Source organism: Hippoglossus stenolepis, chromosome 20, assembly GCF_022539355.2.
Source record: "Hippoglossus stenolepis isolate QCI-W04-F060 chromosome 20, HSTE1.2, whole genome shotgun sequence".
Taxonomy (NCBI): domain Eukaryota; kingdom Metazoa; phylum Chordata; class Actinopteri; order Pleuronectiformes; family Pleuronectidae; genus Hippoglossus; species Hippoglossus stenolepis.
Window position 1 is genome coordinate 8668230 of NC_061502.1, and position 72089 is coordinate 8740318.

The 72089-nt window shown below is 41.5% G+C and overlaps 4 protein-coding genes across 4 annotated transcripts; 3 read left to right on the top strand and 1 right to left on the bottom strand.

Moving 5' to 3' along the window:
* Positions 1 to 37981: 37981 nt before the first annotated feature.
* Positions 37982 to 46094, bottom strand: slc25a47a (solute carrier family 25 member 47a). Its single transcript, XM_035144738.2, has 6 exons — positions 45012 to 46094; positions 43776 to 43819; positions 43623 to 43694; positions 42485 to 42667; positions 41971 to 42235; positions 37982 to 40662 (listed from the first exon to the last, which is right to left on the bottom strand). The coding sequence occupies exons 1-6, from the start codon at positions 45046 to 45048 to the stop codon at positions 40352 to 40354; spliced, it is 912 nt and encodes a 303-aa protein (XP_035000629.1). The 5' UTR covers positions 45049 to 46094; the 3' UTR covers positions 37982 to 40351.
* Positions 46095 to 46309: 215 nt separating this feature from the next.
* slc25a29 (solute carrier family 25 member 29) lies at positions 46310 to 53610 on the top strand. The gene is made up of 4 exons (XM_035144639.2): positions 46310 to 46672; positions 49494 to 49537; positions 49760 to 49843; positions 50591 to 53610. Exons 1-4 carry the CDS (start codon positions 46645 to 46647, stop codon positions 51359 to 51361), a joined length of 927 nt encoding a protein of 308 aa, XP_035000530.1. The 5' UTR covers positions 46310 to 46644; the 3' UTR covers positions 51362 to 53610.
* A 1681-nt stretch (positions 53611 to 55291) lies between these two features.
* LOC118099536 lies at positions 55292 to 58823 on the top strand. The gene is made up of 7 exons (XM_035144197.2): positions 55292 to 55436; positions 55535 to 55792; positions 55895 to 56200; positions 56285 to 56332; positions 56550 to 56648; positions 58153 to 58202; positions 58297 to 58823. The coding sequence occupies exons 1-7, from the start codon at positions 55379 to 55381 to the stop codon at positions 58408 to 58410; spliced, it is 933 nt and encodes a 310-aa protein (XP_035000088.2). The 5' UTR covers positions 55292 to 55378; the 3' UTR covers positions 58411 to 58823.
* Positions 58824 to 62415: 3592 nt separating this feature from the next.
* On the top strand, positions 62416 to 65799 carry vrtn (vertebrae development associated). The gene is made up of 2 exons (XM_035144220.2): positions 62416 to 62727; positions 62837 to 65799. The coding sequence occupies exons 1-2, from the start codon at positions 62416 to 62418 to the stop codon at positions 64595 to 64597; spliced, it is 2073 nt and encodes a 690-aa protein (XP_035000111.1). The 3' UTR covers positions 64598 to 65799.
* The last annotated feature ends 6290 nt before the right edge of the window (positions 65800 to 72089 follow it).

Consider the following 72089-nt stretch of genomic DNA (forward strand, 5'->3'; position numbering starts at 1 on the left):
AGAAAGATAGAGATACAGGTAGAGAAAACAAAGGGAGAGATACAGAGGAGTGAGACGGAGAAAGGGAGAGAAACAGGAGTGAGACGGAGAAAGTGGAGAAACAGGAGTGAGACGGAGAAAGTGGAGAAACAGGAGTGAGACGGAGAATGAGAAACAGGAGTGAGACGGAGAAAGTTGAGAAACAGATGAGTGAGACGGAGAAGGAAGGAGGAAGAACAGAGACGGGAAACAGGAGACGGTAAAACGAGTGAGGGAGATACAAGGACGGAGAAAGTTGAGAAACAGAGAGAGACGGAGAGTTGAGAAACAGAGGAGGAAACAGTGAGACGGAGAGAAAGTTGAGAAACAGAGGAGTGAGACGGAGAAAGTTGAGAAACAGAGGAGTGAGATGGAGAAAGGGAGAGATACAGACGACTGAGACGGAGAAAGTTGAGAAACAGATGAGTGAGACGGAGAAAGTTGAGAAACAGAGGAGTGAGACGTAGAAAGTTGAGAAACAGAGGAGTGAGACGTAGAAAGTTGAGAAACAGAGGAGTGAGACGGAGAAAGGGAGAGAAAAAGACGAAAAAAGTGAGGGAGTGGGATATAAGAGGGGAAGAAAGTGATTCTAAAACTGTTCAATTGTTAAGATGTGTTGAGATTTATTATCTGTAAAATTGAATTCTAGTTTGGTAAAAAGAGCTTTTGGCTGCAGAAATAGAGGCAGAGAAAGAGGAGGGAAGAGATTGATAAGTGAGCAGGTCGTCAGGGTTTTTAGATTTTCGCCATTTCCTTTATGATGCTCGTCTTACTATACTTACCTTACTATTATGTTGAAAACTATCAAGTCGCCATCACTTTTATTTTAAGATTCCACAAATATCCTGCCTCTCTCCACTCAACAGGAAGACGCAGAATATCCCTCAGTGGCTAACATGAGCACGAGCTTTGGGGAGATGAGTTTCCTGCTCCACCTTACCCTCCAGCCCAGGATCTGGTTCTGGCTCTGCCTCAGGGAGCTCGTGTGTGGACATTCCAAGAGGATGGGCTGAAAAAAAGTGGCTGTTGAATGAATCAAACTTTGTGGGACTTTTTTTTTAAACATGCAGCAAATGTGGCTTTTGCCAAGATGAGGAAAAATGAGGGAATTGTGTCCTGATGGAAGAGGAGATGGCTGAAAACAACCCTCTCATATACTCAGCAACACCGGAGAAACATACATGAACATAGCTGACTGAATTACACAATTTACACATTTCAAAGTTTTTTGTCTAGTGTTCACCTGATACCTGATATTCACCATGAGAATATCATGCAGCGCCTCAGTCAGCTACACTGATAAAGCAAAACTGAATTAACTAAATTTTATTATGTGAAGTGGTTGCACAAAATAATTTTATCTCAATCAAGATATATATTTTAAGTTTAGTTTCTACTTATTTTTCAGTAATTATCAAAAATTTAAAGTAGGGTTCAATAACACATTTAAATAAGCCAGATTTAACATGTAACACTTACAAGGGTCAGTTTCTCTTTTCTATTTGTTCATGTCTTTACAAAGGCATCTGGAAAGAACTCCATGGTGATTCCAGGTGTGATGCAACTAAAAAGCCGTTTGCTTGTTCGTGCAAATGTAAATCTTTTTTTTTTATAGTCATCGTAAAGTGAAACAGTAAAAACCCAGCTTCTGTTCCTATAGTGCACGAGATCTCCGACTCCTCAGATAACCTCCTCCAGCTCTTTCTCTGAGGTAGGTAACACAGGTCAGACTAACTTGCTTCACAAACAGCATTTTCCCCTGAGCTATCAGAACTACAAGTTCCTGCCTCCAGGCACTTCCTCACATGCATAAACTGTAAAGGGCAAATGTTACTGCTACTGCATGCTATATAAACACTGCTGTGCTGGAGTATATGTTGGCCTGGGGGACAGAGAGGCTGTGAAACCTTTCCCAGGATATAAGAATGTAAATTGCACATGAGTCACATCAGTCAGGTGAGAAAAGTAACATTGTATCACTGACATGATGAGATAGGAAACTGTGATGATGTAAAGCGTTTTCACAACTGAAAGTTCAAACCATGATCAGAACCAAGGTTCATGTCGTTGTTACATTGTTTACATTTGATCTGGTTAGTGTTGGTCTACATTTTAACTTAGGGAAACGCCCTATCGACATTTGTATGACACGCTGACTGACATCAGCAGTTGTATTTGCTAACTTTTGCATAAAAAGTATTCTTTTCATTTGAATGGAGAAACTGACTGAACCAGTTAGTTGACTTTGTTGATTCCATTGCCACTGTAATGTCATTACATTGTAACTACCAGCAAAATGCACATCCTTGACATTCAATCATCAGAGGGGACGATAGTAAGCAATCCAGTGAGCCGCTTTCTCTTTTTTCTCGTTTTCCTAAACAGCATTTTTCTACTATCTATTCATACCATGTATAATCTTTGGACTGATTGAGTATATGTGACATATTTGATACATAAACTTTATGTAATAATCTGTTATAGTGTGACCCCTCTTCTTTTGTTGTGTTTCTTTTTCTGTTCTGCAAGAAACAGAAAGAAAACTTCCTGGTCTCACTTTCTTCTGCAGTACAGAAAAAAGTATATAAACCTTATATATATATATATAAAGAGAGAGAGAGAGAGAGAGAGAGAGAGAGAGAGAGAGAGAGAGAGAGAGAGATAATCCAATTTCTCCACACAGTTATCTTGGCTGTATTTTCTCCAACAGTAGCTTCAAGGAATCTTACCTACATTGACACAGATATTGTGCCAAAGCAAAAGGTGCGTCGCTTATGACACGCCATTATTATATAAAACAGTTTATACTTCTGTCAGGTTTTCAATACTTTTCATCATAAAATCTTTAGCTGAACTTTCGCCTGCTTTTCTTGTGATCACCCTGTGTTTCTGAGCCTCGAGGGGGCATCCCTGACAGGCTGCAGCGTCTTCAGATGTTCACTGCCCTTATGAAACCAGAGGATGAGTGCCGAATGCTGAGCAGCCTCACTTAGCACAACACCAAGCCGGAGGCTGTTTATCCTGCTGTTACTATGGAGATGTGCTCTCCGCTCTGTGTTATGTAATAAAGTTTTAAAATTCATCTTTCTGAGGATGAAAGAGCAGCGAGCGTCAAACCCCCTCAGAAGGGGAGTGTTACAAAAAGTGCTCTCTTATCCATCAAGGTTGTTTATGATCTAAACTTGCTTTCCAGTTCATTACTGCAACACATTCACTTCGTATCGATTCACTTTCATTGACGAGGATGTATGAATTCATTTGTTTTTGTTTTTATGGTTATTATCCTCGGCTCTGGAAACTTACAGCATGACACAGTGATAAGTATTGTTTGTGGTCAGATCTGGTGAATCTGAGGAGTATGAAGCTGCAGCTGCGTCTTCTAATGCACAGGTGAGGCTGGAGGTCTATCCACAATTAAAATGTTCATAACTCTGTGAATTCTCATACGATTTTCTAGCACTTTGCTTTGTTACAAACATCAGATGTGTGCATATGACACAAAAAGCTTGCTTACATTAAAGATGAAGGCTTTCATACAAAAATACGTGATCTTTTGTAGATGATAATGTAGTAATATTTTAGATAAACTTACTCAAAACAATACAACAGGCAAAGGCAACTCAGAGAGAGGAGCTGGGAACAGACAGACAGGGGAGACAGAGGCATAGACTCTCAGGTAAGTTTGTTAGTTTTTGTTTAGGAGTTATGATTTAAAAGCCCTCCCATATTTAGACTAAAAAGTAATGACATAAGTCTTGTTGTTGTGTTGAACTGTGTATGGAAAACACCTTATTTCTATTGTAGGCGGCGATATATATATATATATATATATATTTATCAGTCTGGCAGTATGAGCTGACGATTGCCCTTTCACACCTGTAGCACATGACATCAGATTGTCCGTGCCTCACGCGTTCTCGCAGCCGGAAAATACTCGTTTTGGTGCATTTGGCGAGGCCTGGGTAGAGCGTAAAGGAGGATACCAACGTCATCAACAAACCCACTCCGCCCCGGTCTTGGTCCACATTGTCCATTTCTACGGACAATTATTTACACATCAGCTCAATCGGACTATCGGACTTCAATGGAAGTCTGTTGAATGTCCGTTCCAAATGATTCGGACATTTGCTTTCTCACATACGGCTCCTCCGGGTGATGTGCAGATATGTTCAGGGTGCTTGTGTGAAAGCAGATGGCCATGGTGTTTTCACACATGATACAACACAAATTATCACATTTCAAAGAGTGGTTGCTGGGGATAACACAGTATTTAGAAGCTATTGAGCAGCTGCTCCACAGTGGGAAGGGTTAAAGAATTACTCATCAGTGCTTTAAGGAATAAATTACTGATATGTGTTCTCTGACAAAAAAAAATCATTCCCACTCCCTTATTCTCCATCTTTGTTTCCTTTTAACTATCACCCTGGGTTTGTGCCTGGCTGAACAGTGGTGAGAATGTGTTAAACAGGAGGAGTCACTCGGAGAGAGCCTTTTTTAAAATCTAACAGCAGGCACTGGCTCTTACACTCGGGAGAAGCTGCAGGAAAGAGGGAGGGGGCACGGAGACAGGCGCAGAAGCACCAGGGTCATACGAGGCCAGGGTGTCTCAGAGGAACAATGACAGGGTACAAGGCAGAGCTCGGGGGGGGGCATGAATGGGATGTGTGACGTAAAAAAAAAAAAGTGACGGGGATGTGGGTAGGATGACATGAAAGGAGTGGCGTAGGCGGAACGACGTGAGTCACACAATCCAAAAAGTTCCAAACATGCTGCCAGCTACTGTGACGTAGTTCATCCGTCTCCGGTGTGTGTTGAGCTCAGGAGCACGAGGGCTGTACACACACACACGCACGCACGCACGCACGCACCGCACACACACACACACACACACACACACACACACACACACACACACACACACACACACACACACACACACGTACTTCTAGGACTGTGAGGACACTCAATGACATAACGCATTAATAGGTTTGGGCAGCTGTGGCTCAGGAGTTTGAGTGGGTCGTCCATTAACCACGAGGCACAACTACACCAAAGTGTAATTGGGCAAGACACTGAACCCATTTGTGCCGACATCATATGAGAGAAATATGATAGAAAAAGTGTTACGTATTCAAAACTGTACTGTAAAGTGCATTGAGTGGTCATCAAGAATAGAAATGTGCTTCACAAATACATTTAACCCTGAAACCGTAGTTTGAGCAAGTGTCTTCAATCTGGTTTATGATGAAAATGGGCCTCACAGAGATGTATAAGTACACACACACACACACACACACACACACACACACACACACACACACTCACTGAGCATTGATAAAACTAAGACCAAAGGACACTTGTTCGAGCACAGATGAGTTTTTTCAGCCTATTGAATGGTTTTACATAACACTGGTGTTACATTAGCTTATGGCAATGAGAGAACAGCTCTGCAGATACAATTAGCAGAATGATGCCAGCAAGATGAAAGTAGAAAGTAAAGTGTAGGGGAAAAAAATTGAGCACACGTTCCTGTGCGTTCCTGGAGCAGCAACACCGCCGCTGGTAAATATGCACAGAGAAGTGGTGGACAAGGAGATTCTCTGCTGGGACCAAGCCTCTACCTGACTGAGGGTTGTTTCCTGTGTAATTACAGGGAAGGGCTCTTCTTTTTATCACGCAACAGAAATTCTGTACATACTGTTTACATGCTTCGTTTGAACTGTGACATCTGTCTGAGTTTCAGTGTTCAAACGTTATGACTGCAGATTGATCTGTGGACTTGTTTCAGGACCTTTGAACACGTCTCACCGGAAGGGAAAGTTCTTCGGGTAAACTTGTACTAAAAGTTAAAATAAAATAAAAAATGAAGGCAAACAATATCAGTAACTGATGAGAGAAGGAGTAAAGCAAAAATAAGTCAAACATGAAAAAATTTGCATTTATATATTAAGTTTGAATTAATTAATAAGAGGCCATTCATGACATGTATTATATTCTAAGATTATTCATTTGGCTGAACATTGATAGTCTTTAAATAATCATCCTATCAGGATATGAGCCATGTGTTGGTTTATGAATCAGACCTGTCCTTACAATGTTGACTTATTGATGTAACCTTAACCCTGAAAAAAACAACAACACAACTGGGACACAAGTGGACTATCAATACAGGAAAAAAATATGGATGAGCACACGCAGCTTTACAATAACAACAAAAACAAAGCCAGGAAAAAATACACCGTGTCTAATCACAAACTAGGCCAATATAAATAGATATTGGGAGTGGGTGTGTCACTCTGTTTAAGTCTGAGAGCATGACACAAACTCTTCCAGGTAGAACTTACTAAGCACAAGCGTGGAAATGAGAGAAAGCCGATCGTCCAGATCATTGCAGGTGGAATTCTTATTGTGTTAAATCCTTCCTCGGGTAATTTAGACAGATTGGATTACGGTAAACATACCATTGAGTTTAATGAAAAACCGTCCACAACTATAAGCCTGATCAAGGCGACAGAAATAGCCCTGACAATCCTGCCACCCGCATGCTCCTACACTATAAATACATAATGCTGCCAGGATTAGGGGTTGGCCACCTTAAGTGTAAGGGGTCAGGTCTGGAAGCATAGTTCTCGGAAAATAAGGGGCCAAGGTCGTGAAAGCCCTTGGGCTTCCTGTCCTCACTGGACACCATGTAGATGGAACAGTTGGTGCAGTGGCCACCATGCTACCATGGCCACCATGCACGCCCCCAGGCTGTTATTTAGGGCCAAGAAGACCAGGCCCCCATCTAGATGAACAGGAAGAGAATTAAATGCAACTTAAAATTTTCAACACGTCAAACTTTATAAAAAGTTTGGTGACTTTGCCCCAAAATAAGATTTAAAACACTTTTCTCCCCCCTGCAGGTTATAACCTATTTCTGACACATTCACAAGGTCTCATGACACGAACGTCTTTCATGGCTCAATCTAGAGTGATTTTTTGTCGTCAGCTCATCCCACTCATAGACGATGAATGAGAATAAAGATGAATGAAAACTACACATTTAGAGGGTCTATGAACAAATTCTGGGACTCCTTTTTTCCTTATGCTAGTCAAGTGGGTTTACCCAGAATCCCAGGGTGACATATATCTACACTAATTTACATTTTCTCTTTTTTCCCTCTTCTTCCTCAACTTGGTGAACGGAGATAAGGACATGACGAACTATATCTACAAGCTTGTTTACACGAAAGTTTTGATTTTAAGAAGGACTTAAAACCCCCTACATTTAGTTTGTCTTTCTTTTGTTTGACTGTTTTTGTGTTACATTTCTCCCGCTCTGTTGTGATGTTGCTTAATGCGTTTTTCTGTCACCTGCCAAATAACCTGTAAAAATAATTTACTAAGGCAATTATTATGTTAAGCATTTGTACTGAAAATTAGATAAAACGATTTTTAAAAAGTGAAGCCAAATCCTCTTGAGTGCGTCCTGGTGGCTGGCTGCAGTATAGGTCATAAACCTTGCCTCTTCCATGTTAGTTAAAGAAACTAAAATTAAAAAGTAGATCACGATCACTACTGCATAGACCCTGGCTCCAAATGACATCAAAAGAGCAAGATGGCGGCTGATGTTTTGGCTTCATTTTAGCAGGAAGAGGGGAAACGCGTTCTCAATCTTTACATCCAGTCTATGACCCACCAGTCACTTGTGTCCAAAGCGATGTTCAGATACTGTCCAAGCCACAGTCGCTCAAGGAGAAAACTTTTGAACATAACTGTTCACTGAGTGGCATGTTCCACCGGACAAAAGTGCTGCCAGGTTGTAGGAGCATGAAATAACACATAAGTGCTAAAGCTGTGCTAAAGGGAACAACAACTAGACTCGCTTGTCCAGTTCCCTTTTTACACTACTCCTGAATACCAAGAACTGGAGGAGTGAGAATCTTTACGGATAAGTGCTAAAGCAAATGACATCTTATTTTGAAAGCGAGAGAGGTACAAAAGAATCAATAGTTCAGTAGAACCATTGATTCTGAATAGATATTTCAGTCTGGGGCAAAACGGTGAACCAACGTTACCTTCTCTCAACTCTGCTGCTAAAGAGTACCAGCCTCTAGAAATGCAAAACCCAGCTTGGACAAAGGGTCACAGGGTCACTGCAGAGTGCTATGAATAACACGGAATGTCTTTTCTTATTTTAATCAGAGCTGTTGTTGCACAGTTTCATTGTTTATTTATTTGCATTCATCCTTTCCTTCATGTGAGATTAAAGTAAATACAGTTTAAAATCAGACAAATGTGGTTTAGTGGATGAGGTAATGGCTGGTTCATGTGAGGTGAGTTTGTATCAAGGGCATGATGAGAGCAGTATGTTCCCTAGTTTCCTGGATTTCCTTTTGAAATGCTGCCAACCTGTCAGACCTCAAAGTGTGTCACAATATGCATGTGAAACATAACATTTGTGCATGTGTGTGTGTGTGTTGCAATTTGTGTTGATTCATCGCTGTGTATGAATGGTCAAATGGTTCCGCTCTGTATTTCCCTCCTGAGCTCAGTGTGCGTGCGTGAGGTGTTTGTGTTTGTCCCTCTCATGTTCCAACAACCTCCGGGAGTACACGTTGTGTTTGTTGATGTGTGTGTGACGCAAAACCTTTATCAGTCACCATTTCAAAGTCATCCGAAGCACTTCCCTCCGCTATCTGTACAGCACGTCAGCTGAGTCTACTGGGCCGTCTCAAAACACGGCTGGAAATGCTGTCTGCCAGTTTCCCAATCCATGTTTGAGTCAGGCGTAGCATTACAGGAACTCTGAGGCATGTGATGTGAAATGTGTCGGGATGAGACATGTTGGCTTTTGTCAGATGTCCAGGATTTGTGGCTTGACAATGCCTCTGATGTTTTTTTCCCACCTGATGCGACTTTAAAAAAAACAAATTTAACCCTGTAAAGATTACTGAAATGAATCTGTAAATCCCTTGCAAATCACATACAAATCACATATATACACCTTTTATTTCTTAACATTTACTACAGATACTTATTAATTTGCAAATGAGTTACACAATTCCTCGGCAGGAACACAGGGACACAGGGACAAAGACACCGACACTATAAACAGCGTTTTCATATTGTTCAAACACACTGTTTCAATTTTACAAACTTAAAAAAATGACCTCAAATTGTAAAACACAAACTAATTTTCACACTAAAGTTAGCAACTTTGTTCATACAACTTTATAACTTTAAGTTAAACAAACATATTTCCATCCATAAATAAAGTAAACAAGCCGGTGTCTGTGGCCCCCGTAGGTCTGTGGAGGCGGAGCTCGATATCAGGATGCATCCAATTAACATATCTTTATAGATTAATCTGCTGATTATATCCTCAGTTAATTAAATGTAGGGTTGGTTATTTGTTTTGGAAACATTTGAAATCCTCTCCATGTCCCGATAGCCATCAATAAATAAAGTCGTCTGTGGCCGTCACAGGACTGTAATAAACTCGACCAATCTTTTGAACACACCCAAGAGTCTTCAGGGAGACAAACATCATCTAAGCAGAGACGAGTGCCAGAAGTTAGCGAGGGAGTCACAGGAAAGTCGTCTTCTAGCAGTGGGTCATGCATCAACATGAAAGAATTATTGCAAATTAAACAAAGATGAACTTCACATGCAAATCTTGTGTATAATTGTCGTGCTCATAACCTGGGCCCATCCTATCTTCACCTCTCGTAACCTCGTTCATCAGCTGTCACCAGATACGCCTCTGGGTAATAATGAATCTTATCAGCGTGCGGGACATACAGCGCACAGTCCTAACATGCAGCGCAGGCAAAAATGCAAATCGAGATCATGTGAAGCTCATAAAGGGAGGAAAAATATTTACGGAGTCAGAGGTGATGAGAGGGGAGGGTGCAGCGGGTGAAGTGAGCAGGTTGGAACCAATAAGACGTAACCTTTGACACGCCCTTATCTCTTGTGGTATCTCTCTGGTGTTTTACACACTGTTCTCATGCTAACTGTTGTTTCTGAACATTAACAGACAAAAAAAAAAATCACATTCCCAATAAAGTCTGCGGCGTCAGCAGCTTTGTGTTTTATGGAGATGCTGGGAGCAGCTAACACGCTTGTCAGCAGGGATCCTTGACGATGGAAGAGAGTGACCGGACTCGTGCACCTTCTACGTATGTGCTGTAAATAACACAGTATAGTTACAGAATACACATCTTGTATTTTATTTATTCGTATTGTTAGCATATGTGTGAGGTTTATATATCATCAGAATTCTGAAGATAAATCCTAGCCTGTCACAATCTCTCACAATTAATTAATGCTCCTTTTGAGGCGAAAGAAAAAAAGATCTTGTCTTGGCAAAGATCTCTCTGCTCACTGAGCTGCAAATTATGTAATAAGCATTGCATTAAGCTGAAAATTATCAACTTCTTTAGAACTGCACAATGTCAGATATTGAACTTTTTCCAGCAGACGGTGTTATGAAAAGAAACTGCCGATGAGTCATATGCGTGCATCAGACGCACATTACGACAAATTTATTTTTTGTCAAGATTGTTTATGAGTGCAGACTGTCCCGGCTGTCAGGATGTGAGACGTGTGCTTGCTCAGTATCGCCGCTTGACCTCGAGTCACTCCATCTGCTGAGAGTAAATCTCGTCACCTTGTTTGAACTTTATGAATCCCCCGAGCTCGAGCCCACACTGACTGACCCATCCTCCTCCTCCTCCTTCGCCGCCTGACTACAACCGCTTGCTCCCACTGTGTGTAATAAATCTCCACGCGGCTGGAACGCAATAGTATCCAAAGGGTAGTAATTGTGTCGTTTGTCACAAGGTCAGGCTCCGAGCCAGGAAGAGAAAAAAGTCAAGTCTATCACAGTGAAGTGATATCTCAATTTATAACAGCCTGTTTTAGGCTCTCCTGTCAGTCTCTTGTATTATGTAATAGTCCTGTGGTGTGTGTGTGCTAGCGTTCCTGTTTGTGTGTGTGTGTGTGTGTGTGTGTGTGTGTGTGTGTGTGTGTGTGTGTGTGTGTGTGTGGTGTGTGTGTGTGTGTGTCTGTGTGTCTGTGTGTGTATCCAGAAAGATCGTGTGATATGGAGTGAACATGCCTTTCTGTTTCCTGTCCTTTCTTGTCCCCCGTCCTCTCTCACCTCCCTTCTCCTCCTCCTGTCATTTGTCAGCTCACATCCTCTTTTACTTTCTTTTTCTGTCATGTCCTCTTTTACCCTTTCCATTCTTATCCTGTCCTCGGCTCACCTTCCCTCCTTCCTCTTGGCGTCAGCCCATCAGATGGTTAAACCACTTGCTCCGCTTCATGGGGGAATCCTTGAAATTAAAAAAATTAACTAAAATGTGTTTCATAATCACTAGATTCCCTATACAACTTTATTGTGGTAAAATATTGGATAAGCAACATCTAAGCTATTTGTGTACTATCTCTGTTTTATATGAAGGTGTTTTTTTGGGCGATTACAATTTTACTGCGAATGCTCGTGCCAGAAAAATTCCACGAAAACAAGAGAGTCATTAAAATATGTGATGGTCTGTTACAGATGAAATGAGGACATGCTCTTAAAAAACATGTTTGCTCTTGTAGTGGTATCCCATCATCTGCTGCCTTCCCTGCCCCCCCGCCGCTGGTCTTTCCCCACTCTCCCAAATCTCACTCGCAGGCCGCAGTTTTTGGCCCAGTTTTTTGGGACTGTGCGAGCCAACAGCGGGGACACGACCCCGCCGTTAATTCCTTTGTTGATGGTGATGTTCTTTATTGATGTGGCTTTCAAGCAGTGTCACCACAGCGGGTAATCAATTCACCTGAACTGACCCTGAAGAGTACACAAACAGTCGCAATTGAACCCCCCCCCCCCCAGACACACACACACACACACACAAAACTGGGACGTCTGACGCAACAGGGTTTTTAGGGGGTCAATAGGAGTACTTCACAAAAAGTTTTGCATGAAGACAACACATTTATAAACCAGAAATACCTCCACCAAGGCCAGGCAATCCCCTTATGAAACCATATTTCACCAGAGCAGTTTTTTTATTTAGATCTGGACCAAATTTTTCTCACACAGGAATATTAGTCCCGTGAACATGCTCCATCAAGATTCAGGAATTATTCTCAGAATTATTGTCAACGGAAATATTGTGAAACGCAATGTTAAAGAAAGGGAAGAGCAATTCCTGAAAATTTAATGAGTATCATAACACAAGTTTCCTGGAAATCCAGTAAAGAAGTTTCAGTGTAATCCTCCTAAGAAACAGACCCCTCCCCCCCAACAAACAGAAAGAAAGATAGAAAGAGGCGGAAATGATTTGAAGCTTTAAACTTTAAACTTCGTCTTAAATAATACTATAGGAGTAAGTCGTGTTTTGAATCATTAAAGGTCACATACATGATTTTAAATGTATGACAACAAACAACAAACTTTTCCACAAAGAGATAAAATGGTTTCCTGAGCTTCCAGCCAGTCTGGCATGTTAGTGCATGTGAGTCCCGCCCTGTAAAAACACTGGCCCTCCCCCCCAAAGCGAGCCAGTTCAAAGTGTTCAGGTGAAAGAGCCCTTACAGAATTTCGCATTCTGGATTTTTTTGCTATTTCCTGTTTTGTTTTGAAAATGTTTCGCCAATTTTTTGTATTCTAGTTTTACTGACCTTTGTGCGTTTTTTTCCCTCAATTGTTCCCTCCCCTCACCAGTTTCCATTTCTCCAATAAGATGTGCGGCCACCTGATCTCTCCTCATCTGCACCTCATTCATCCTTACCAGTCTCCATATACCTATCAATTGTCACTGGGCCTTCGTCAGTTTCTATAACACTGTTTAGTTTGCTCTCTAAGTTCCTGAGCTTTTGTTCCCGTGCTCCGTGTGTGCTTTCTCTGCTGCTCACTTTCGTTCCTCATTAAAGTATCTGCTCGGCCCAGGGCTTTGTGTGCCAGCGTTTGGGTCCTTCCTGTCTGATCGGTAACAGAAAAGGCCTCCGACAAAGAATGAGATAAGACCAGAGTCAATATTGGCCTGGCTTCCCCGAGACAGAGAGGTCCCTACGAGGTCCAACTTGACTTGGAAAATGTTCTTCTTGTTTGGGAACAGGGACCATTAAATCCCCAACAGCCAACTGACATGAAGGTCATATTTTAACAGAGGGGAGGAGGACGGAGGGGGAGTGAGGCCCAATGCACAAATCTTTGCCTGGGACTCCTTGCGGCTTAATCCAGCCACATTGTTACCTAATACCTAATCCCAATGTAATAGTTGTTTTCTTCATAGGGTTCAGAGTTGTGGAGACAAATTAATCATCACAAGTGGTAGTGTTGCATAATTTATTTTCCCACTGTAACATGTGATGCATTTCATTGTGAAATCGTTAGCGTAAAGTAATGCTGAGAATCATGGACATTAACACAGTCTCAGTTTGTGTTCCTCTGTATTTACACTTGTTTTTTTGTTGAGCACCAGTGTGTGGATGACCCTGACCTTGAACAACATTTTTAAAACCATAATCGGGTTTGGGTCGGGCTCGGTTACGTTAGCTGGGCTATCTGCTTGCAGAATTGGTCCTGTAATCAGGCCTCGGTTAGTTTTCTCTCAGATGGGTTCGAACAGGAAACTGTGACCCGAGCCGCACTTGTGCATAAGTGCATCTACACTGATAACTGTAGCCACCAGCAGTGCACTAAAAGTAACCAGATGGTGCAGTCAAAATGTTGAGCGTGACATTCTTGACACTTCTCACCCTCAATGACGCCATCTTCCCGACATGGCTACAGGGAGGGACCATCGATCTTTTTCTCAATTTTAGGAAGGATGATCGTTGGCACAGTTTCAAAATGTTAATTTCATGTGAGCGGAGCGGCTTCCAGAATGTTTTGGCAGCCGACAGCTGTTGTCAAATGTTGCGATCATGCAGTAAGTGCACAAAATGTTCAGTTTCAGAGACTATCCCTGAGACCTTAACATGTATAGAGAAACCCAACAGTTCCCACAATGAGCAGCACTTTGGCGACTGTGGGGAGAAAAACCTCACAGCAGAAGCAGACTCAGTGTGGGCCTCCATCTGCCTCGACCGGTTGGGGTGAGCGGGGAAAATGGGGAAGAGTGGTGGGTTGTAAAGAGGGGAGAGAAGAGAGAGGGGGTTTGGGGGAGAAGGGGAGAGAGAGACCAGGAACAGTTGTGAAACCATTATATTTAGGCTCTGTCAGACTGGTTGTTATAATGAAAACAATAAAAAGACAAACCATCAGGTGTTTGGGCCTTTTAATCGTAATATCATTAAAACCTGAGGGTACGCTGAGGCTAAAGGTAAATCTGACTGACTTGTATAGAAGTGCTATGAAAGCCTCAGTAGATCAGACATCATTACCTTCATTCCTTTTTAAACTAAACGCCTACTCTCATAAGCAAAAGCTGTTCTATTTAATAAACTACATAAAATGTGGTGGCAATAAAAGTAAGATAAAAAAGGAATAAAGGAGTTCACACAACACAGTAGTATCAGAGTTACAAATTGCATGTTAAAAATGCTTTCCTATAAACACAACTGTCCCAGTCCGAGGTTTTCCTTTTTATTCGTTTATTGAGGCCAGCTAGAAGTAATTACATCATACACAATAGTTTATTGTGTCTCTTTGAAATGGTTTTCCTATATAATGAAACTGTTTTCCCAATTACACTGTGGTGGCAAATGTAATTGCTAGCTGGGTTATGTTCAAAAGCAGCATTATTTTTGAATGAATGAATGAAACGCTGCAGTTTTATGACCAGAGTCACTAGAAGGTGGACGGGGTAGATGGAGGGCGCATGAAGCTCCGGACTGACTCCAGAGACTGCTGTTTACATCTGGAGTCCCATCTGTGGTTAGAGTTATGCAACAATAGAACTTCGGTGAAGGTTAGGCCGAGAACAAGCTTTTAATTAAATGTGTACACACATTGTATCTTGAGGTTTTTGCTGTATCAAACCACACCACGATCTTACCCTAACATCAACCATGTGCCGTGGATCCCTGAAACATACAAACAAGAGTTTAATAACGCTGCTCTACCGATGTTTGGTTTTATTTTTATGGCAAGATCATATTTTGAACATCCAGATTTAACTGAGATGTATCATGCTCAGGCTCATAATTTCAGTTTGGCATGTTTACCTGCCCTAATTGTTTAGAAAACATCACATTCCTCTTCGTCTAAAACCCTTGGTTTTAGCTCCGAGCTCTTTAAGGCCCGCCTTCCCGTGAAGCCCAGTCGGCTCTAATTGGCCAGCTGGCTCACTCTGTTGTGATTGGTCAGCCACTTCTGGCGGGTGTAGGAAATGTTGCCTGATCTGGTTTTGTTACGGGACGTGCCAGACTAGCTGTTTACCGTGCATTATGCAAATTTGGGGCATGTGATGACATAACTCGACAGTATGGGCTGGACTCCTGACAAGTTGTTCAGGAGCTTCAGTGGCTGTGTTTTCTGTGGATGAGAGGAGCTTCCTTTCCCACAGAGTTTGGGCTTTTTATCTTTGCAGAATCTTTACCAACACAAACCAGAATTACCAACCTAACCTATAACACACTAGAAGATAGAAAAACTGAAAAAGCATCACATGTGTCCTTTAAAGAAACAACTATGTGAATAGCCAGTCACTTCATTTTTAAATCAATACAATGCTGGAAATTACAAGTCCATGCTCAGGAAAATAATGACAAGACTGAGGCTGCCTCCATATACCTGTAAGTTTTCATATGAAAACAGACAACAGGATCAGCAACGCTTGCAATTGATAGGTAGCTGAACCTAATGCCAGAAGAGGATCATGGGATTGGAGCCTGACGAATCAGCGAAAGGCTACGTCGTGACTGAAAAGACTCAATCAGAGCGTCTACGTCATCATAACCAAACATCTTCATATCTGCCTGTAGAGACTAAAACACAGCCCTGGAGCTTTCAAAGTAAAACAAGGCTAGCAGCATTTTCTAACTTAGCGTCTCTAAAACTCAAGCAAAAAACATATTTGCATGGATGTGTAGCCTGAATCGAGACAGAGCAACACTGATTCTTGTGCTATTCACAGGGTTTGCAGTTTGTAAGAACTGGAACAAATGGCTCAATTTTTAAAGTGAGGAAAGGCACAAGATTGAATCCTCTCCATGTTGATACTGACATCTTAAAGTCTCTTCGACAACTTCTACAAACTGGAGCCAATTATTTAACAGAGTCATAAGCACTGACCTTACTTTTTGTTTGTTCTTACTGTTCAGCCAGAGCATTACACATTGTAATGTACCCAGTTAACAGTAATTCTGTGTAATCCCAGTGTAATGGCTACATTAAAGGGGAATTTAAATAGTTCCCCTGCTTAAGTTGTACAAATATTTGTGTTCCAGGGTTTTAGCTCAGATTTGGACGGCATGATGGGATCTGACATATACAGTGGTTGTACTGTGCATGGCACTCATGAATCTTATTTCACAGACGTTTTGGCAGCCAATAGACTTCCCATTTAATCAGCTTGTGCAAATCTATCGAATGATCCGTGTGGATTAGGTCGTGGCCTTTATTGCAAACTAATCAAAAAATGCATGCGGGTTCATATTTTCTTTTTAGAGCATTTGCACATTGATTCCCTGGAAGCAACATATTGTGAAGGGCTTATTCGTATAAGGGAAATGCAGCTAAATGTGATGGTTTCTTCACATTGGTATGACAGGCCTGTCTAACCTGGAGCTGCTCAAGTAGTGTTTAAAGTAATTACAATTTTGTTTCCCTTTGTGTCAAAAAGATGTGTCCAAGACGATCAGTGCAGCCATGGTCACAGTTTAAAATTTAAATTTAATTGTCGATTTAATTAGTAGTGGATGTATGGTTGGCAAAATCCCAGTTTTGCTGTTGCTGTCCTTCATGACCTCACACACACACAAACACACACACGCAGGCACGCGCACACACACACACACACACACACACACACACACACACACACACTGTGAGGACACTCAGTGACATAACTCATTCTCCAGGCCCTTACCTCAGCTTTAGCCATCACAACTACATTTCCAACCCTAAACCTCCAGCGTTTTGGTCCCCACAAGTATAGTGAATTTATAGGTTTTTGAAATCCTAAACAATTCTATCAAAACAAGACATGCACACAGACTAAACGTGACAGAAATGTGACTGATCCCGCACATTAGTTTTGTTCTCTTGTGTTAGAAACATGTTGAAACTGTATTGTAGTATAATTAATGATAGCTGCATGAAGTTGTTTAAAGAAACCTGACAGTGTTTTGAATATCACGTTTGACCGAGAGGCCCTGTGAGTGACACCCACTTTAAAAAGTCGGTCCAAAGATAAATAGTGCTTAACATAAATCCTCACTCTTTCAACTTGCTCACTGAATAATGTGTTCATGAGACAAAACGCGGGACATCTTAACATGGATTCATGACATGAGATCTTTTATCATTTGTCAAATCATCAGTAAAACTTAGTCCATGATGGGGAAATGAGACAATGAAAAAATCCAAGACACAGTTGTCTCAAGTTAGAGTTTACATATTCTAACCCTGTCCCTTTTTATCCAAAGCCTTTCTGTCTGCATCCCCTATTTATATTCATGCAGAATGTTTTATGTTAGACCTTATAGAAAGATTTTTGCCTAAGCACATTTAACTAGATCCTTTCAATCACAAATATAGTGTGATTGTGTATGATAGAAATATACACAATGCTCCGTTTGATCCTCTTTTATCGTGCAGCTCGGCCGTTGAGAATCGTCTCATTCCGCCTTGCACAGAGATGCACTGGTTGAATCCTAATGAACTCTGATTTGATACGTGTTTCATTTAGCGCTCTCGCCGATTCATTATTCAGTCTTTTGTCGAGCGTGGCGCTGTCTGCCGTTACATTCTCTGACTCACACACCATTAGTGTGAAGGCTGTGCCAAGTGGAAGAACGGTTAGGACTGAGATGATAACTGCTCAGAATGAATCTACATCCCTGCACTGCCACGTACAACTAACTAAGCTACTGAGCCAATAAAATTTAAAGATTTGTAAATTGAAAAGCTGCAAGGTAAATCTTTAAAGTTTTATTGAATACAACTGGATAATCATCCTTGATAAAGCTTGTGAATGCTGCTCCGTTGTCCCTCCTCCTATGTATCCTGCTTTGTGTTGTGTCAACACGGCTTTATAATTTATTGGAGCGCCAGTTATCCGCAATTTATGGGTTCTGTGCATTTCTTCCCTAATGAGGCATGGGTTGGTGGTCTAATGAAAATATCTGGCGGGCCCGGTGCTGGCAGAGGGCTATTTAGAAAATAAAGCCCTGTATGCTCAAATGCAGCAGTAAGACAAACAGGCAAATAGAGCAACGCAACAGTTTTAATCAGGCCAGTGAGATGAAGGTTCATTGAGCGAGCTTAATTCAAGTGGGACTAAGCCCCAAAACAAATTAATTTAGTCAAAGTCAATCAGCTCTGCCATTTCTGTTTGGACTGTGCCAAAACATAATGGGACAACCAAGCCCCTTCGTTTGTTCTCACGTCCCCATATAGAAGAACGACACTGCTGTCACGGTTGGACCTGGTTTTCTCAGAGGTAAGACTAGCAAGTGTGAAGTGGAGCAGAGAAAGTTCTGGAGCATTTACTGCCTGTTTCCTGACAAGCAAAGAACACAAACATCGATGTTGTGAAGCCAGTCTTCTGTGTCAAGCCTTTGTATAAGTGGAATGTCTTGTTGTGTGACCTCTTTATACGTATAAGTATGTTAACACCATGGGCCTCGTCTGGTGCCAGGCGTCTGTGACCTGGCTTCGGCTTTAAGGACAGAAAGTGTATGATGGTGGTGGAGCGAAGGAAATCAGAACGAGCACCTTCAACTTTGGCAGTTTTCAGAGACTAACTCTGGAAAATGTTAGGAAAATTGGTTCCATAGTAGGAGATTGTCCGGGTAAGATGCGTTCACAACAACAGGAAAATGTCTGCAGCATTCAGGTGGAGACTAGGAAGAGCAGCATGAGGCAGCACATGACGCACAAATGCTGTGGAAATTACTTGTTTTTGAATTTACTCAGTTTTTTTAGAAACCGTCCCGTTTTAGTTTGGAGACTGTGGGGCTGTGTTTAAGTTTGGACGGGCAGAAACTGAGATGTTTAGAAATGACGTAGACACTCACAACTACTTGGTAATCGGGTCTTTTTGGTCCCGACACAACCCTCACTGATTCGTCAGGCTCCTATCACACGAACCCCTTCCGGAAGAAAGCAACCGACATTAGCCCCGGATACCAGTGTAGAACACAACATGGATAATCAATTACACACATTACTGTCCCTGTTGTCTTTGCTAATAGCTGTTTAATGCTGTTAAATTCAGCATTTTAAATTTATACAACTCTTTACATGTGTAGGAGTCAAACTATCATTTGAGCAATCTGCGATGATGCCCATGTCCAGCTGGACGTGCATGCCTTCTTGTTTACACCGGCATGTGCATGTCCAGTGTACGCAAGTGATCACCTGATGTGTGTTTTATGGATGGGGATGATACGGAGCAAAATGCTCCGTATCATCTAGACTATTTGACAGTAGTTAGTTTCAAAACACCAGAACTAAAGGAAGGTGCCAAAAGTTACACTTGTTTTTGTTCTTGTTCTCCACAGCTTGGAACTCCACCAGCAGGACCACAGAGTTTGGAGTTAGGAGGATGACCTGATGGTTCCCTCCTTCTCCTTCTCTCTCTCCTTTTTCAAACGAAACTCTCTCAGCTATCCTCGTTCTCTGCTCCTGCCTGAGCTTCTCCTCCAGTGTTTGCTTTGTGTCTTTCTCTGGTTGCGCTGGTCCCACTGTCCTTCTCCTTTCAGCTGGCTCACCTTCCTCTGACATGTGTCTCATTTCCTTCTGCTCCAGCTGTCACGCGGCCTTGACCTCTCGCTCTCAGGGCTGTAAGCTCAGAGCTGTACACCTGTCTTCTTCTGCCAGACACCTGCCATCCTTCCATTCTTAGATCGTCTTTGATCTTACATCACTCAATGAGTCTTACATCGCTTCATTCACTGACACACTGATGACCTCTTCTCTAAGTAGGATTGTAAATAATCAATATCAAGCATCATTCAAGTCATAAATCATTCCAGTTATAAATTATTTTTTGGTAACTTTTTAAAATGTTGTAATAAGTTAATTGAATAATTAATTTAATTGAATTACTATTGATTATTATTATAATTATAATTTAATTGATTTATATTTGGTGTTAAATTAAGTAAAAAAAACATTTTGTGACATTTTTAATGCTTTATATTTGCCGTTATTAACCTTCTTTTTTTAACCATACTATTGTATAGTATCTTTAAATGTGAAGATATAATCGTAAAACTTCTGAGGGGAACATAAACCTTTCTGCTGATAAAAAATGACGAGAGGGTGGCTGAAGCAATACACCTGAGGAGAGCTGAACATATAATGCATGATGAGATAACTGTTCAAACACTGAATATATAAAAAATTTAATACAAACACCAAAATGCAAAACTATGCACACACACTCGTTTGGGGGTTGAGGACGAATACACAGAAATACATATATATATGAGTCATATTCTCTAAAGTGTCCCTCTCATTAGTATTTTCTACTCTTGATGATGAAAATGTAAAGTAGTGTAACAGTGTCTCGTGTGTTCTGGTGTGGCCAGAAATAACAATGTGGGTGAGATCCAGAAATTAATTGTGCCTTTTTCTTCCCGTACTTTTCAAACACTGTTAAATAAAGTTAGGCTGAATACTGTGCATTACAATTAAGCTCTATGCATCAGAGGTAATGGAACAGACACATAGACAAACAGGAGGTATCGCTCACGTCATTTCTAAAAAAACAATCTGTAAACGTAAATAGCTCAGAACATTACAGTCACTATACATATCAAATTGCATGTATTAGATTAGCTAAATTATTGTCGGGCAGTTGTCCTTTAAAATGTAACAGGGGCAAAGAGTTCAGACTGTGTGTCACCGCTGATGGAAGAAAGATCTGCTGAGATGTTGCTCCTACAGCACTTGATCATGACGGGTTGTGGCAAAACAGGTTCATATGACATAAGTGAAGCGAACCCTGCGAGCTAGGTCAGGCAGCCAACTTGAGGTGCGCTGCTCCAATCATGTGACATACATCATGTGACATACATCATGTGACATACCTCACCATCCACAACCATCTATAATACACACCCACCTTATTAGGCGGCCTATCTAAGCAGAGATAAATTTCCCATCACCCCCTTTGCTCGCACTGCTGCTGCAGTACTGCTACCAGTTGCTTCAGCCCCTCCACCACCCCAGTATCCACCCATAGGCTCCAACGGGGGGTTACAAGTTTTTGCATTATCACTCCCACCATATCTGTGTAATTATATCGGGGGGAGTGATTAAGTCGGAGCCTAGACGCCAGACGCTAAACCTGTTCTACTGTTGCAATAAACGTTTGAACGTGAGTTCTCTGACTGAAATTCATATGTGAGCACTTGAGGCCATTGCAATTAAAAACTGTGAACCTGCAACATTTGTCATTGGCTGCATTTTCTGCTTCACCTCAGCGTCGACCTCAGGCAAACTTCCAACGTTTCGTTTTTTAGTCAGATGAGAAACCAGTTACTGAATCATTAATACATCTCTTGCTGAGTCACAAATATGATGCAGCTCTGTCAACAGTGTCACTTATCCTCTGCTGGCCTGCTCCAGGGAAGGACCAAACTGGATGAGACAGCAATTGAATTTTAATGCGTTTCTTTTTCCGCAGCTGTTCTTCGAGCGCTCCCCAGAAAAAATGCAGACTCTTGGAGCGGTGGGCGAGCGTTCCATTTCTCCTGTTTTTATGTCGCTGATGCAAGGATGACGGCTGCAGAAAATACTTCTCTTATCTCAACAAATAAACAGTTACCGTTTTCTGGGGTCTTAGAACTTTTTAAAGGTCCCATATTTGAATCTTTTCTGGTGTGTTTTATTTGTCATTTTAATATCCATACATATCTGTGGCTTCCAGGGCAGGAGGAGAAGAGCTTCATTAGATGTGATAACACTCTAAATCACTGCAGAGTTCAGCTCCACTCCATTTGCCTGTAATTTCATTTTCCGCCTTCACTTTGTGTGTGGGTCCACTAGAACACAACAAAGACACACAAAAGAGCAGAGGTCTGATTATAATCAGGGCGCCATTATATGAAAATGAAAACAGTCTCCGGAGGAATGTAACCCATTAACCTTTCCAACGTACATCCTCCATATGTCCAGTTCAGTGATGGGCCATGAGAACTCCACTCTGTGTGTGGATGTGTGTGTTTGTTTGTGTGTGTGTGCATGTGGATGTGTTTTGAAACCAAAAGTTGGATCAAGTATTAAATCCTTTGTAAAACACTATGTGAGAACTTTATGAAGTTTAGTTTTAACATTAACTGACCTGATCTCAAAGCATAATAAGTTGGGGTCTCCTCTGTAACGTAACAATTGTTAATTCCTTCAGAAGTTGCTAAAAAGCCTCATAGCTCAGAATGGAAATATGACATATGTCAAGTAACCTTATTAGTAGACAAACAACACTGCCCTAGAGTGGATACAGCACTGGTCCCATAATATGTGATGATGGAGAGAGCACACACCAGTCAGGACTATTTAAATAGATCTTTTTGAATTACAGACATAATCAGTTATATATTGAGGTAAAAGCAGAGCATTGCCAGAGGTTGAGGACCACGGAAGAAAATGTAATTTAAGCATCATAGAGTACATTAAAGCAGATTAGCTACAGAATGATTAAAGAGTTAAATATCTTGTATTATATAAATATGTTGTTCAGGAAAATGTACGAGGACTAAATAACTCTTTCAGATGTTGTGTTTTCTTATGTGTGGCTTGTCATTCTTCTTTCCCCTCATGCTACTGTAAGTACTGGCTGTTAAGTAACTCTAAATTACTGTTTATTTTCATTCATGTTTCTTGTAAATAAGGGGCAGGCCAAAGATATATTTATTCTCCCTGCTCCGTTTTAGTCATAGAACTTGTAAGTACAGTTGTGTTGTGATTGTGAATCAGAGTTGTGCATTGCATCGGGTCAACAAATAAAAAAATGGAGGACGAATGAAAGACTGAACTTCTGAACCCTATGTGGTGGCTCAGTAAGTAAATGTCATGGGAATGTACAGCCGCATAATGGGCCAACAAGAGGCTGAACTCATGCTGCCAACAACGTACAATCAAGCATCACACAAGGAAGCGTTTGCAGAGGATCAAATGTGCTCTGTAATTAATTGGGTCCAGACATTGATTTCGACGTCGAGTGGAGGTCTGCTTCAAACAGGGGTTTGGATCTGCCCCAAAGGAAACAAAAGGTTGTGGCCTCACGCAGTTCTCCCAAAGGACACAAGGCTCCTTTGTCAATAAGCCTGGTGTCCTCCTGAGCGTTGCTGGAATCACTGAGTTCATGTGAGAGCAGCGCACCGCCCCGATCCACTCACACACCTCCAGGGCTCCCGTCAGATCTGCTCCTTTTCTCACAGTCGGGGAAAAACATAGATGTGTGAAATAAGTAGTTTTCTCTGTGCTGCCCCGGTTGAACTCATGGATATTTACTGCAGTCGTCACAGTTATGCATGCACTGTACACTGCAGAAAATGAACATGAGGTAGGTTTGGCTTTAATCTAATAAATCATTTACTTGAATAACATAACACAAAGACACAATGAACCAAAGTTACATTTTTTAACTATGCACAAACGAGTGAGGTTCAGAGATAGTATCTGAGGAATTCGAATTACATTTAGATTTATAGATGTTTATCAGTGATTTGACAAGTTGTGTAGACTACATTATCTATACCTGTTAATCCAGTTCAAATAGTTAGGCAGCCTGGAGCCTTTCTGAGTACAAAATCAGTAAAAGTCACGGTTTCCTTCACACGTTTAAGGTTACATCCACAACACAACGTATTCATTTGAAAGTGTCATTTTTAAACTAAAACTTTGTTTACAAGAGCGTTTTTGCAGCAGCAGCATAATAGCGTACACTCAGTAGTCGCTATCTTGTATTCTCTCTCCACTCTTACTCTCTATTTACGACATCTCAATGAGAACCTGTTTTCAACAGTGTCACCTAGTGGTATGGAGTGGTAGGCATTAGAATGTCAGATCACAACAACTAACATCCCTGAAAACGCATGTCACGTGACCAATTGCCTACACTGGGAATGCTCATCCCGCTGGACAAGGGCATTGTCGCAGATTGCTCGAATAATAGCGCGTCTCCTACACATTAAAGCAGTTGTATCACAGTAAAAAGTGCACAACAGCTGTTAGCAAAGACGACAGGGTCAGCAGCGCTTGTAACTTATTATCCATGCTGCACTGTTAGCCGAGGCTAATGCCCGTTATTTTCTTCAGGAAGAGGGTCATGTGATAGGAGCCTGACGAATCAGCGAAGGCGACCTCGCCACCGAAAAGATCCAATCAACAAGCGGTTGTGAGCGTCTACGTCAGTTTTCAAACTTCATAGTTTCTGCCCGTCAAGACTAAGATGCAGCTCGGTAGTTTTCAAACTAAAACTGTCTAGCAGCGTTTCCAAACTTCTTTAAAACTGGTGGTAAAAGGTGTATTCGTAGCAGAGTCACTACAAAAACATATGTATGCAGTATGGATGTATGTAACCTTAGTCTCCACTTCACTTCCTGTGCATGTGTTTGCACCGTGTAAGGAGACGGATGCAGCTGAAGGAGACTCACACAGACACTTGGGGAACGTGGAAACTGATTCTGATTCTGATTCTGATTCTGAACACCCAGCAGGCCACAGCCGATTAAAATCCAGGATCTTGTGAGGTAACACTGCTGACATCTGAACAACTGTGCTGCTCGCTGTACTTACAATGGGCCTCATTCACCAACCGTCTTAAGAAGAAATCTCTTCTTAAAAACCCACTTACGCAGTTTTTCACACATTCACCAATGATTTCTTAATAAGGATTTGATCTTATGTAAGAAGAGAAGCTTTGCTCACTGAAGAGCACTCTTACACACACTGGACAACTGAAATGCTTCTGTAAAAAATCTGTTATTGTTTTTTTTACTTTTTAATTCTACAGTTGTATAATACGATTTAAATTACCATAATAATATATAATTGACAAGTTTTAAAATATAATTGTTTTGAACACACACAGAATATTTGGTTGATACTATACTAAGATAAAACTTTTTAAACACATGAACATGCTTAAAGGGAAGAATATTTAGTCACAAGAACAGTCACAGATCTTCAGGTTTTACAAATTAAATGTGTCACATGTTCCATAGTTTTACTGCTACAGCTTTTAGTTGAAATGTTCGGTGTAGCCTGTTACTTCTGAAAAACAAGTTTATTTCTGTTGTGAGACGAGAAATGGCTCAGGAGATGCAACCGCACCACACAGTGCGCACCGAGCAGGACCTGAACCCCACTATTATTTATCCGGACCCGGCCTGGCATGTGAGGTCTCATCAGGTGCAGGTATCCACAGATTCACCTTCCTAGTCTTTTCCCTTCCCCCTCTCTTCTGTGTTTAATAATATTTTGACTTGATCAAACTATTTTTTTACTTCAATTAGGCGACTTTCTGCCGATACAGCATTCACTGAACTTGTAACTGCGTTCCGTGTATCATTTTTTTGTGTTATGTTAGGTCCACTGCTGACAATACAACTTGTTTACGGTTTAGATCCTGTGCGACGCCGTCTTTAGATTTTTGTTTAATCATTCCTGAATTGTTTAATGTTCTTTTCAGTTTCTGTGATTTCTGTGTGTGCACATGCTAATTAGGAAAACTGGCAAGAGCTGCATTGAATCTGACGTAGAGTTTTCTTAGAGAAAACTCCCTCAGAACAAATCAAAGAAAATTCTTCAGAAGATATTGGTGAATGAGGCCCAATGATGTGTCTTAGCCCAGCATTGACGTGGCGTAGACAATATACTCATTCTACTGCAGGGGAATTCATTTGCTGCGTTTCAGAACACCGAGTAGTTTGTAAACGAGACGTTGCATATTTTAATACAACCACAAACCTAACTCGACTGTGGCTGTCGGGACGAGGCGGCACTTCCCTTCAAACTGAATCTCTGGCTCTTTCAGTCACACATGCACACAACACAAAGCTACTAACAGAATACCTGCTGTGCAACATCCGACCTTGATGTGACTGTAACTCAGTGCAGACGCTGTAAGACTAAGTGTCTGTTCAGCCGGTGATTATCAAACCAATTTCACCCCGACTGTGACTGTTTGTCTCTTTTTTTCCCAACCTCCTCTGAAGGTTTTCCATGATCCCCGTGTTTGCGTCACGCTGCAATAAATGACCTGCTTATCTGAAACACACAGATCTTGATGGATCCTATCTCATTATCAGTGTAGCTACTAACTGATGGTATAAACAGAGGCCTTAGTGTCTGTGGAGATTCTCAGTCATCCAGGTAATGGTGAATCCAAGTGCTAAAAAAACAGGTCAACTGGACTTGGTTGAGTTTCTTGGAGTTCAACTTTGCTGAACTTTGACCGGCAACTGCAAAGCATCAACCAACAGTTTTGACGTTTATGTGGTGGACCCCTCTTGTCTCCCATTGGCTGTAGTTTTCTCAGTGAGGCAAAATGGAGGAGACCCTGATATTTGCCCTTTCGAACCAGCCAGTACTTTATGATGTCAGACATTAAAATATGATCCTTTATTTTTAATTGAATGGGCCATCGCCACTGTGAAACACTGAAAAGAGAAAATTGCAAAGAAAAAGTAGAGACTGATGCAGGTAAGTAGGAAAAATAAAGAGTTTATTGCTCAACCAAAGCAAAGAAGAGCAGGCGGTGGAGGCAGAGAGCAGGCTGGCTGGTAGAGTCCCAGGGACGGCACGAGTGCTGCGCAGCAAGGCACAAAGGATTACCTGAGCAAAACGGAGAGAAAACACCGGTTAGGCACTTCAAAGAACAAGAACACCGAAGATTTACACATGCCATGCCTGCCACACACATGCCCTGCAGGAGAAAGAACAGAAAGGGGAGGGGGGAGAGAGAGAACACATCCCGACAAAACCAACTCAGAATCATCACAGATTCAATATTTGCATAAGGTCATGTACACTGGTCAGAGCAGTCCATACACTGACATGACTCTGTGACTTTGTTTACATGACGCCTGGTTAGGTGATTCGTGTTCCTGCTCTTTTCCTCACCCTCGCTCTGTTTGTACGTGATCCCGAGGCGTATAGAATGCATACATTAGTTGATATTTTCCAGGTCAAACAGTTACCTCATCCCAGGGAGTGAGTAGCTTCCTAATAAAGAAGCGTGTGTTTAATCGGTAGGGTCATGTTATGTTCCCGCTGTGTCAATCTTAAACATTTTTTGCCGGCAGCACTTGCGTTTGAATTCCTGTCATGATGTCAATAAAATGTTTCCTGTGAACTCTGAGCAGCTTTGCCACATAAGTCAGCCGGGACAGGAAACAGCACAGACCTTGAGGGTTCAACTCCAGAGGAACAAATTGTGCAGTAACTTGCAAAATTAAGTAATTTTATATCAATTAGAAGCATGTGACGGCTTATCATTGAGGATTTACGATTATTCCTTGCACATGACAGTATTACATTATTTTTTTTTATGATCTGCCATTGTACAAAAAAAGCAGTTTTACAGATTGAATAAAACTCTTGGAATATGTACACTAGATTAAAATCAGGAGAGATAGTCACATGTTTATGGGCAATTGGTACTGATTTATATGAAAATCTGGTTATAGTTTGTAATAATAAAAAAACTGCATTGGTAATTTTTTTCGGTTTGGTTACGTTTTGGCTCAAAAACCTGATCCTTTAAGGTCTGGTTTGTTTTTTGAGTTGAATCGAATGTTGGTTTAGATGAGGAGTGAGGAAGTGCTAAGTTACGTTCAAAAGAGAAATCTTCGCTCTTGGTATGAAACAGGAAACAAGCAGCAGTCAGTTCTACCATTCTACCACCCCCGCCTCCTCCTGAGGACGTTTTAAAGTGATAATAATGATTTCACATTATTTCTGCCTTTATTCCTGAAAGACCAAAACTAAATATAAGCCTTTTCAAATCTTGTTTACAACCTTATCCCCATAAGCAACAAGGCTTAGGCAAAGAAAGAGTTCTGCTAATAGCTGGGAAAAGATTGTAGTTTCATATAGATTTTAATGAACTAAACATGTGAAAAAAGAAAAGCACAGGTACGTCTGATACCATCAACAAAGGCTTTGTTCAGTTCAAGTGTCCCAGTATGACAGCATGTAAAATACCAGCACCCTGAAACTGAACCATCTGAATGGAATTCAACCTTTTTTGATTTTATCTTTAACACTGGTGCTGTTCCTGCTGTGACATGTCAAAATGTCTGCTGTGACGAAGGCCCGTAAAGTTACTCAGCGGTCATTTTGTGTCTTTGTGTTTGTTGCAGATTTGTATTTTTGTAGTTGTTTTTGCACCTGTTCATGATGTCGCTGATACAACTAACCCTGTGAATTCAGTCCATCCGTGTGCAGGCGCGTTTCAAGGGACTTTGGGGGCCCCAGGGAATGTTTCCCTTGGGGTTGGGTGGCACATTGAACTCCCCACCCCACTTTGCCAAGAAACAAATGATACACAATAGACAGACTAGCCTTTCAACCAAACCCCTAAAATGACAAAGCCATTGGCTGAAAGATAATGGCATTTGACCTAATTAGGGGGGTCTCTGACCATCGAGTCTTTACAGTCTCCTGAACATAGCTGCTCATAAAATTTAATGCGGTTTTCACAAAATGATTGTTGCTGTGAGTAATTGCCTGCTTTGCCTACCCTGTTGCAACGTCCCTGTGCATGTGTGTGTGTGTGTGTGTGTGTGTGAAAACCTTCAGAATTAAAAGTCTCACATAAAAAAAGGTGTGAAAGCTTTATACAAAAACAATTTTAAGCTATTTTCACTTGCTCCCACGATGTCATTGCAAAGAAACCTGTCTAAAACATTGCAGCATGCATCACGTTTTTTTTTTGAAAAAATGCATTGAAATTATAAGTCCGGCCGCAGCTCAGGAGCTATAATGGGACGTCCACCAAAGGTCAGCGGTTCGATCTTAGTCTCCCCCATTCTGAATGCTGAAGTGTCCTTGGGCAATATACTGAACCGCAAATTGTCCCTGAAGGCTCTGCCGACAGTGTACAAGTGTATGTGTGTGTGATAGAGAAAGTGCTGCACATAGATGCACTGTAAAGAGCTTTGAGTGGTCATCAGGTCTAGACTAGAGAAGCTGCTGGATAAATACTGATAATTTTCCCTTTAAACACCTCTTGGGGACTGGTTTGTGGCCGGTTGAGCAGTCACATGTATAGATAGGATATATATATATAGATATATATAGGTTCTGGAACAGGGGCTCCTTAATACCGACCTGTTCCGTTATCCATCTGTGATAAAATGAAATGTGTTGCCAGAGAGTGTTTTGCTGAAACATTCAGTATCAACGTATTATGACTTTGCAGATATGTTCATCTACCATAGTCCAACATTATGTTGATAACAAAAACGTGATTACGTTGTATTATGTCTCAATACATATTCGCTAATGCACATCTGTAGAATGTAAAGTCGGGATTACAGTATTTGTTTAACATTAGTAATGAGTATCATCTGTCCGGGCTTCACACTCTTAAAATGAAATGCAGCTTGCAGCTAATAAAGTCTTTAATTCATTTGATGGAAATGGAAAAAAAGAAAACCTAATGTCTTTATTCTGGATTTCGTGTTGCCAATTATGCATTTGTGTTTCTTAATGAGTCCGACATAACAAGGCAGGAACCAGCTCTGTTATTCTTTAAACTCCACCACACTTAGTTTGAAAGGCTGATGCCAGAATATGTAATAACTTCATCATCTTATAAAGTGTTTGTTTGCTTTGAATGTCCCAACTAACTACGCTAAACATGGAATGTATTTACGGTTTGATTTCTGGTCCGAACACATGGTTTGAATAGTTTGGGTTTCCTTCCTCTTGGTCTTGCCTGCCAAAGTGTCGTCAGAGTCAAGAATCTCCTGACCTGACCTGGAGTGAACGCTCCAGCACAGCGGCCTGCTGCCAGAGTGAGTAGGCGATCGGGGACGTCAAAATCAGGGCTCCTTTTGACGCTCGCCCCCCGGCACTGCGTGACGGGCTCCTTCCATTCACCTCTCTTACACTCTTGTATCTGGTATTTCTGTTTTTCTTATCCCAACCCCCCTCTCTCCCCCAGTGTGTCCTTGCCTGCTGCTGTGTTTTTCTCTGTATGGGGAAATACAAATGAAATATAACGATTTCGAGGATACATTCGGTGTCAATGTGAATTTGCAGATATGTTCCACCTCTCTTACACTCCTATATCTGGTATTTCTGTTTTTCTTACCCCCCCCTCTCTCCCCCAGTGTGTCCTTGCCTGCTGCTGTGTTTTTCTCTGTATGCCTGCTCATTATTTTTCCTTGCAAATGCTTCTTCTCTCTCTCTCCCTCGTCTTCTTCACACACTCGGCCGACCCTCGCTCGGTTCAGTTCAGGTCATCGTTATTTCAGAGAACTTATCTCCTGTGCCTTTAAACACGGGCTGGCAGGTGATGACGTTGCGGCAGCTGCTTCTACTTAAACTTCGAATCAGTATCGCTGGTGTTCAAACACGTGTGTAAACACTAACATCAACAGTGGCTCCATTCCATTAAGTTTCAGCAGACAATGTCCGGGAGTGAGCATGCTCAACACCAGCGCCCTGGAACTGGCCCACCCATTAAACTCTTAATGTTATAAAGTCCATGTGTGCTTTCGCTCCTTTGACAGCTCAATATGTCTGCTGTGAAAAACAGCTGTATTAGAGGTCTGGAGCAGCGTGGATTCCCTCAGCCTCTGCGTGCTGCGGTTGGTGGTCTGGCCTTCTGGTTTCCGAAGCCAAGCCAGTTTGCCAGAGCTGGTAAAAAGAAAGTGTAAATGCTGAAGTCTTTGGGGCCTCGAGCCAAATTAAGAAGCTTTAATTCCAGGCCTCCATCGCTCTCGATGCCCCCGATTAACGGACTTTATTAGTTCTAGCTGAACTCACTGTAATGATCGATTTAATTCTGAACCTTGATCCATGTGTGATTTGTTCTTTTTGCCACCAATCAAGATTCCATTTGGCACATTTTTCACGCTCACTCCAATTCAGTCTTTTTTACTTTTACTCTTGTTCACTAAAGCCTTATTGATCTGGGCCCTGATTGGATATATTCACATTCTGAATTAATTTTTACTACCTGGCCGTCCTCCCTCCGTCCCTCTGGCCTGAGCTGTGGCGTCTAACCTCAGTGTCCCATCACACTTTACTCCGGAGTTCCTCCGTATTTTCTCTGGAATTCACTTGTGAAAGCGTCCGTGCAGAGAACTGTGTTGTGCATGTGTGAAAGGCAAACTGCGGGTAAACTCCGTCGCCAATTCTCCAGATTTTACCCGGAGGGTCAAGTCGGAAATTGGCTTAAGGCTGCAGCACACTGTCCCGCCTGTGCACCATGTGTTGTCCTGTGTAGCAGATTAAATGACACCAGGCCCCAGCTGTGGACTGTATATAAAGATGGACGGCGTTGGGAGACAATAGTCAGTCAGTTTTATAATCATTTATTATGTCATACAGTTTGATAAAAACTGCCTAAAATGACAGAAACCATCAAAAAAACGTTTTGACTTGTACTTTCACTGTTTGATCCATGTCCCATCTACTAACATGGGAGAGACAGGGTTTGTGACCTATACAGAAACTTTTGCTTATCTTTTGGGGCGGTGTCCTGGCATCCATCTTTATCTACAGTCTATGGCTGCAACAATCACAAAAACATGTTTATGCTTCACACAGTCTTTAATTTTGAAGTGTTCCTTCACCAGTCCCCTGCAGACGTGACAAAATTGTTGTTGCTGATTCTGCTGTTTGCTGGACTTTGCAGCATCTCAGCCGTGTGGACAGACTCTTCAATTCCTACCGTTCACAGCATTGTTCAACTGCCCCGGCACCTTTACTGTACATGGGCTTACAACTCATTCATCTCATTCCGACATCAGAGAGGTGCGAGTGAGGAGGGTATCAGACGCCATGCGTTGATCCAAGAAGCATTTTGTCTCTGCTTTGGGTCAAACATGATAATGTAAGCATATCCTGTCATATGCTCAAGATTACGATCTTTTCCCAAACTTTACCATGTGCTCCGAGTGTCTAAACATAACATATACATAAAAGAAAGCATCCATTGTGCTTCAGCTGTTACACAAGAGGGAACACTGAAGAAACATAAATGAAATATGAACATTTTGAGGATACATTCTGTGTCAATGTGAATTTGCAGATATGTTCCTAAATATTTCCCAAAAAATTTAAAAAATATAATTCACATAAAACTCTCTTCCTGAAATACATATTTGAAATTAGTAAAATCATTTGAAGCTAGCAGGGTTGAAATTCAGAATAGGTATATAGATAGGTAGATAGGTAGATAGGTAGACAGATAGATAGATAGATAGATAGATAGATAGATAGATAGATAGATAGATAGATAGATAGATAGATAGATAGATAGATAGATAGATAGATAGATAGATAGACAGACTTTTTGTCTTCTGATATGACGGGAAAGAGAGAGGAGGAGGTGGTGTGCTGTTTTCATTACTGAACTCCTCTTCAGTGAATAGTTACTGGGGGCCGTTGTGATGCAGGGACCGCTCACATCACTTCTCATGGGTGTTTACTGCCCGACATCTGCAATTAAGGAAGCTCTGGAGAAAGGAATTTATGGTCAACTCATGGATCCTCCGAGCTGCTTATTATGGGTGATCCTAACCTCATCCGGTGATTCCGGCCACTCAGACGAGCAATGCAATTAACAATTTCGCAGTTTTGGTGGATGTCATTCGAAGAAACAACCCCCCCCTGGTGTTTTTGTGCTGGATTTCCGAGCCCCAGCAGTTTGTGTCTCAAACTAAAGTAATAGGCAACACTGCCACATGCAATTAATTATGAATATGGATCAACTATTAATAACAGCAATGTGGTCTCATTTCAGCGTCTCAAAACTTTGTGTTACCTATTTGTCAACTTCACCTCGAAACCACTAGGGCCTGTGGCAATAGAACTTTTTCAGAAAAATCCCCTGAGGAGATCTGTGATTGAAAAACAATGATTTCTCCAGGTCATTTGCCTGGTTTTTCCTGTATGGCCCAATCATTATCGAAGCTGACTAATATATCTAAACCACTTGTTCCTTTTTTTTTTTTATTAGAACATTTTCCCACATTGAGAAACAGAAACCCACAACGATGCATTAAACAGAATAGGAGGAAAAAACAAAGCAAGAATGTCGCCGCCCAGGCCCAAAAGTCCCCTTGTAAAAAACATTGGGTCTGCACCAAATTGCAGACTCATAAATATCAATCCCCTAAACTTGTCTAATTTTTCATCAAGGTCCATAATTTATTATAAGAGAAAACCACAAAACTGCCCTCACAGTTTAAAAAAATAGATAAAGAAAACTAATTACGCCCCCCGGATCCAGATCCACACGGAGATGTGAAGGGTTCTTCCTCGACCCAAACTTCATCCTTCCCCCAGGTTTCATGCTAATCCATCCAGTCGTTTTTTTGCGTTCTATCTCGCTCGATCAAAGCAACCAGCAAATAAACGGACAATGGTGAAAACCACAACAACAACAACAAATAAACACACAGTTACTCCACACAGTCAACAAACAAGCTCAACCTCACATCTGATTAACTGAAATAAAATGTGTTAAATAGAAAATTAACACAACACCCCTCCCTCTATAGGAATACGTTTCTACACACATGTAAGTTTGTGTTGAACTGTATCTAAGCAGGTGACAAAATACTCTGTTCTATAAATAGTCTATTCCTCTTGTTCACAGTTGATTTAATTCTAGTCTAATTTACTCATTTTCATTTATTTCTCCACAAGTCTCTCCTGACTGACCTGATGCAGCTAATATGGACTCACTCACCACTGGTGTCAGCTGACTGGCATAACTCCATGTAACCCGACCCTCTATGTCCTACTAATATTTGATTAAAAACAATAAAGAAAAGTACAATGTCTGGTTGCTGATTGGCAGAATATGTATTTCACTAAACCTCAGCCTCAGTTTGAAAGTAGTTGTGCACTTTTCCTGGCCCCAGTTAACAGGTGGGGCCAATGCCAGTGTCTTGATACATAAAGATTCTGCTTTCATGACTTGGACTTAAATACTGCAATTGACCACAGACCCCATCGGATCCAGACACTCCCACCGAAAGAGTTAAATATAGGAGTGTACATAGGTTTAGTTCACAGTTAAAACTCTGCTTTGCATTGTGCACAGTCCTCCTAAAGGATTTCCTTACGATGTTCAGCACCCACAGACGCGGCACCAATGTGGGCGAGCAATGTATATAAGTAAGTAACACTGGTGACCTGAATAACTGTCGTCCTGTACATGTACATTGCTGCTTGTCAAAAACCCCTCAGCACAACCACTCCTTTCTGGAGTGAGGGTTAATCAAGCCGTCAGATCACACACAGGTCAAGGTCTATACCTGCTCATATATATATAATGAAAAATAAGAATAGAACATCTTCTTATAGCTTGTAGCAGAAAATTGTTAATATTTTCATATGAAATCTCTGAAATGCAGAAAGGTGAAAGGTGAAGTTACTGTAGTCAGCAATTATGTGCTCTTCATTCTCCAGTCTGAAATTGGTTTGGTCCAAAATATACCACAAACATTACAAGTTTTCACTCACGCCCACAGGATGAATGATGCATTGTTGTTACCTGCATTGGTTTTCTCAGTTATTTTGAATCAGACATATTTAATTTCACAGTTTAGTAAGTGCACCTCATTATCGGAACAACAGATCTCCAAGTGAAAGAAACGTATTATTTTGTGATGTGTGTGTGTGTGTGTGTTTTTGTGTGTGTGCTGATCTCACATATCAAATGTTGGATGAATACAAAGAGCTGAGGATTTACCATGGAAACTACAGAGGACCACAAGTTTCAAGGAAACAGTAAGAAAGAAAAAAATTGTACGAATCAATGTATTAATCTTTACACAATTAGACTCAAAGGCAATCAATCAATAAATTCTTCAAATTAAAAAGGGATTTACAAAAACTACAAAATAGTCTCAGGTTTTGAATGAGATTATCAGATTATCCCAAACCCCGGTTATCAGAGAGCTTCTTACATTTCGTGGCTAATTTGTTTTGTTTGACCTTGTTTTACCAGCACAAGGCCCGAAGTGTGACGGAATGGAGAGGTTGAATGGAGGAGCTAAATGACTCAGCTGGTTGAATAGCAAATAGGAAAAAGGGAAAGCGATTCATTAATTCATTCAGTTACTTATTTCTCCTTTTAAGATGCATTTTCAAATGGATTTTTAGATTACACTCCCCCCCCCACTAAAATATCAATAATAAATAACTAAATGAATGAATCAATAGTTTTTTTTATGTATTAATGCCAATTTCTTATATTACAGTTAATTGCTTATTTTAAAAAATGCTTTATTACTATTTCTGTGACATTAGTTCCTTCATAAGAGCGAGTGACAGACAATAATATTTCTTTTTCTTTTTTTGTATTTAAATAGTGAAATAAATCCCATTAAAAGCCTCTTTTGCTGCATCACTACACAGCGAACACAACAAGTGTTACACAGACACACAACCAGGCACAACATGAATTTACACTGAGCATCAGAAACGTTTCCTCCGTGTGTCCTCTCTTTGGCAAACCGTCAGCTCCAGGTGAGGAAGTGCAATAGCGCCCCCACTCTGCCACCTCCATCATCACTCGTCACTCCAGGACATTGTTTTTTTCCTCATGAACACATTCTTTATCTATCTCATTACATGCGAGCACGTTTTCTTCATCATCCAATTTGAATGATTCGTCAAAGACTTGTTTTCCAGTTATTCCAATCAGATTAGTTTCTCACATTAAATAGTTTACATTTTTTTCCAGCAGCACCACTTCCTATTCAGACCCCACTCGTGTCCCTGTGTCATCTTTCAATACTTGTATTTTTAATGTTTCCCGACCAGCTCCCTCCTACCTTCCCATCCATCCATTTCTCTCCCGATTGATGCAATCTGAGGTTGCAGGCCCAGGCCGCCGGAGCTGCAAATTTACCCAGCAGCACACGTCACCGACAGGGGAGCGCAGGGATCCCAAAATAGCCCAAACAGCAATTGGTGAAAGGGGGCCCAAGTGGTAGTTGCCAAGGACCGATTCTGACAACAAAATGAAGCAGACATTATGTGAACGCCCATCATTTGATGAGTCACTCATGCGAGGCCCTGCTGTCTGATGTGCCCCAGCGATGCTAGGGTCTTAACTAGAGGCTGTTTAGAAACAAGTCGACTGGAAGATGTTGTTGTTTGACATGACATGTGCCTCTTGACAATTAGGAACTTTTTTTAAATGAGGGCAACCCGGGCTTCAGTGTGATCCCTGAATAAACAGATACTGTGACACGGTCGAGCGACATTAAAAGCTCCTCTAATGGTGCTCCAACGCAAACCCCAGCGATTTGCTTGTTCAAGTACACACGTTTCACAACTGGGAGGATAATCTGTTGCATGATCTGCCTTGTGAGACGGAAGGGCCACCGTCCTGTCGCCAAACCTGTGAGAACCGTCTTTACGTTGTCCGAATAATCCCGTTAGGAAGCTGACCTTTAGGGCGACGTGTTGCTGTTACGTGCGGAAAAACATGTTGGAAGTAAATCAAAAATGCTACAAAGGTGTCACTGGACTCTGGTCATGTCACAGCCTGCAACTTTATCGAGAGCGATCTTTAGATGCTTGCATAATTGTGTGCTGTTGTTGCATAAGTGAGAAGAAAATGCAGGGTTTAAGTAAAAGCAGCTAACAAAGGCAACATTCAGGGGTTTTTGTCGTTGCACAGCACACACTGCAATTCCTAGAATTTCTGCAAGTATCCCACAGTGGAGAAGCCTTGTTTATGAAGCCCGGCTCTGGCTCGGAACTGAAATAAAGGCATTCAGACTCAAAGAGCCATGCAGTGTTTTCCAAAGAGCCCCCCAAAAAAAACTTGCAGATCAAAAAGTGCGAACTACACAGAACTTCTCATAATTGTTTTTGTCGGGTCGCTATTAACTAATTGACGCCAACTCATAAACTGTTCCAGATATGAATCGTGTTTAACGTCAGTTTTGCAGCTGCTGTCTGCGGGAGAGTTGTTGATGTGTACAAGTGCATTCGCACAATAACAAGCCGTAAATATGGGAACTGACACTCTTGTTGTGAGTTTGTGCTTGTTTACAGCTCGTAACACAAAGGCCCGCCACACAACTGACTGACGGAAAAAAAACAGATCTCCTGGGGTGTCACCCAGCGTAACCCCACTTTAACCATCGAGTAAATCTCATAATGCAATTAAATCATTACAGTTGAGTTGTTTATAAAAGCCCTTCGTCGCACCCACGGTGGGATAAACAGGGGCCAATTACACATGTAAAACAGGTGACATACAGTATTTTGTAGAGTTTCTAACTGTCATTTCTCACCACAAATACAAAGACAGTGAGGTGGAACAAGTGTGGTAATAATGTGCGTGGGCCAGAAGGAGCAGTGGTGGGTCACTCAATCCGCTCTGGTAGTGTTCTCACCTCTTTATATACAGTCTAGGGTTTTCACTTGATATTGCCTGTGGGATAATCTGATTCAGTTCATTATTTCATTGTTTGTTCACCCAATGCTGAGTTTGGAAGGGGCTGGGGGGGATGTTTGGGAAGTCTTTCCTCTATTTAAGCTCCCTTTTATACCTTCATTCACAGTTATTATATCTGATCTTTCATTCACATCATGTGCTCAGAAGGATATCATTTATTAAAACCGTAACATCAGGTATAACGATCCAAGCTCTGTCAGTAGTTCTTTATTGGGGGAATAAATCAGGTTTCAAGCTTCATTGAAAAAACATTGCCACAAACATATATGGTCCACATCAATAAAAACTGTGTGAATGTCTTTTGATGTCTAAAGTTTCCCACAATGTGTAAAGCTGGGAACACAAAGTTTGTGGATGCTACACCAATCCCTCTGTTCTATTATTCAACACACTGCAGAGATGATTCTGCCACATTTCACGAAGCAACAGCTTCCACTATATCCTGCATTGCATTAATGGGATCAAAATTATTATTGTAATCCACACATTCAAACTCAATGATGGAAACGAATGGAAGTGACTCCACCGAGGAAGAAGGACTCTCTCTTTTAAAACTGCACATCTAAAATGTTTGAAGGATTTAAGGCGTCCACTACGATATATATTTTGTTACACTATCTTCATATCTAAAATATCACTCTACATTGATTGTTACTCCTCAACACAAATCAAAGTTAAATTATACACACATCCCATTAAAGTTCACTGAATAGTTATAGGTTACATATTTTTCAAAGAAATATCCGAGCAGCCGTAACCTTGTAGATACCGTATCACACACACAAAATAAATAAAAAAACATAACCAAGGGTGTGCATGTTGCAGAAATAGAAAGAAAACAATATCATTTCCAGTTACTCATTTTTAGTGAAATATTTAACCTTAACAAAAACAATATCAGGATGGTCTTAGTTGGAGCAAAACTAGTGATATTATTTTGAAAGATTTGCAGACACCGATCTGAATGATGTTACCAGGATGATGTCCGTCTCACACACTAGGTGGCGGTACAGCTACGAAACAACATGGCACAAATAAAAAACATGTGAGGTGTCTAATAATCAGACAGAAAACATTTCAACAGCAAATGAAAAACATTTGATGTGTGGCCTTGATATGAAGCCGTGAATAAGTTGTGTTTGTTGTTATTATCTTACTGCTAAAGCACCTGTTCACTTTAAGTTATGAAAGATTTAAAAGAAATATTAAAAATATTAAAAATGAAATCCAACTTGCAGCTAAAACTCAGATATGTGAACATATCCTAAATTTTAGAAGGCCATAATTATACAGTGGTCTACATTTCATATTCTAAGTGCAGTCAGAATTGCCACTTACGCACATTTTGAATTGCAATTTGTAGTAATAATAATCTCAGAAAAGAAGTAGGAACTGACTAAATATTCCAGTGTCAGTTTGCTTACATGACGTTAGAAATCAATTCACCATTTAGTAGTTTTCTTGTAGTGCTTTTGTTCAAGAGAGTAAAATGAATATTTCCATTAAAATTATAAAAGTTGATTACAAGAAATATTGATCGCAGATTTGTCCTTTTATGAAGAACTCTGATTTCATGTCCCCCATTCTCCTGAAAATAAACCCACAACTTTGCAAAGTGTTTTATATGTTGGGGGCGAGTGTATTGTATAAACGTATATGAAGAAGGAGGTAAAAAGAAAGTACATACATGTCTTTCTGAGGGCATACAATGATGGTCAGTGTATTTCTGTATGTAATTACCACCGCCAAGTTTGTTTGTTATTTAGCAGGACTACACAAACATTTAAAAAACAATTTCCAAGAAATGTTGTTGAGGGGTAAAGGGAAAATCCAATTGGTGTGGATCCGGATCAGGGGGCAGATCCTGGATTTTCTCCACTAACTTAAAAAATTGCGAGGAAGGGCGTTTTATAACATTTTCCTTGATTTCTCAGAGAACAATTCATGCATCTTGATTAAAAAAATAAAAAAAAATTGGCAGATATGTTGACCCTTGATCCACTGCATCAAAGGTTTAAATATTATGAACCATCAAGTATGTTGCTGCTGAGCTGGAAATAAGCAGAGGACGTATTAATGCACAAAAATGCACCTTGGACCGGTTTCATTCTTCCCTAACTGTGCGTATTGTAGCTCATTGATAAATTCTACATTCGAGGTCTTACATGGTCTTGAGGTGCCAACCATAACTAAAATTAAATAAGTACTGCAGTTTCTTGGTGCGCTGCACTTCTGGTGAAAAAAGGCACCAGTCATGCAGATAATTTTTTAGTCATATTCAGAAAAGAACCCCCAGATATGGTTACATACTGGCCAGGGAGGACATCTAGTGGTTAGCTGCTGCATGGTCCACTATCTGGTAACAGCAGTTCCTTAACACGTTTCCCCTGAGCATATTAGGATATGTAACCCTCACTAGGAATACTATATGTAACAGGAAGCTCACATGATAGCTGTGCAAACCATCCTTACCAGTCTCTGCAGCTGTGGACGTCATTGTAAAAACAAACATTAAATACAGAGAGAGGAGCATGATACACAGAGGATGGAAGTAGTTGATACTATTTCAGCCTCCAAGGCAGTTCAATGCTGTCTGGTCCAGGTCGGAGGAAACCGCTGACAACCTCGTACGTAGCAAACACGGCAACCCCAACAGGGAACGCGCGCAAAACGCTGATGCCCAAGCTTCTGTAGAAAACGCCGACTCCTTCCACCCGCACCGTGTCAGTCAGGCAGTGGATAAGACCTCTGTATTTCCTCGGCCCCCGAATGCCGTCCATCTGCAGACGGGATTTGATCACATCCATGGGTGTGCCTATAGTCCAACCCACCATTCCTGCCAGTCCACCGGCCAGCATTACAGCTCTCCAATCTGGGTGAAATCAGAAGATGCTGATGTTAAAGGGAGACATCCTAATCCTCAGGGAATTCCAAACATAATGGGGACATTTTGGGCTTCTGCATGTTTGCCTTGACTGTGTTTGGAAGCCATGGTTAAGCTAACCTCCGCTCATGCAACACTTTTGATTTACTGTCATGCAAAGGAGCAGATAAGCACCAACAAGGACAGTAATTAAATAATCCTATTGTCAATTGAAAACATTAGAACATGCATTAAGCTCGGTTTTGCCAAAGAGTCGTGGTCGGAAATGTTAACCACTCAAGCAACTTCCCCAAAAGAAAGAAAATGCAGAGCGTGGTGGAAAGGTGACGTGTTCATCCCTGGCATTAACATGCTTCTGGTGTAATCCGACAAGTGGACAAGACTCTGAGTTCACACCTGGTATTAGAACGCGTCTAGACATACGTCTCAAGTGAGCACTTGGGATCAGATCCCACTTAGCTCCGCACTATATGCAAATTAACACGTACAGAGTGTTGTTGTTTCAAGCCAGTCCGCCTCCATTCTCAATGTGTGTGTGTGTGTTAGAGCCCGACCAATATGTAATTTCCGGGTGCCAACGGCGATATAAGGGGGTAATCAGTCATTCTCAATGATTCTTAAGATGCCATTATCGAACCTTCATGACAATGAAATGCAATATTTTACAATTTAACCATAAAGTTATAAATAAATAAGAAGAAAACACATCTGTAACCAAACATTTTCAACTTGAATTTAGAAGATAAACATTTGTATGTAAAATGTGGACATATACTCTTTTCTGAGTTGTTTATTCTGAAAAATAAAAGCGGATTTGGATAAATATAAACACAGATGTCAATATAGATCCCTGGCTTTTTTTTGCTTTGCAGGTACTGCAGAAATCAGCATCTTTGGAGAAGTAGCCTCGTACCGTACTGCCCGTTCACAATTATACATTTATTTTCGAAGTAATACTTTGAAAGGAATATATATGACTCTGAGAGGCGAATATCGGCACACCAATAAATTGGTCAGGCTCTAGTGTGTGTGAGAGAGAGAGAGATACAGAGAGAGAGAATTACAAATAAATCAATGTACTGTATGTTATGTATGTCTTTGGGTCATTATCAAACTGGCCTTGGATGCATTTGCACACACCTAAAACAGATAAACTCAGATAAATGTGGCCTCGGTGGATGTCAGTGCATTCTCATTGTGTCATTCACGCCTGTAATCAGAGCTGCCCACTTGTGATCAGATCACCCAAGACGCAGGTTCACGCCAGGTGTGAACGGGGACGTGGACTTCACTCACCTGGACTTTTCTTGCCACTGCGTGTGAGTAATTCGCAGCAAACGGAATAGGTCCAAAAGTACATGGCAAACGATGGCGCGTCTCGTAGTATGAGAGGTAGTATTCCTCTGTAAAGGCCCCGGACACCCTCTTCTCTAATAATGCTCAGCAGACAGTGAATTGGACCACGGTACTTAGGTTTGGGCATGTCGGGTCCTCCTCGCTTGGACTCGGTCTGACACTGCAGTCGTACTTTCACGATGTCACCTGGAGCCAGCACTGAAGTCTGTTGGACAGAGGAGATAAGGGAACTCTATCAGACTTCTCAAAACGTGGACACATAAAAGCTACAAATGTATGAAAGGCTACAGACATCTGGGAATTATAGGTAAGATATATTTTTGCGTTTTTTATCTGTGATGCAGTCCCTTGATTTGTCATGGCTAAAACACATCGGGACTTTGCGTTGTACACAACATTGAAGATGAAATGAATCAAAATCTTGTCAAGCAGTTCATGAAATTGTCTCCATTACCTGAACTATACCCGCCACCATACCAGACAGGAAGACATCTAGTTTTCTGTTTGGAGCCGTAGGATCAGCTCCTCGTGCCTGGTTCAGACGACGCAGGCAGTCCCTGTATGTGGCGAATACTACGGCGGAGGTCACAGAGATCGTGCTGATGGGTATGGTCATGCCTTTGAAGAAGCCGTGCACCTTGTGACACAAAAAAAGAAAAGAGGGACACCAGTGAGAAGTAGTAAACAAAGCAAATCGAACAAAAAAGGGCATCACATCCCTGAACTCTCACTAACACTCCCTTAGCAATTCAGTTGGCTTAAGTGCCCATTGCTGAGTATCTCCACTTTAACACCGCAGTATATAAATGCATGTCTGAAAAAAAAGAATGATTCAAACAGCCAGGGTTTGTGACTTCACAAGGAGGGGCGTGGCCATGCTAGTATATTTGTATACTTGAAATGAGTGAGGAAGGTGTATAGTTAGATTTAAACCATTTTAAGGCCATTAGGGGATTTTTTCCAAGACAAACCTTTTAAAACTTTAATTTTGAGGAACAAAGAAGAGTTTCAGGGGTGGCTGGAGTGGATCTTTAACTTTAAGATTAACTAGCATTTAAGACCAAATGAAGAGGTAATGAATTTCAAATATGCTGAATCACTTTTAGCTAGGAAAGTCATCAGATATGTTTAGCTGTCATGAGTTGTTTCTTTCCTCCGCCAAGGAGGTTATTATTTCACTGTTGTCCGTTTGTTTATTGGTTGGTTTGTATATTTGTCTGTTTGTAAGCAAGATTTCGCAAAAAGTACAGGACAATATACCATGAAACTTGGTGGAATGATGCGCGGACCAGGTCAAAGAAGAACCCATTACATTTTGGTGCACATCCAGATCAGGGGGTGGATCCAGGAATTTATTTCTGCTTATTTTGTTGTTAATAGATAGGATTTTTTTTTTTTTTACATTTTCACTGATTTCCCGGAATATAATTCATGGATCCTGATGTAAAAAAATCTGACATTTAGGGAACTGATTTCTATAAGTGCATGAAATTTGGTGCAGCTTGATTGGGCCTTGGCAGAGGTATGTTTCCTAACCTCAAGGGACACATTCAGAAACAACTGTGAAATTCGGAAACAAAAGCACCACTTACCCCTTCTTTTGAAAATGTTGTAACAGCACACTGCCATATTCCAGTAAACTGTTTCTGGGTCTGGATCCGGACCTAGAAAGATTAAGACGACGGTGTAATAACTATGTTTATTTGTTAAACAGCTATATTGTGTTTCAAATATTTGCTACTTACCCGCACTGTCTCTAGAGGGTAGCCCAGAGCAACTCCACATGCTCCTGTGTGATTACATAAGACAACACAAACACTGTGATGATCAACCATATTGACTTTAACTGCAATTTGTGAATAAGGTACAGTTGACCGGTAAGTCAGATGTAAATATTTACTGCTCCTTCGTTTTTACTATTTTTTTTTTTTTTGAATAAAGCCTGGTAGTAATAAAGCCTGGTAGTGTGTGATGTATTTCATTTTTTCATGAACCAACACATAAATACAAATTAATTTCGATATAAGAAATTAATTTTTTTACAAAGCACTGGGATAAGTAACTGAAGTGACACCCCTGAAGGCATTTTAAACATATTTAACTTGTTGACAGCGCACATGATGGATTAGTTATACATTCAATATAGGGGCAATACAAAAATAGCAATATTTGTTGCAATATAATTTCCATCAACAGCAATATAACAAAAGTTTAATAAACATCCATATATTACTTATGCACTGTGCAAGCACAGTGAGGAGGAATAACACATTATTGTTTTTTAATGTTCGACCACAGATTTGAACCACAATCTTCACTCAGGAGAAATATTCCGACTTAAAAATGAATGAGATATTAATGCGACATTTTATTGGGATAAATATTTCAATATCAATTCATATGAAAAGGTTTATCTTGACACCATTTTTGGTCATATTGCCCAGCCCTAATCTATCTGTCATTTTTTAAGCATATTTATATATATTTAATTAACTTGCCTATTTTCAGTGTGTTTTTTCAGTGTAAGCTTTTACTGTTAAGTACATTTATTTTTTAAATGTATAGTCTTAAGGCATCTACAGGCTCCACATATAATTGAATTGTTCTTATTACTCTTGACACTTGATAAACAGCAAACACGAATCTGAGGTAGACCATGAATGTGTTTATACACCATGCATAAACATATACTGTATACTGTATCGATGTTTATTACTGTATTATATTGCTATTGATGATAATTATTGATATTGTTTGATAGCCCAGCCCTACAAGAAACGACACACTACTTATAGTTAAAGTAGATCAGATACACACATATATCATGTATGAATAGAAGTAGTTTTAATGGGATCCCCTCATGTGCTGTCCTGCAGTCACACAACCATACAGCAGCTAACTTAGCCACGTAGCAAACACTGCAGCCACCCTACCGGTGACGTTCAATCCCAAACTAGCTAGAGTAGCCTTGTATCGTTTACCTGCCAGCGATCCGGAGACAAAATCCACGATCTGCATGTTGTCAGATGGTGACAGGTCCGCCGCTAATTCTCAGATGAGAGATCATTCTTCCCTCCGCTTCATACAAACCCACGATAACCTTCAGCGTGCTCCTGTTACGTGACGTAAGGAGGGAGGAGTGTCACGCTGCTAACCAAACAGCAGCGCTTCCGGGTTTAGCCGAGGGAATCCACTGTGACTGCATGGGTGGATGACTTAGGAGATATCAGCGTTTAAACACCATCAAATCATGCGGGAGTCGCACATTATTATTATCTTGCGTGTTTATACTCCACAGAATAAAAAGTCACTTATTAAAGCTTCATAAACGCAACTTTTTCAAGCTTATTGGATCGTTTAAAAAAAATTACATAATTTCTCAAAGCTGCACATTTATAAATACACTGTCAAAGATGTCGTCTGGTACCATGTTAAACCAGAGGACGGTGCCCTTGAATATCTGATCAACTGTATTGTTCTACATGCGGAGTTTAGTTCAGTATCCTGTGACACTGCACTTCTCTCTGCAAATAGTATTTCCACCGGTGATGAAAGGTGTTTATCGTGTACACGTTCTCTGCATATTTATTTGAATTGATGGATCTGCTGCTGTAACAAATGAATTTCCCCGCTGGATGGGATGAATACGGGTTATCTTATCTTATTTGATCTTATCTTATTAAGTAAACCTGTGTATTATGCTAAACAGGTTTATCCCTGCTTCTTTATCTATTGCGTTCACCCCTTTATTTGCTTCATTTTATTTATTTGTCATTTGTATTTATATATAGATCAAACATGTATTTCGGTTTTGTATTGTTATTAATAATAATGATTATAAATAAATATATATTCTATTCTTTATTTAGCACTTTGTAACCGCTTTTTTGAAAGGTGTTCTATAAATAGTTATAATGTTATTATCATATGTACCCACAGTATGTACATGATTTCGTTCTATAAACGTTTTTTTTATTATTATTTAAAAAACTTGTTAAAAAACGAATAAATTGTGACAACTGTTTATAATCTTTTTTTTTAAATAACATTCATTGTTGACATAACTGCTTCCATGTACGCACGAGGATCTGTGGACCGTACATTCAAAAGCGAAACATCACAGGGCACCGATGACGCACCTCGACATTGGGAGCCCTTGCAGGCCCCTCGGCCAATGAGCGGCGAGGATTAGCCGGAGGGAGCGGGGTGTCGGCGTCGCCTCTCCCCTCTGATTGGACAGAAACTCGAGCCCGACGCCGGTAACTCCCGCCCCCTCCTAGCTCGCCGCTACAGCTGCACAGACGGAGGAGCGGCCGCCTGTCAGCGCCACTACGGTTAATGCAGGTCGTGTAGGTGAACAGCAGAGGTTCAGTCGGTTAAACAGAGGGCGAGTTCCATCCAACGCTCAGAGGAAACCGAACCGCACAGACTTGTAGCCAGAGGGAGACTAAAGGAAGTAGCTAGCCGGTGTTAGCTAACACAGGGGCTAGCTTTAACTGTCAGGTGCTCTAGGAAGTGAACGGTTTCTGAAAACAAGGTTTCAAACAGATCGTCTTCATTCACTCCACGATCAAAGCATCTCCCTCAGCCGAGAAGAGACGCCGAAGTGCGGGGATGGACTTCCTTGCAGGATGCATCGGAGGTAAGCGCTCGTTTCACCCACTTCTCTTATCGCTAGCTAAGATGCGCACACTTGCCGCCGCCGCCGCCTTGATCCTCACAGGTGGTTCACCTTCCTCACCCGGGCTGACGTGCTCCTCTTCGTTGCCAGCGATCCACGCCTAATCCACAGACACGACCAGCAACACCCCATTCCGATGTGATGCAACTCTCTCTCTCATGATTTCCACTGCATTTTCCAAATTCCACCGCAGGTCGCCACGCACACTGCAGCGAGCACTGTCATCCCCCTGCATCTGACCTGGTGCCGGGGGGCTTTGACAGGGAGTCACTGGGTTGTCACTGGGCTGTCACTGGGCTATTGTGTTTTCAGCTGCAGGGTGAAGTTACAGTGATTACAGGAAGTTTATTATTGTTATTATCCCTGTAATAGGTTTGTGATTGCTAAATTTCGTTCAAGGAAGGAAGGAAGGAATGAATGAAAGCACCAGGCTTGTTCTTGGTAATAAAGGAAGCGCCAACCTTCTTCGTTTCCTCCCCCCGGTGTCACTTGCACAGTCTGTGGAGAGAGAACTGAAAGTATGCAAACGCTACACAAGTGCAACCCGAGCTTCCGAGCCAGGATGGAAGAGCTGTTTTAGGTTTCCACACACGCAACAATCAGATAGCATGAATCAGTGCACACCAGTGCACACCCCTCCACAGACCAATCCCGTGCTCCCTTTATTCTTCTGTGAGGGACATCCCACACCATTTGGTTTTCCACCCTCGCATTGTCGTTGATCTCAGGACAAGCATCTCAAATGTCAAAACAAGGTGAGCCAAGTGTCATGGTGCTCGGGACAGGAGAAGTTGGCATGAAGGTTAAAAGCTGCACATGCACGGGTATTAAAGAGTGGCTGGTGACACATGAGGTTTGTTGTTACTACCACGATGCAACATCCACCTGCTGCTTATGTTTTCTTCTCGCTTCAGGTCATAGCAGTATATTGAGGTCAATGACCACTCATTGTATCAAACACATGCAGGCTTTACAAATGAGTCATGTGACAGAGCAGGTGCTTATAGGATTAGCTCACTGTGGTTTGTTTACCGAGGTGACCCAGGTGGGTCAGAGACTTCAGCCCTGTTCTTAATTCTCCTTTAAGAATATTTGGCATCATATTATTCTTTTAAACAGTTTGATTCTTTACCCGACCAAAATATACAACGAACATAAACTGAAAATATCACCGTGACAATCAGCTACCTATTTGTAAACATTTGACGAGCTTCATATAATGCTACATTTAATTTACCTGGAAAATCATTCAGACAATGTTACTCAGCTAAGTATGACAGATCATATACATTACAAACATGGCAAAATATATAGAAATCATATAAAAATGTATTGTCGCAGGAAAGCCAACCGGCTCAATGATTAGCAACACTGCCCATATCATAAAAATATATGATATTTTATGGCATGAGGGATTATGTTAGAGGGCAGGTCTATAATCTGCAGGTACTCTTTCAAGTGTTAGTTTCCTGAGATAACCTCTGGTTAACTATTAACCACAAGTTATGTAGTTTTCTGCCCCCAGGGGTCTCTTAATCCAAACAATAACAAAAGACAGGATTTGGTGCCACTGTCAAGTGGCATGGGATCATGGGTGTTGATGTCTCTACCACCACCACAGCGTCTCCCACTTTGGATTCCTCCAGTGTTAATGATTTAGGTGTTTTTTAATGGGAGCTGAATAGGAAGGGACCGCGAGCTGCGCTGATGCTAACGTTTGTTCACCTTGTTTTTTTGACAACTTATGATCCAGATGTCAGATGATTAAAATCCTTCATCATTTAAAAATATATAGTTAAAACAACCAGGATCTAAACACTGTAACATAAAAACTGGATTAAAAACTACATTTTCACCATGTCTGGTCAACAGTTTGGTCTCATGTATGTGCAAATTGAATGTGATGCCATTGACATGTGACCAAATATAAAAGACCATTACTTTGATCACAATTACAGATTTGAGACATTTTAATGTTGGAAAAGTTACTTACACCTTCCACCTTTTTATTGTTGTGTGAGTTCAGGCTAGGAGCTGTTATTAGGTTTCAGGTGAGAAGCCCCAACTGGCCTCACATAAAGGGCATGTGCCGCCTTAACTCAAATTATGTAACGATCAAAAACGTGCTAAGAAAGTTTTAGAGGGTGATGATGCCCCGTGAGCTGGCTGCGGCTCAATATGGCAGCGTTACCATGGGGGAGATGGCAGCAGACTCTAAAATTACACAACAGAGCCAGAAGCAACGGTTCTGTGCACATGGGCCAGATGGAAAGGCCTGTGCACAAGGGTAATGAAATGTCATCAGAGGTTTGGAGTGTCTCACACCTTTGATTTAATTATGTACAGAACCTTCGCTACGATTTCAGAGAACCTCTATATGAGATCAGTGTGGATTCGAAGCAGCAATATACCATCATCCTGAATCATAAGATATGATTATCGATATTTAGTTATTTAGCTATTTATTCTATATGTAAATTGGACATTGTACATTGTGTTTGTTAAAGACAAACTAGGCACTAGACTTTTTTGTTCGGTGTTTAATCGTGGTTTGTGTCAAACTCTAAGAAAGTGAAGAAAAACCCAAATCCTGCATTGAACCTCTTGGATTAAAGTGCAGGAACATATCATTATTGTCCTGCAATATATCGATCATCGCAAAATCGCTGTATTGTGACATCATCACGGGCCATGCGTTTGGTATCCTGCCTTTTCTGTTTACGGTGTTTTAATTTGAGGACACATTTTTATTTTCCATTGTGTCTTCTGCCTTTGTCTTCAGGTGCTGCTGGAGTCTTGGTTGGACACCCATTTGACACAGTTAAGGTAGGAGAAGTTACATTTTTAATGCACAGGGAAATATCTCACAATTATAAAAAATGTTTAAAGCTTATTCTGTAGTTTCATTAATGTTCCTTTCCCAGAAACATATTTATCTAATGCTTAGATTAAGTTAATTCTGTTTCATCACAACACAATGTATGCAGCAGCACAGTAATGTTCAGTAGTTGTCGAGGGGTTTAACATGAAGAGTGTCTTCTGGTGCAGGTGAGACTGCAGGTCCAGAGTGTTGATAGGCCACTGTACCGCGGGACCTACCACTGTTTCCAGTCCATTATCCGGCAGGAGTCGGTAGGTGCATTTATTTTCCTTTCAAATCTAATGCTGAAGTCTTTATGTCGTCATAACACTGTATGTTAGGTTAGTCTCTCCCTCTTTGGGCTGTGAAGCTCTCAACTGGATAAGAAACTAAAGGGATAACGGTCAATGGCTGGACATAAATAGATGTTCACTCTTAAGTCAGACTGGTCAGAGTGATGGTCGAGTTTCAGTACGTCAAATACATGAGTGGGGAACATTCCTGGTCAAATTCTGTAGAATCAGGTCAGACCTGTTTGGTTTGTTTATTTTCAAGCTTAAAGGTTCAGTGTGTAGAATTAAAATTAAGTTAAAAAAGATTAGAATTAGTCTTGTCAAAAAACATGTTAAGATGGTGTCCTTTACACCATCACTATTTATTAAAATTTTTGGAGAAGCATGCTAGACAGTACATAGCTTTTCTGACCTACTTAGTCACACATAGAGGAGGCTTGTGTATTTGTGTGTACAGCAACAAAATAAACAGTTACAGTAATGACAGGAAGATTGTAAATGGATTTAAGTTGTCCTTCACTTTGATGGATTTTTGTCAAATGGATATCACACAGGCCATGTCTGTGATCAGTGGTCAGTGATCTGATGGGAGAAACACTGTGAACCTTTATTGCGTTAATCCCACAATTAATGAAATAAAAAAGTGATAACACAGTTTAAGACCGAAATGTTTTTTAAGCACTTAAAACCGCTTGTCTAACGTGACATCTCTCTCTTTCTCCACAGCTGTTGGGATTGTACAAAGGCATCGGGTCCCCCATGATGGGCCTTACGTTCATCAATGCTATAGTGTTCGGTGTTCAGGGAAACACCATGCGTCGCCTGGGAAACGACACCCCTTTGAACCAGTTCCTTGCAGGTGCAGCGGCAGGGGCCATCCAGTGCGTCATCTGCTGCCCCATGGAGCTGGCTAAGACCCGCATGCAAATGCAGGGTACCGGGGAGAAGAAATCCTCCAGGAGGTTGTACAAGAACTCCCTGGACTGCTTGGTACGCATCTACAACCGTGAGGGTGTGAGGGGAGTGAACAGAGGCATGGTGACCACGCTTATCCGAGAAACCCCTGGCTTCGGAGTGTATTTCCTGGCCTACGATGTGCTGACACGTTACCTTGGCTGTGAGCCCAACGACCGCTACATGATCCCCAAGCTGCTGTTTTCCGGGGGCATGGCTGGCATCGCCTCCTGGCTCTCCACTTACCCTGTGGATGTGATCAAATCGCGGCTCCAGGCGGATGGGGTGGGTGGAGTATACAAGTACAGCGGCATCGCTGACTGTGTGCGACAGAGTGTGAGGAGAGAGGGCTACATGGTGTTCACGCGGGGCCTCACCTCCACGCTGCTGCGGGCCTTCCCTGTGAATGCAGCCACCTTTGCTACGGTCACCCTCGTTCTCATGTACGCTCGGGGGGTGGAACAACGACCACAAGACTGTGAGCTGGCTCAGCCAAGCCACCACGCACAGATACAGCCGCAGGCCCAACCCTCCAGCCTGTGACCGCACAGAGATCCTCAACCTGGGCACTTTACAAGAGCATGGAAAAACAAAACGATACCTTTGCTAGCCAGTCATTCCCACAAGTCATTTATATAAAACGCTTGTTTTTACTTCCTGTCACAGAGGAAACAAAGGAAGTAAACATATTTATTTTTAGGTATAATTTAAATTTAGGTTTGCCTCTGAAGTTGCAAACTTGTAAAGGGGATGGTGTTGCCTCTAATAACATGACGAAAATTGAGATAAGTAACATGAGATTTGTGAAAGCTTTCAACAGCAGCTGCTCTTTCCACTGACTTCGACTTGTTACTGGCTGGGTAGTGTGTACAGTGTAGACACTGACCGTTGATATCTTGATTGAATATATCTTCTAGTGTGCAGTGTTTAACTGCACCTGTATATAATGCTGATTTGATTTTTTCTTTTTTTTTTTAACGTAAACTGGAAACAAATTTTCCTGCCTTATAATATCAAAACCTTTATTTTGTGTAAAGGCAGCAGAAGCACCCGTTTGCACCAGAGCTATTTCCTCTGAAGAGCCGAGCAAGAGGGACGGAATGTAGCATGGGACGTGAGGGACAGACCTTACCGCTTCTGTCTGCTTTCAAACCAAAAAGCAATACTGCAGCTAACGCACTATTAGTCCGTACAGCACATTAATGCCCCTTGTGGACAAAGATCAACTGGTCTGAAGGGCTGTTCAAGTGCAAAGTGTCTGCGTGGGAATCAGACCTGTAGGTGGCGTTACGGTTATGTCTCGTTTGGCATGTTGTGTTTTTTTTCCAAATAATGTGAGGTTTTTATCTTTGTAACTTAACTGCTGTACTAAAGACCTATTCCAGAAGTAGAACATGGCGCGTCATGTGGCACCGCACTTGTCACATTATTTTTTATTTTACTTGTTTGTTGTAAATCTTACAGCGAAAAATGAGCTTTGAGTATATTCTAAAGCAGCACGTGATGCGGTTATTGCAAGGTCATACTAGGAGTGCCCTTTAAAGTTTTTGTTTAGAATTTATTTAAAAAGTTTAAGGGGCTAACAAATGTTCCAGTATTTATGATGACCCTCATATATTTCTCTCTTGGGGGTTAGGGTTAGGGCTAAGGTTAAGGTTACTGTGTAATTTCGGTTTATTATTACCCTCAGCATGAGAAAATCTTTATCTCTCAAATGGTGCAAGAAACATTTTTAATTATCTTTATTTATCTGAGACAAAATGCCTAAATTACAGTTTGTATCCCTGTGGAAGATTGTTATTTTTAATTGACATGTTTATTTTGTGTACCAATCATTGATCTACTGTATTAAACCTGTCTGGATTGGGGCTTTAATGAGATGTATTTATTTGTTGAAGTTACAATATTAGCTATATACAGCTATTATTAATGAGTGGGAATTGTCTACTTTCTGCATGTGCGTGGTCAGTACCCGATCTGTATTTTTCCGTCTGAATGTTTCCTGTTGTAAAGCAATCAAGAGTCGTAAGTCATTTCCCTTCAGGGCAGTGAATCATCAGCTCGACTGATAATCTGCTCCCTCGGAAGTTGCAAAACTGGAGTCTATGACTTGACAAGTCAGGAAGTCACACCAGCCGTCAGTGTGTGGAATGTAAAGCCGGTTTTACCTCCGGGGTGCTCTGAATGAAGCTCCTTGCAGTCGGAGGAGAAAGCGTTTTCTGTGAATCCTGTCATTTGAATTTAAACATTACTAGTTTGAATTGTTCAGTGCTGCTCAGACACATGAAATACTCCGTGGGTGTGTTGCGGTTGGATGGCGGGTGATGAGGGTGGAGAAAAATGCAATGTGCAATGTTGTTAGTAGTAAAAGTTGCTCGTCATTATTTCCACCTCATAAGAAGTGACTGTCAGACGGGGGTTTTAATATACATTTCTGTAAACGCCATTTAACGGCTAATATGAAATCCAGCTCATGTGAAAGATGCAATATGTACAGGATGTAACTGTAATCACGTGAGATTGTTTTGAAGTGACTGGTAATGTAAATATATATACATATATAACATATTTTTCAGTATAAATTAGGTGTGTGGTCCCTGGATGTCTGAGTTTTTGTTTGCAGGTTTTAAAGTCTCTATTTGATCAGTTTGAGTTCGCTGCTACGCTGAAGAGGTGTTGACAGAAGAACTGCGACATGATATTTTTGTAACAAAGATATATACATAACCTGCTTGTCTCGATTTGTCACTGAGGATCTGTACAAATGGGTAAATAAAAAGGATTCTGCAGACGTTTGTGTCTTTTTAATGGAATCATGCTCTGGAAAAATACAACATCTGCCGTGATGTAATATATAGGTCATATACATGATTTCCTGTTTTTGCTGTTTCCTCATCCTGTCAGAGACATTGAAACTTCCCTGATTTTAACTCAGATTCATATCACACATCTCATAAAGTGTTATCTTGGATCTAGACATACAGTACTCGTGTGAGAGCTTGACTAATAATTGATTTATAATAAACTCTTTTTCCGAAGAAAGGAGCTCTGTTCTCACTGTTCTCACTTTTCTGAGTTGAGCTGTAAACCTGAGCTGAACTGCAGACAAATTAAAATCGTGATAAGATAGTGGTTATTGAATGATTTGTTAAATTGTTGATGACTCTAGTTGAATAAACTCAAGACACAGCTCTAGAAAAACAACGTAAATATCTCAAATTAGTCCCTTTTTACTCTTTGCGTGCTCTTTACAGTTACAGTCTGATACCACCTTTACAACCCATCTTCTTTAGTTCCCTTTTAAATTCTGTATACTTAAATAAAGAAATGATGTATGTTGAATAGCTTGTTTTGATATTTGTGTGCTGCCCAGAAGTCAGAGGTATCAGGTGTTGAATACTTTGAAAAGGCCTCAGCTTGATATGAGTGTGGTCAATCAAAATTCCTGACTAACACTGAGAGGTCACTCGGTTCCCTGAATTAAGGATATAAATAAATGTGTTTGGCTTCATCAGCGTGGCCTGACTATCTTTGCACTTCCTGGAACAGCTCTTAAGAAGCAGTGTGGAAGAGTGAAAGTACACTTTTAACTTTGGTGAGATAGACATATTATCATGAAATGCAAAAGAAGACTTAAAACGTCCAGAAAAAATGAGATATTGACATAAAAAGTCACATTGTAATTTTGTGACTTTACTGTGACTCTACTTTAGCGCCATCTGCTGATCAGCATGCATAACAGCAACAACATTGTAAGTGGTCAGTTTAAACCCAAATTCTATTGCCTCACTTGTGTTGGGTTCAGTCATGGAAAGCTATATTTCAAAATAAATTATGATGATTTTGAATATTATAATAATAATTATTATTTTAAAAGTCCCTTATTTTGCTTTTTCATTATCAAATACAAACAAAGGTTGCTCTTGAAGCGGTATCGGCAATTGCCATTCGAGTTGCTATGTGAACTCAGTTTAAAGGTCACACTGTCTTTTGTATTCTGCTATTTTGTGAAAACCTCCCTAATAACCCCTTAAATATTCATATTCAAACTGCTTTGTACATGTTGTGATTACAGTTGGCTCTCGGACTCTATGACAGAATACAGATCAGCACCACTGAAGGTCAAAAACCTCATCATTCAATTAATCCATAATGCCAAGCACAAAATATTTAAAGTTTTTGTATTGACGGAGCAATGCTACATGCTGTTTACAAAGATAAATATTAAAATCAACATTTATGCTGCTTCATCAATTTCACCCTTGACTGTAGAAACCATTCTTGTATTTTCAATTACACATTACAATACATTTCCTGGGAAAATAAATGCTTAGATCATCTTGCATGACTTTATTGTATTTGTGAAAAAGGCGTCATTCCCAGGCTGTTAGTTTGAATCTTTTCTGAAGGTTTTCACATCCAGACCAACAGTTGGTAAGATTTTCCCAATCAGCAGGTTGAGGATGTTGACCAACGCAGGAAGCCACGTTACCGTTGACTAATGTGAACAGACCTCGGGACAGAGAGTACCTGCTCACAGTGAACACATCTGCACACAGGATGGTCGGAACGGCTCACATCGTGGACACGCTGATCCTGCTTTCTTTTATCAGAACAGGTAATAGAAACATTAACGCAATCTTACTTTGTGGTTCCTCTTGTATGATCGTATCTTTTTTAAATGGCAGAATAAACTTCTTTGTCCTCTGTATACAGGTGTAGATGGAGGAGGCGATCTGACATTTGCACAGGGGAGTTACGATATCACATTTCCCTGTGAAGAGGACACAGTCTGCTTTCATATGTGGAAGCTCAGCAGAAGCCAAAGTCAGAACATCGCCATCATCAGTAATGGAGAGATCCAGAGATTCAAATCAGAGGAAAAGAGCTGCACTCTACGAATGGAACATCTCACAACAGAGGATGTCGGACGTCTTCACTGCCATCAAAGGTCAAACGGCCTCTCTACTAAGAGTGAGTGCTATCAAGATAAAAGCCTTATGATTGCACATCTTGATGCAGAATTTCATCTGATAGGAGAGAAAAAAGAGGAATCAAATTTTGTCTTTCTTTCAGCCTTGATCTCTCCCCTGGAGTTAAAACACCTGCCCGGCAAAACAGTGTCACTGCAGTGTGTTTTACTCTCCTTCGTGGAGAACGGACATTGCCTCACCATTCGAGAGCAGGAGATCAGCCTGACGTGGGTGGACGAAGCCAACGCTGAGATACAAGGCGACGGCCAGCATCGGATAACTCAGCGGTCCCCTTGTGATGTAACTCTGACTGTCGCCTTTCAAAGTCCTGAGCGCGTGAAGTTCAGGTGTCAGGCGACTGTGAATGGACGGGTCCTGACTTCAGTGGAGCTGTGGGTCAGAGCTGCAGGTCTGTTTGTGACTGATTCTAACCAGTAGAACCCTATTTGTTAAATGCAGAAGAATTAATGACAAATGTTTTTATTCTTTGTAGCTCCGAAAGGGAAGGGAAGAGGCCTGGTCATAGAACCTGAAAATCAAGGTGCGCTACAGAGAGCAGTATACGTGCTTATATTAAAACTGCCCTGTGTATACATATTATAAAAATCCTATCGATACAGCAAAAGGCAGACATGATGATAATATTTCAGTGATTATTTCCTGAACTTTGTTAATTTAAATTCAAATAACAAAGGTAGACATGGCTGTGGATGGTGTGTTGTCAATATTTCAGTATGATATTCCTAACCCTTGTGTAGGTCGTAACCAGGACACGATCGGGGCGGCTGTGGGGGTGGCCGGCTGTGTGGTTTTGTCCGCGGCGGTTGCAGTGTTTGTTCTGAACAGAAGAAGAACAAGTAAGTTCTCCAAACATCTCTTAATGCCATAGGAAGCGTCTGCTGAAATCACTCTGCGGTTCATACGCGTAAACGTGCAGTCACTTTGCGTATGTCCTCACATGATGCCTTGCAAAAGTGCACTTGTGCAACATACCTGAGATGTGCCAATGTCCTACATGTTCTGTTTTTCCCAAATTGAGTTAAATATTTTGCAATGTTTTATAGGCTCTCTTATTTAACCTGTGTATCTAATACTTTAAAGGTTATATATGATATTTATTGCCACTAGATGTCGCACCAGCAACAAAAGCTCCAATGGTGGGGGATCCTTCCTGGGCAACGAGACGTCCAATACTTATACTATATTTAAATGCAAGTACCAGGCTTCAACAGTTAATGGTATACATGTTAAAAAAGACAAGGGGCGTTAAAACTTTCTTAATCGTGTCCAACTCTAGCTCTGGTGACACAGATCACAGGAATCCTCTGTTGATTTCCGTTTGGTCGTCACAGTCTATGAGGCCCTTGAAGGAGGCAACACCCCCTGTGTGTGCGTGTGTGTGTTTGTGTGTGTGCATCCTATAGACCCAACACACTTAACATGTGGTTTTTGAGATCTGATCACAAGTATACAGCTCTAACTACTGGTGTGAACGCCCTCAGATTGGATATAGAACCGATCACACCAGACCACATCCGGAGGTGGTCTGGGCCACATGAGTCCCCATTCTTTTAGCAGTGTGAACGCGAATGCTTCCTGGGCCACCACCTACTTAGCTTACGTCCTCTGACAGTTTCACCATTCACTGAACCTGTTTTTTACTCTTATCTGGGCCCATATGCTGATTTGTTTGTGGCCAAAATACCAAAAACTGACCACAACATTATTACTGATACTTTTCTTAAATGGGCGAAATCTTTCTTCACAAGACTCATTCAGCGCCTCCTGACTCATTCGCTCTCTCATGCCAACGCAGAGACGCACAAACAGCGACACCGGACACATCTGTGAACTCAGACCGGGTCAAAACAACATCATTTGGTCTGAACCAAGACAAATGACACACGTGTTATCTTGCATGTAGAGTAGGGAAGTGAAATCTGATCACAAGTGGTCACAGGAGACACATTCAGGACGGACTTTAATACCATGTGTGTACGGGGCCATAGACTGTGTTGAAGTAAGGTGTTGCCACTGTGTTTCTGGTTGAACAGTAGTGGACTGGTAACAGCTGTGTTTACAGTGAACAGCACGCGTACAGGCACCAACATGTCCCCCGACCGGCTACAGTAACCGACAGAGTCACACACACTTTTCACTTGTGACGTTTCGCTGCTCAGGAGGCCGTTACTCCGCTGTAGAAAAGATGTGGGCTGCTATGTTGAAGTTTTAAAATCTTATCGTATCTCATGAATCTGCTCGCACAAAAGCTTGGGACACTAGTCCAGTGCAGAAGACAAATCATGACATGTAAACATAATAATATGAATCTGTGCATTTATATATATTTTTTTATTTTAGACAACCAGCTGCCCGACGAGCCCTGTTCAGACGAGTACAGTACAATCAACGTAAGTCAAATGTCAAGAACATACTGTACACCAATCAGCAACATCTTTGTGGGACCATTTTGAAATGATAATGTACATGTGTGTTTGTCTTCAGGTCATGAATACAGATGATGTCATCTACGCTGAAATTATTCTCCCCGGCGGCCCTGACAGAGTGTGGGTCCCTGACTTGGAGTCCACTGAATACTCCTGTGTCCAATACAAATAGTCTTCTGTCCAATATATATATCTATATATATATGGTACAGTGTATTTTTACTTTGTTTGTGAGCTCCACTTGTGCCACTGCCGTACATCCCAATACTGTGAAACACTCCACATCAGATCAATGTACTGTTACTGTAGCTAACAAATACGTCTATGAGGTATTTTGCTATTTACTTTGATGATTTGGTGCTGAGATATGAAAAGATGTGAGAGGTATTTGACCAATCTACCTCAATGCATTTACTTATGTTTTTTAGGAATGACCGGCTTTTAAACAGCAGGTGAACAGTGTGTGTACAATTACGTGTAAATCAAGAGGCCAACATGTGTATTTTCATTTATGTTTCTGACTGATTTCTCTGCAAACGTGTATTCACGTTCCAGTCTATAATAAAAACTTTACTCTTACTCATATATCGACTCCTGTTGTATTTAAAGCGTGAGCTCCTTTGTGATCCCCCACAACACTCTGGATACATTTGTTGATGTTATTTTCCTACATTATTTGTGTAGAGGCCACTACATCAAGGGCCCTTCATAAATTATCAAGACAATGAAATGACAAATTATCTTTTCTCTGTCAAATAATATGGCACCAAATTTGGGGTGTTGGTTACACTGGTGCTGAATGCAGACTAATTACACTTGAGATATATTTTTATTAAGTGATATCAAACCAGGTGGAGGAACTTGCAGGTTATGGTGGTGATGACAACCAGAAACGTGTTACTAAAGAACAGTATTTCAATGGTACTGTTCAGTCATGCAGCTGATGGAATATTGACATTCGGCAGCTTTCAGCTTCGCAGCCAATCGCGCTTCATTTTGAGCACAAACCTGCAATTTTCCTTGTGCAAACATACTAAATCAAATTGTATTTGTAATACATTGCAGGCCTCAGTCTACAGCTCCTTCTGCTTTCCCCCGCCAGTACACACACACACACACACGCACACACGCACACGCACACACACAGTGTACCGACAGCCACAGCAGGTGAGAGACTGCCGGAGCCGGTCCCAGTGTTGCCCTATTTGCATTTTAAATACTTGCAGCCAGCCCACTACTGTGTTCACAGTGCAGTGCAGCACAGCTAATCTACACACCTAAGGTGTGTGATTGGCTACAGCCACGAATCTGAGGGGGTTGAAGAGATGGTAAGAAGACACATTGACAAGAAAGTGGAGGGTGAATAAAGAGAAGAAGCCCTCGTTACTTATCACATAAAACGAGTGCGGATTTGCTGAACATGTTCGTTTTCTTGATTTGATCTAGACGGAGAATCTTTCCCTGCAAAAATGTTTAATGCATTAAGGTGAATGGAAGATGAAGGTGAGCAGGGGAATGTAGGAGAGGTAAAGGCATGAGTAAGATTTTAAGTGGTACAGAGGATATCAAAATACAGGTTATGTCCCCCTACTCATGCTCAAAGCTGAAGATCAAGGCTAATGGAGCATATTTAATGTATCTGAGAGCATTTTTCAGCTATTAGGCTCTTCTACAACATCAATGTAAAGGCATTATGTTCCATCATCCCTGGGTTCATAATAAATGTGCTGCTGGATGTTTCTTGAACTTTTTTTTTCACATTCCAATGAAATCATGTACTTTTAAAATGAAATATGTGGAGGAGAGGTCGGTGTGACCTCCTCCTTACACTCCGCTCCGCTGATGCAACTTTCGCTCAACATGTTGTTTGACCTGAAAAACGCGTCATCAATTTCAAAATGAATGGTAAGTTTATTGCAACTGTGCTTTGCCTTGAACTAGCTGTGTGTATTTCAAATATTTCGACAGACTCTTTACACATTCAGACTGAGAAGAACATTGTGTGCGTGTTGCGGAGGTGGTGTGTGTGTGGGGGGTGGGGCTCTTCCTCAAACACACAGTCACACACTCATTGTCCAAATAGCTGATAAGCTTTAGGTCAAAGCCTTGAACCCCAGTGAACTAAGGCACCAGCTTGTCTGCCAAGTGCTTGGAGTGGACAGAGCAGTGGGGGCCAAATGCTGTTGTCCCCTGGTGTGTGAATGTAAGTGTGTGTGTGTATGTAGGGATAACAAGCTGTAGGGCTGGGATCCACACAGTGAGGGCCCGCGGGGGTTGGGTCGGGGACACATTCGATGGGATTGTTGTGCGTGTGTGGAACAAAAGGCTTTGATTACTGAAATCCTGCAAAAGGCCGGAGAGGAGGTGTGAAAAGTGATACAGTGGAGAAACAAATAGAGCTGGAGCCTTCCTCCTCTCTCATAAAGCTGCATGTCCACACCCTGTCTGCACGTATCCACTCTAATCCACATACTCGCCTTCAGACTGTCCACTACGTGTGAAGGGAAGAGCAAGTTCGTGACTGCGAAAGTTGCATTATTTCTTTATTTTTGCCGTGAGGAAGATTTCAAGTTTAAATGTTTCAATTAATCAATCAGAGTTTATTTTTATATCACGATTTGCGACAATCTACATGGTGCCACGTACTCTGCCCTTAACCCTCCACTAAACTACCTATGAAAACATTTTCCCAGGGGCAAAAAAACATAGAAACCCCAGTGAGAGCCCCTGAGGGATCCCTCTCCCAGGAGAGTCACACAGATGTAACAGAGCACATTTAACAAACATAACAATACTGTTTCTGTGCAGCCACATGAGAAAGAGGAGATTTTATTTACGGGTCAAAATAACCACTTGTGTCCATTTGAAACCTTGAAATTGAGCTGGTGACGTGTGGAAAAGCAAAAACAAAACCTAAAAGCAAACCAGAACCTGTTGACACTGCAGGGCCCCTGCTGCCTCTGTGTTCTTGTGGCCCCTGACACATTGGCTTTTGTTAACACTTCACATTGAAATTGACCCTGGTCTGCGGTCTACTGGAGGAGGAGGAGGAGGGATGGGGGAGGAAGGTAAGGAGGGAGGAGGAGGGAGGTGTTTTCTCGACGCAGAAAACAAAAAAGGCGAATCGACGATTGACAATTTCCTGATGGGAGGTGCTGCTTATCACTCCCCCAAATCTCCACTGCTCCGCCGGAGAGAACAGGACAGGACGACCCCGGAGCTCCACGCACACAATGGACTGAAAATCTCCCGGGGAGAGATCAATGTAACTTACCTGCAGCGAAACCCCCGAAATTACTGGAGAAAACACTAAGAAGTTAGATCCTCTGAGACACGTTTCACTCTCTGGACGCTCAGGTAAGAACATCATGGTTTTCCGGCGTGATTAAATTGGGTCGGGGGAGACTATTTTTTCTTTTTATTCTAACATAAAGACACGAGGCCTCGGCGTCGACAAAACAATTAAGTGTTCGAAATATTGAAGAAACAAGCCAATTCATTTGTAAGAGCCTTAAAACAATAAATGAATGACGTAAATTGGACTCAATCGGACCATAATGTTGCAGGTAATGACTTTGAATTTGATCTGAATGAGTTTCAGTCATATTGTCCCGTTTCTTGCCTTTTGCAGCCACTTTTAACGTGTACAAATCTAAATAAAACCACTCTAACATTGTATTGTATTGATTATATTTAACTGTATGAAACACAACCTATTGATTCTTATTTTGCATTCAAAAACAAAAAGGGCGAGTTGACTGTCTGGTTTCTTGAACTTTCACTCAAGAGCAAAAAATACCCTTTAAACCTGAAAGAAGAAATAACGATTTATTAACATCCATCCTGATAATTATCAGGATATTGAGTGATCTAACAAAAGGTTTCATGCAATAATACAGTTGTCGTCACCCAGAAGATCATTTATTTGCAGTAGCCCACCTTATAGATCAGCATAACTGTGCAGGGAGTGGACATGAGAACATTTGAACTGAGTCCGAAGCCCCATAATCTAGTCTACTGCTAACAGAGATAAGAGCAAATTTCTGAGGCTTATCCCCTAGTGTTAAAGATCTCTAAACTTGTTATCAGTATTGTGTTGTTTTACTGGATTTTCTTTCACTCTTTTCCTAACTTTTCTTTTTCCTCTCCCTTCCCAGGTCTCATCAGATCTCCAGGTATGATTCAGAGGAACGAGGTTGTGCTGTCCGTGCTGAGAGAGCTCCAGGAGGCCACAGAGAGCGCCGGTCTCGATGCTGTCACAAGAGTGGCCCTGGAGGTGGACAGGGTCCTCGCTCCATTCCAGCTCCCCAGGACCCCCTGTCAGGATTTCCCGGAGTGGGCAGGCGTGGACGACTCTGCCCGTGACCTGTACCCAGGCGATGCACCCAGAGACCTCCTGCCTCTAAACTGCAACGGAAAAGGCAACTTACTGTTTGATGCAGTCAGCACACTGCTAGTGGGGAACACAGCACTTAGCTTGGAGCTACAGGTGATCATTGGTGTTTTCTATATGTCTCATTGGTCTAAATGTATACTGTTGCATTTGTTTATGTATCTAAAGGTTGTGATTACATTATTTTCATATTGTTCCTCCACAGGTGCGGACTGTCGTGGAAATGGTGCTGTGGAAGCGATACTACCTCTCTGGGATGATCGATTCGAAAATGATGCTTCAGGCAGTTCGCTTCAGTCTCTCTGCTGAAGAGTCCGAGGACATGCTCAACTTGCCGGTCACAGTCCTGGAGGCCATCTTCGATGCAGACGTCAAAGCTTCCTGCTTCCCCGGCTCCTACGCCAACATGTGGCACGTCTACGCCCTGGCATCAGTCCTTGAGTCTAACATCTACTCCATCTATCCCATGTTCAACCTCAAGATCCGACCCTATTTCAACCGAGTCATACGTCCGAGGACCTGGCCCAAAGACTCTCAGCCGTTAACCCTCCACATCATGTGGTCTGGCGAGCTCCAGTCCGAGACCTTGTTCAGGCCAAATAATTTTGTCGCACTAGCCCAGACCAGAGACCTCACATTTGGGAATACCGACAGCGAGCAGAGGGAGTCTCCCACCAAGAGCGAGGAGCTGCAGAACCCGGACTCACAGTTTTCCTACCCAAGCCTGAAGGACAAGTACAACATTACCAAGAGGACATTCTACCGCTGGAAAAGGCAGACGCAGGAGCACTGCAAAAAGTCTGCTAGTAGGTATGAGGCAAAGTATTTCCTGCAGGCATGCTACTTGGAGGGAAGGCTTATCCCTCTGCACCAGTTTAAGGAGTTTTTCCCCGAGATCTCAAGGTCGTCTTACTATAACTGGAAGCACGAGCTTCTGAAAACTGGAGGAACCTTCTCCACCTCGTCTTCAACTGGAGAGATTAGTCCTGGAGAGAGCACGGAGCAGGAGGCCTGGTCTTCACCTGAAGCAAAACGGGAGGAGCCCGACCACAACGACAGTGTGGCCAGTATGTTTGGTCTCGGCCTCGGCAAGCTGGATGTAGAGCGGGCCCAGAGTTTGGCACATATGCAGGAAGCAAAGCGCTGTCTACAGAATTGCATCGCCATGAATGCCTCCCTCCCCTTCAGGGTCTTCAAAAGACATTTCCCCGGGATCTCCAGATCAACCTACTACAACTGGAGGAGAGAGGCCATGTTGTTCAACAGAGGTTACAAAGGCAGCGTCGCCAGCAGCGAGGACAGCTCAGATGCTGACAAGAGCCAAAGTCCAAAGAGTCTGTCACCGGTCCTGTCTAACGTCAACCAGCCTATCTTACCCAGGATGAGGATCTACAGGAGGCAGCACATAAGTTTCAGGCTGGCGTACATGAGTAAAAAACAGCTCAGAGATGCTGCCAAACTGCACGTCCAGAAGTCAAAGTGGTCCCTGACCAAGTTCAAGCTCAAGTTCCCGTCCATGTCCCCTTGTTTTTACTGGCTTTGGCGTAGCAGGCAGAACCAGAAGGAGAAAATGGCTGCCCAGCGTGCCGATGTCCTCCCAGTTAGTGTGGAGAGCACTGCAACAGAAGACAAGATCATAGACAAGAGGATAGAGACTCCGCCCATGCTCTCGTTTGTCGAGAGGCCGAGATATTTAGAAAGCTCCACTGTTCCCTCTTTTGATGTCTCGCATTCAAAACCCGTGCTTCACAGCAAGGAAACAACAGACAAGCAGATGTTTGCGATGGATGTTGTGGCTCTGGCCAACTTCAAGGCCAAGGCCAAGCTGTTCCTGCAGCAACGCTTTGAAGAGAAGTCCTTCCCCACGTTCAAAGAATTCAGGTCTTACTTCCCCTTCACACCGCGCTCCACGTACTACATGTGGAAGCGAGCTCTGCATCACGGGGTGTCGCTGATTCACGGTTAAATGAGAAGAGGTCACATCCTGTAAAAAAAACGGGCTTCAGAAGCAACATACCGGCTCTGTTGAAGAATTTCTTGGCCCCACAAACAAGATTTTATTGTAAAAATACTACCTACACTGTTGCCTTGGTGTTTTCATGTTCTGAAAAGACTTGCACACACTGGCTTAGCATCTAAATGTCTTGTGTCCCTGCTCTCCCCACCACCGCAGCTCATTCCTCCCTCCTGGACATTTGCACGTGTGTGAAAAGAAACTGAGTGGCGGGTCTGTTTAAACCCTGCATGTTGCCCTCCAGGCAAAAGGCAGTTCAAAGCTGTTGTTTAGCCGCGTTTTGTTTGAAGCTGCTTCTTCTCCGATGTCTTTTAGTCCCTGCCAAACATTGGACTCTGGGCCTCTTCTATTTTTTTGTTGTTATTTGATTGTTGAATGCTTTTTTTGATGCATGTATTGATCTGGGTTCTTGGCAGATCATTTTTTTCTTCTTTTTTTTTTATGTAAAGAGCAGCCAGTTGGTTTTAAGGACTTCTTGTTCGGACATCCCCTGTAAACATGGGTCTTGTCCTTTTTCATATTTTTTTTTATTATGAAATGTTACACCTCAGGGTTTCACTCGGTGCACTGAAGGTTTAAGTGGCTGTATTAAGGTTTTTGGCATTTTGAAAATGCCTCATTTTCTGCAAATTAAAAATACAAACTTTAGTCACACTATATTTGCACTAAAATGGTTCTCATTACACTGAATGTATTTTCTTATCCAGTGTGCACACTCTGGTTAAGTACCTACAAGTCCTTTTTTTTCCTCTTTTTTTTTTGTTATATTTTTTTTTTATTTTTTATTTTTTATGTAACTTGAAAAATGAATATAAATGAAGATATTTTATTTTTTGTACACTCCATTCCAAAACTACCTATTTCCCTGAGATACTGTGGCAATAATTTTGCATGTATAAGCTATTTTCCCCCTACTATTTTGTTGAAAATGTAGTTGCCCCCCCCCACTTCTCTCCGCACAGGCAGATGTGTTTTGGGGAACAAGACCTGAATAATAGATTTCAACTTACATTTGTACTTTATGTATTTATTTTTTCTTATTCACCACATGTATGAAATTGGCACCGCTGATGCCAGCGGTTTGCATTTTGTTCAGTCAGTAGGTGAGACAGTCTGCATGGGCTGTGAATCAATAAACCATCGATCAGCATCAACCTCTTGCCTCATTTTTCGCTTGATAAGTCACACACACACACACACATCTCTATCTCAGGTTATTTAATGCTGCTATTTTTTGTATATGACCATAGGAAGTACTTCATTATGTCACTCATTAGCACACACCAACCACACATCTAAAAGCAGGGCTAAGACCAGGATATTTTGAACTGTAATTTCTTTAACCAGTGGTTGTTTTTCCCTGTCAGTGAGTTATTGCTTCTGCTCAAGTGGTATCAATGACCCCTTTTCTAATTTCATGCCCCATCAGTTGTGTGTTGATTCCTTTCTGTAGTGGGACAAACTGGACATTTGAAGTTATATTACATAATGGCTCAATAGGTATGTCTGACCTGAATTAAATCATGTCAACAAACAGTGTGCCGCACATAAGATGAAGCAAAAAGAGAAGAGGGAGCTAAATCACTTTGTGTAGCTGCAGACAAACAGGTCCGACCAAACTAGTGTCTAAAGAATAGTAATGAGCTTGGAGACTAGTTTTGTGTCTTTTGCCCACTTTGCTCTGTTTGGCTATTGTGCTCATGCTAATGAAGGTAATGGTCAAGACTGGGAGGGCGAGAGGGGGCAGGGTTAATTGTATGCATGGGGATGGAGGTGTTTGTGATAAGGCCAAGAACATCCAAGAGTTTGGGGGAGGGCTGGAGGTGCAGAGTAAAAGGAAGAGGGGGGAGATCCGTGACTGTTTTCTCTTTGAAAAAACAACAGGATTGAAACCTTCATTGGTGTGATAGAAGGTTTATCATTTAAACTTTCAATGTAAGAGGTTTGAATCACGTCTAAAAGCTTCACAACGATTGATGAGCAAATGTTTGGAACAATATCTGCACCATAGTTTTACTGTTTTTCTTCCACGGAGTTCCATTATTCAGTATTTTCTACTGTTCCTAGTGGACTCCGGTTCAATTTGACCTTATTCATCGATGTTTGCATTGCTACCTGGTGAATTTGGGTACTTTATAAGTATTTCATAAAAAGCACCCATGAGTATCATTATTATATATTGAAGAATATCTCCATGGCGTTTCTATTTATGTCTCCAGTACAAAACTTTGTGGTGTTTTTTCTCCCCTTTTTAACATCTCTGACATTCCTTTTAAATTCATATAGAAATTTGATAGAATTATTGTATATTTTTTTTAGATAAGATGAGATTAGATCAACTTTATTGAGCCCACACCAGGGATATTCACTCTTTACAGCAGCAGATGAATGAATGAATGAGGCAGACAAGAGAACACGTGAAAAGTATGAAAATATAATATATAAAACATGTAATTAAGTTAAAATTCTTCACTACGAATGGAAATGATATTTATAGAGAAATGTAAAGAGAGTTAAGTAAACACTAATTGTTAAATTGCAAAACTGTCACTGTAGATCTTTCTTTATATCATCATGCAGTTGAAGTTATCCTGTGTAGAGAGACTGAATTGAACTAATCACTTTTTGAGTGGTAGTTTTATTTATAGTCACCTTGACTTGTTCCCACCATGAACACAAGTAAATGCCAGCTCTACTTCTAGTCACATTTCATGGCTTGATTTTCAGATCTTACCAGAAATTCACAAATTATAAAAAAGCTAATTCTGAATTTGTAGATGGGGCCCATCTCTGACATTGATATAAAGACGCTGAGCATGAATCACAACATTCCCACTTTGAGTCTGGAATCTTTTATTATCTCTTCACCGTCTGTAATAAAAAGATGAATAAAAATATGGGATAGATAAGATACATCCTAATTGTCTAATCTGATAACATCACTTCCGCAGAAGTTAAGTTTAAGTTGAGCTTGACGGTTGATGCTTGGCCTTGAAAACAGGAGTTGACTCAAGTGCTGCTTTCTTACCTGTTCTTGAACTGACATTTAAAGAAAGTTTACATATTTAAAAAGTCCCGTCAGAGTGTAAGACCCTCTAAAGAGACTGACCTTGGAATACGCAAATATTTGATGAAGTCTTAGTGTTTTCGTGGGTCTGTTTCCATCCTCATGGTGGAAGGAGGTCTCACTGGCACTGAGCTACTCTACATTGTTTATCTCAAAAATAGCATGAAAATAATGAGGGTTGGCAGGTGGGAGCCTGAATCTTCAAGGATTAGCATACTGCAGAAGACAGAGCGGCATTTCAAGGATGCCAGATTTTTCTCAGTAAACAATGCAGACCTGTGGGACGTTTTTACGCCCGCGGTCTGATGCCAATTACCCCCAGATAGGAGCAGCGATACGAACTCAGACGAACTCTGAGGTTTGACCCTGGTGTGTGTGTGTGTCAGAAACAAAACTGTTTCTGACTGAAAATGTGTAGAAATTACATCACAGATACTTGCACTCATTGCAAACCTGGAACATGTATAGAGTATGTCCACTAGGTGGCAGTGGTTTACTTCATAAGGCAGTTTTTTATGGTTTGCTGGCTTTATGCAAAGACTCACTTCAGATACACACACACACACACACACACACACACACACACACACACACACACACACACACACACACACACACACACACACACACAGACTTTGGTTTGGACACAAAATCAAACACGACTCAGTTTTGTGTGTAGAGCAGATTTCTCTTTTGATAGTTCCATTAATAAACATAATCCAACATTGCATCCAGTAATACCAGATCAGGGAAACAAATTGTTTAATGACAGAATAAACAGTACGGGAAGATGAGAGCACCTATGCGCCTCAGCCAGGGATTAGTCAGTGCCAGAACATTATTTACAGCTTAAATGTGTTGTTTATATATATTATGGGTATTACACAGACTCCGACCTGTGCGCCTGTGATGAGCACAATCCCTCCATGTCACCAGGAGGACTATTCCTTGGCAGTAAAACTCACTTGGAATTGATTTATATGCCATCATGTGCATTAGCGTTGCTTTTGCTAGTGCAGCAGCTCCGCCACATTATGAGTTGTTTGAAGGGCAAATAGGAAAAGTGCAAAAAAATTTGTCATAAAGCCTCGTAAATCTACGTTTATGACGTTTTCTGTTGTGACAGGCTCCACATTTCTAAAACCCTCAGGCTTTAATATTCACAAATAATATCCGCGATTGTGTCATTTCCAGCCTAATGGGATTCTGCATCACATCCCATCGTCAGTTGGCGGATGTTTTAAAGATTTTATGATGTACTGTTATGTTACTGGAGTTGTAACCCGGGCGTCAGCAGTGGGACAGCCTCACTGTGTTGGCCTTCAAAATGAGCCTGATGTGAATTGATTTCTCTTAAGGTCTGTGTCCGATTCTGAAACGGGATTTCTGAATTGTTCATGTCAGTCGCCGAGACAAAAAGCTCCCTGTAAATTTTCCATGAGTAATGCGTAATTTTAACGCTTAATTATGCATAATGTTGTGCCTGAGAGCCGACTCAGACCTTGGAGGCATGGCAAGAAGGATTTTGTTAATGCAAACCAGAGGAGGAAAGCATTAGTTAATTCAATAAGAAAGTATTATTTACTTAGTGCTGCCTCGTATGGCGCAGATCAATTTCCTCTCACATTTATTCTGAAGTGATTTATTGTGGGTTTGCTGCTGCTGCTGTTGTTGTTGTTGTTGTTGCGCCCAATAACTCACATTTCATCGCTCTCTCTCTCTCTCACACCTACACACACACACACACACACACACACACACACTGAATGGCTGCTGATCACAGACCTGCGCTGACATGTAAATCAATGAGTGACAACCCTTTACTTGTTTTTCCTTCGTCAAATGTTTCACCCTTTTCTTTGCAGTGAATCAATAATGCTGTGATGCTTGTTGCTGATGAATGGTGAGGGGAACAGAGGTAGTGTGTGTCTGTGTCTGCGTGCGTGTGTGTGCACGTACGTGAGACAGTGAGAGAGGTCAGGTAACTATGGGGCTTGATAAGGGATAATCCCTGTTTGCGGCCACTTCATCCTTTGTGTATATTTGTCCTTTGGTCGTGTACAGTTCTACTAGCTGCTCAGTTCTGAAAGCCTCAGGTTTGATCCCTTAATGCAACATGTAAACGGTGGGTCAGAGAGCAGCATTGTCAGACTGCTGAAGTACTGTTTGTGTTCACTGACACCTCACCTGGTCACACATCAGCCACAGTATGTTCAAACTGTAAGACAGAGATTAGCTTAGCTCATATTGGAGACTGGAAGGAGCAGGAAACTATAGCCTGGTGGCATTATCTGGCTGCCAGCTCCTTGTAAGCCTCCCCAATAAACACATCAGAAGAAAAGGATGTGACCTCTCCATGAGGTTACTAAGCAACAAGCAGGAAGGATGGAAGAAGGTCACTGTTCTTGACCAAAATAAAGTTGCTCACATAAAATCTGAAATTATTGTAGGTTTGCACCATAGACTGTGAATGAAAATGAATATATATCCGACTAAACCTTGAATAAAAAATAAAATAAAGGTCGAGCGCACATATCTCATCAGGATTTCATCAGGATCACCAACTGTACTCTGGCTCCAAATGCGCAAGAGGGCAGCGTTCACATCGGGGATATTTTGGTTTCATTTCTGGACAGTGGGAGGAAGTGGAGACGCGGCGTCCATCTTTGTATACAGTCTATGGTTTGTACGGATTCAAAAAAGACGTCATTTGTAAATGAATGAATTCAAGACAGTCAGGCGAGCTGTTTCCCAATGTTTCTCGTCTTCATACTAAGCTAAGCTAACCATTATGAGAAATAACTTCATATTTATTCAGCAGACATGAGACTGGTAGAGGACCTTTGACGAGAAAGCAAATATTTTCTCAAAAAACATCGAACAAATTCTTTAATTAAGGCTGAATTTCAACTCTCAAAGAGGCCGTCTTCTGTTTTTCTATATTTTATTGAACAGTAATTGAGTTTATTGGTCATGTCCATGCTGGGTTTACACCATCCCATGCTGAAAAATATAAATTAATGTATTTACTGTGGGTACTCGCTGATAAATATTTAATAGATTCATACAAGGCCATCCCTCTTACCTGAGTGCTGATTTTTACACTTAGATATTCCTCATCACAGAACGTGCTCTTGACCTCAGCTTCCCAAAGGCCTCAGTGTTTCTGTGTCCTCCCGGGTGACGGCTGGATAACCCTGCTCGTCAAAATGATGGCTAAACTGTCTCCCGCATCCCCCTGCTAATGCCCTCCTCTGGGTCCCTGCCTTAATAACGGAGCCTTATTAGTCACCCCACAGAATGAACCTCCCATAATGCTCTATTGTGCGCCGGGGCGGGCGTAAGCACAGCTGTTGCCTCCCGTAATGGCCAATGTCCGGGGGTTGTGATTAAAAAGCACCGCAGCCATGAACCATGAGCTCATTTCGGCGTGAGCTTTTGTCGGCGGAATGAGGAGATAAGAGCTAATTGCCAGATTTTGTTCCTGCAAAAGAAAAGAAGAGACGTGAGAACGGGGGGCGACATTGAAGTAGGGGCAGGAAATTAGAGTTTTGGGTAATAACTGGCTGTCTGCATTTGTAACTCCAAGCAAACCCCTTTCAAATGGGAGCTTTTGCATTTGTGACTGCAGAATTTTGATTGCCACTGTCTGCACAACTTCTTATCAGTTTATATTACTTCTCTTGTGTTAATGGAAAGAAGGGGACGCGAAATAACCCGGAGCAGTACACCTTTCTCTTCTGTATGACAGGAGAGGACGTGTCAGGTGGGAGTCTAGTTGTCCTGAGCTGGACTCTGCCTCCCACTCATCACTGCCAGTAACAGCAGATGAGCAGCAGATACAGGGTTAAGCAGATGTATTACCATATTTCAATCAGGAGAGACTTCATTTAAAGATTTTACTGCCATGCATGATCAAATAAAAGTGATGTGAGGCTCTTAGACCCCTCGTGATGGCCTCAAGGTTGGTAGGGGGTGTGGCTGCATCATATAGGAAACCCTCCTGTGGTGTGGACACTGGTGGTGGTTGATGGGACCTAGATAATGTTTGAGGATCTGAATGAGATGAGTGGACACTGGATATGGAGTCTGGAGGTGACTTGGCAGGAGGAGAACGCTGACAGAGACAGAGAGGAGAGGAGGTTTAAAGGTTGGCAGCGATTGAGATCATGGCAAAATGTAATTTTGACCTTACACATCCGGTCGACTGATCAGGGGAGGTGGTGCGAGTGAGAGAGAATTGTGAATGATTGAGACAAAGAGTGTTCCTTATTAAATATGAGCCGTTTTCAGGCATGATCTCTGGAAAGAGTCCAGAAAATTGGGTCTTTGGACTTTGCCTTTCACATATGAACAGGACAGCAGGAGATTGTCCGG

Coding starts and splice junctions, on each gene's coding strand:
- slc25a47a (XM_035144738.2), bottom strand. CDS start 45,048: ATGCAGATCGTGGATTTTGTCTCCGGATCGCTGGCAG. Junction 43,820..45,011: donor TGTCTCCGGATCGCTGGCAG/GTAAACGATACA, acceptor GTAATCACACAG/GAGCATGTGGAGTTGCTCTG. Junction 42,668..43,622: donor CAACATTTTCAAAAGAAGGG/GTAAGTGGTGCT, acceptor TTGTGTCACAAG/GTGCACGGCTTCTTCAAAGG.
- slc25a29 (XM_035144639.2), top strand. CDS start 46,645: ATGGACTTCCTTGCAGGATGCATCGGAG. Junction 46,673..49,493: donor CCTTGCAGGATGCATCGGAG/GTAAGCGCTCGT, acceptor CTTTGTCTTCAG/GTGCTGCTGGAGTCTTGGTT. Junction 49,538..49,759: donor ACCCATTTGACACAGTTAAG/GTAGGAGAAGTT, acceptor CTTCTGGTGCAG/GTGAGACTGCAGGTCCAGAG.
- LOC118099536 (XM_035144197.2), top strand. CDS start 55,379: ATGGTCGGAACGGCTCACATCGTGGACACGCTGATCCTGCTTTCTTTT. Junction 55,793..55,894: donor AAACGGCCTCTCTACTAAGA/GTGAGTGCTATC, acceptor TCTTTCTTTCAG/CCTTGATCTCTCCCCTGGAG. Junction 56,649..58,152: donor TCTGAACAGAAGAAGAACAA/GTAAGTTCTCCA, acceptor TTTTTATTTTAG/ACAACCAGCTGCCCGACGAG.
- vrtn (XM_035144220.2), top strand. CDS start 62,416: ATGATTCAGAGGAACGAGGTTGTGCTGTCCGTGCTGAGAGAGCTCCAG. Junction 62,728..62,836: donor CACTTAGCTTGGAGCTACAG/GTGATCATTGGT, acceptor GTTCCTCCACAG/GTGCGGACTGTCGTGGAAAT.